The 72,089-nt window shown below is 45.2% G+C and overlaps 4 protein-coding genes across 4 annotated transcripts in view; 1 reads left to right on the forward strand and 3 right to left on the reverse strand.

Moving 5' to 3' along the window:
- Positions 1-7,892, reverse strand: part of nccrp1 (P1, F-box associated domain containing) — a 13,503-nt gene extending 5,611 nt beyond the window's left edge. The window contains exons 1-5 of the mRNA XM_083642701.1: positions 7,691-7,892; positions 4,802-4,882; positions 3,109-3,205; positions 2,095-2,190; positions 50-188 (exon numbers count right to left, since the gene is read on the reverse strand). Coding sequence (XP_083498827.1) covers positions 50-188; positions 2,095-2,190; positions 3,109-3,205; positions 4,802-4,882; positions 7,691-7,835 — 558 coding nt within the window. The 5' untranslated portion in view covers positions 7,836-7,892. The remainder of the gene's footprint in view (positions 1-49; positions 189-2,094; positions 2,191-3,108; positions 3,206-4,801; positions 4,883-7,690) is intronic.
- A 5,976-nt stretch (positions 7,893-13,868) lies between these two features.
- LOC310784943 (interferon-induced protein with tetratricopeptide repeats 2-like) lies at positions 13,869-23,260 on the reverse strand (the record flags this gene model as incomplete). Its single annotated transcript, XM_083645964.1, has 3 exons — positions 13,869-13,921; positions 22,180-23,117; positions 23,256-23,260. The coding sequence occupies 3 exons, from the start codon at positions 23,258-23,260 to the stop codon at positions 13,869-13,871; spliced, it is 996 nt and encodes a 331-aa protein (XP_083502090.1).
- A 20,598-nt stretch (positions 23,261-43,858) lies between these two features.
- ckma (creatine kinase, muscle a) lies at positions 43,859-48,523 on the forward strand. Its single transcript, XM_083647527.1, has 8 exons — positions 43,859-43,936; positions 45,303-45,511; positions 45,754-45,908; positions 46,253-46,385; positions 46,743-46,914; positions 47,247-47,370; positions 47,486-47,675; positions 48,051-48,523. The coding sequence occupies exons 2-8, from the start codon at positions 45,319-45,321 to the stop codon at positions 48,227-48,229; spliced, it is 1,146 nt and encodes a 381-aa protein (XP_083503653.1). The 5' UTR covers positions 43,859-43,936; positions 45,303-45,318; the 3' UTR covers positions 48,230-48,523.
- A 7,719-nt stretch (positions 48,524-56,242) lies between these two features.
- Positions 56,243-72,089, reverse strand: part of mark4a (MAP/microtubule affinity-regulating kinase 4a) — a gene marked incomplete at its 3' end in the record, with an annotated part of 89,859 nt that continues 74,012 nt past the window's right edge. Inside the window, exons 10-17 of the mRNA XM_083633242.1 lie at positions 68,494-68,593; positions 66,947-67,056; positions 64,832-65,018; positions 63,425-63,636; positions 61,473-61,576; positions 60,214-60,492; positions 57,102-57,146; positions 56,243-56,582 (exon numbers count right to left, since the gene is read on the reverse strand). Of these exons, the coding sequence (XP_083489368.1) occupies positions 56,243-56,582; positions 57,102-57,146; positions 60,214-60,492; positions 61,473-61,576; positions 63,425-63,636; positions 64,832-65,018; positions 66,947-67,056; positions 68,494-68,593 (1,377 nt within the window). The remainder of the gene's footprint in view (positions 56,583-57,101; positions 57,147-60,213; positions 60,493-61,472; positions 61,577-63,424; positions 63,637-64,831; positions 65,019-66,946; positions 67,057-68,493; positions 68,594-72,089) is intronic.

Below are 72,089 nucleotides of genomic sequence, written 5' to 3' on the forward strand. Positions count from 1 at the left end.
GGTGTGTGAGTAAACCCTGCAGACATCAGTGATTTGGTCTATAGCGTACCTCCTTCCAGGTGTGTGAGTAAACCCTGCAGTCCTCTTTGGGGTTGGCGGTGTGTTCTGAGATCACGGTTTTTTTGTCGGCGCCCAGCAGCTTCACACGCAACTGGTAGATGTACTTGTGCAGCTGGCTCTCCTCATACCTGACAACACACATGTTCACTATATATATATATATATATATATATATAAGTAGCCAAAACCTGAAATATTAACACAAAGTTATGTTGATACAGATCATAACAGGTTGAGCTTTGGTTGTCATTCCCAACATGACAGTTTTGTGTCTAGCAGAGTCGGAGCACCATCAACTGACAGATGTGTTGGACATTTTAATTGAAGTATCTCATCCTTCTGTAGTGTCTTCAGTGTTCGGATTTTAAAAACCATGCATGAAGATAATGGTTAAAATTCGGAACCCTTCAGCCTGTTGGCCTTTTTTTAAACTCCCCCAAATCATTTGGTGTTAGAAGATTATTCACTGCTTTATTGATTAAGGACATTTGTTGATGAATCCCCTTAAACTCACGTCAATGGGTGATTTATGTAATGAATGAGTTAGTCTGATGAGTGCTCTCTCTTCCTATTGGCTCAAAGGAGGCTCGTTTGTGTGTGTGAGAGTGCAATTGGTGGGTTGGTATTTGCTACCCAATCATAGTTAAGTTTGTATAGCCGTAGCCATTTTCTTCCATATCTTCACATACATACATACATACATACATAAGGTGACCAGATTTCTGAAATGAAAATCGGGGACATTTTAAAATATCCATTATGTTATTATCTCTGGGAAAAGAGAAAAAAAAAAGGGGGGGGGGGGCAATTATGGTTTCATGTATTTTGGCCATCGTACTGTAATAAACTATGGTGCAGGCCAAATGATATCCCTCCAAAATACCACATTAAAGCTGTGTTCACACCGAGATATTTATTTTTCTCTCTGTCGCTTGATTCAACCCTTTGGAATCGCTCTGTCGCTCTGTTTAAATCGCTCGTCAACAGACACAATAATTGACGGACATCTGGGGGCTATAACGTTACGCAATGTCGTGATATTTGTCCACTACGAGCCACCGTAGTTGTGTACGCGAGCTTGCGTATCTATCCCGGTAGTACAGACTTCACTTCATGTCAGCTCTCAGCCTGTCAATCAGCTGTCAATGTGGTTTGTTGCCACCGGTTGCCACACAATAAACCAGCGGTTTGTTCCAAGCCAGTGTGATCCTTGACTCTCTCACACATCAGCCAATCAACGTTGAACAGTGAGCGACTGATGCCAGCGTAATTTCGCTCGAGTTGGGATATTTCATCTCGAGCGACAAGCAAACTTTCTCCCTATCGCTCTTTCTCTGTCGCTCGGACGCCCAGCGATTTTTCTCCCGGGCGAATATACGCTCAATCGCTCGTTTGCATTGACTTTGTATGTAAACTCGTTGCCAGCGAAAAACTTTAATAGGTCGGTGTGAACGCAGCTTAAGACCTCGAGGAACACCATAGAAAAATTCATGCTCTGATTTGATACAAAAAACTTTTGACATTTGGAGATTGCACTAAATGAATGTAGCATGACATGGTTAGGGCCAATGGTGGCTGTAGGTCTTATATTTTCGTCTGATATAAGTCTTCATTATACCTTTAAAAATTAGCCCGCTAGAGCCTCTGAAAGGCAGCAATGTCGACCACGGACCAGGAGTAGAAAATCGGGGACATTCTCGGGGACAGCCCAAAACGGGGACCGCCTCCGGAAATCGGGGACGTCTGGTCACCTTAACATACAAGCTGATAACGAATGCCCACCCTAAACCATCCCGCCATTTACATGTGGCAAACCTACATGACACACTTACAAATGCACAGGCTGTAAAACACATAGTGTACATGGTGACTTGCATCAAGTCAACACATTGTGCTAACACAGTTGATAAGGTCACAGTGATAGGCTATGTAATCACAAACACTCCGCTATCATGGGACGTGGTGTGTGTGTGTGTGTGTGTGTGTGTGTGTCTGTGTGTGTGTGTGAGTGGGGGGGGCTTAAGGTTAACCCACCAGTCTTGGATGACTATGTTAGGTTGAAAACCATCTAGCAGCTCTTCCCACAGGCCCTCTGCCTTCAGGTCCACAAGCTGCTCCATGGAAAACCAGCTGAGGGCAGAGAGGCAGACGAGAGTGAAACGAAACCCCTGAGAAACGCCCAAAATGCACATGGACATAATGTCCATTTTCATATGTGAACAATGTTATACAGTATATATATTATATATTATATATTATACAGTATATATATATATATTATACAGTATATATATATATATACAGTATATATATATATATATATTAGGGCTGTGAATCTTCACTGGCCTCACGATTCGATTACGATTCAGAGGGCTACGATTCGATTCGATAACGATTATCGATGCATCTCGATGCATCGCGATGCATCTTAAATCGATTAATCACTTTTTTTCCCGAATACATGATTTTTTTTCTCACTTTCTTTTTTCTCACTGTGTGGCTACTTTTAAAATAAAAGTGCATTTAGAATTGCATTGTATTATGATCCATAATTAAAATAAACAACTGCATGTACTTCCATTATATTTTATTTGATTATACAATCAATTATAATTATACAATACAATACATATATCGTGCAGGTCCGCATCGCGATGCATCTTATAATCGATTATTTTTGACACCCCTAATATATATATATATAATATATATACAAAAAAAAAAAACCATCGCGGGCCACATGCGGCCCGCGGGCCGCCAGTTGAGTATCACTGCTATAGCCTATAACCAAGTGTTGAGCAATGCAAAACTCAAGGCTCCAACACAAGAGTCCAGAAATGAATGAGTGACATCACGGTGGCTCTGTCCATATTTTCATACCGTCTATGGTTCAGAGCTTCTGAGTCTATATATATATATATATATATATATATATATATATATATATATATATATATGCAGAGGGGCTAGGTGGTGGAAGCTGATGCTTACTGGTAATGCCCATTATAAGCAGGGGTGTGGTTGATCTCTGATAAAGGTAACACTCACCTGTACTGGGGTAGGTGGCAGACGACGACGCCTGGTGGGATGTCGCTTGTGTCTTCGGGGAGGTCTTCCCTGCTGGTCGTCCAGCCGGTGAAGTCGCCTGGTGAAGTCGTCCAGGGTTCAGTCAGATTGATGTATTGCTTGAACAAACTTCATTTCTTTTTCCATTGTCAGACATACTGTACTGTTCTCTCCTCTGTCTCACCATCAGGCATACTGTTCTCTCCTCTGTTTCACCTTCACACATACTGTTCTCTCCTCTGTCTTACCTTCAGACATACTGTTCTCTCCTGTCTCACCTTCAGACATACTGTTCTCTCCTGTCTCATCTTAACACATACTGTTCTCTCCTGTCTCACCATCAGGCATACTGTTCTCTCCTGTCTCACCTTCAGACATACTGTTCTCTCCTGTCTCACCATCAGGCATACTGTTCTCTCCTGTCTCACCATCAGGCATACTGTTCTCTCCTGTCTCACCATCAGGCATACTGTTCTCTCCTCTGTCTCACCTTCAGACCCTTGCTTCAGACATACTGTTCTCATCCTCTGTCTCACCTTCAGACATATTGTTCTCTCCTCTGTCTCACCTTCACACATACTGTTCTCTCCTCTGTCTCACCTTCAGACATACTGTTCTCTCCTCTGTCTCACCTTCAGACATACTGTTCTCTCCTCTGTCTCACCTTCACACATACTGTTCTCTCCTCTGTCTCACCTTCAGACATACTGTTCTCTCCTCTGTCTCACCTTCAGACCCTTGCTTCATACATACTGTTCTCTCCTCTGTCTCACCTTCAGACATACTGTTCTCTCCTCTGTTTCACCTTCACACATACTGTTCTTTCCTCTGTCTCACCTTCAGACGCTTGCTTCAGACATACGGTTCTCTCTGTCTCACCTTCAGACCATTGTTTCAGACATACTGTTCTCTCCTCTGTCTCACCTTCAGACATACTGTTCTCTCCTGTCTCACCTTCAGACATACTGTTCTCTCCTGTCTCACCTTCACACATACTGTTCTCTCCTCACCTTCACACATACTGTTCTCTCCTCACCTTCACACATACTGTTCTCTCCTCACCTTCACACATACTGTTCTCTCCTCGGTCTCATCTTCACACATACTGTTCTCTCCTCTGTCTCACCTTCAGACATACTGTTCTCTCCTCTGTCTCACCTTCAGACATACTGTTCTCTCCTCGGTCTCATCTTCACACATACTGTTCTCTCCTCTGTCTCACCTTCACACATACTGTTCTCTCCTCTGTCTCACCTTCAGACATACTGTTCTCTCCTCGGTCTCATCTTCACACATACTGTTCTCTCCTCTGTCTCACCTTCACACATACTGTTCTCTCCTCTGTCTCATCTTCAGACATACTGTTCTCTCCTCTGTCTCACCTTCACACATACTGTTCTCTCCTCTGTCTCACCTTCAGACATACTGTTCTCTCCTCTGTCTCACCTTCACACATACTGTTCTCTCCTCGGTCTCATCTTCACACATACTGTTCTCTCCTCTGTCTCACCTTCACACATACTGTTCTCTCCTCTGTCTCACCTTCAGACATACTGTTCTCTCCTCGGTCTCATCTTCACACATACTGTTCTCTCCTCTGTCTCACCTTCACACATACTGTTCTCTCCTCTGTCTCATCTTCACACATACTGTACTGTATTCTCCTCTGTCTCACCTTCGGGTTCAAAGCGTGGCGGTTCATCTCTGGGCACACCGGTCACCTCGGGTTCGGGAGGGGGAGTGTCCTTACTCAATCCTGTGCAAGGCAAGGCAAAGGACAACTGTAAAAGACACCACACCTACTGTAGCGACCATAACCCCACTGTGGTATGTACAGACTGTACATACAACAAAGACAAGTGATTTTTCTTCAAAAAAGAAAATCACATGATTTTTATAGTGTTAGTCCAGTACACCTGTGCATTTTGGGATGCTCCTTAGCCTCTGATAAGCAAAGCATGTATATGGTCCCATTGGAAAGATTATTATATTATACTAATGGGCTAATTTCCACTGCATGGTAATGCATAGTAAAATGGCCGGCATTTATATAGCGCTTTTATCCAAAGCGCTTTACAGTCAGTAGGTACATTTAGCCATTCAAACACCGATGGCGGCAGGCTACCACGCAGGGTGCTGGCACACCATCAGGAGCAAATTTGGGGTTCAGTATCTTGCCCAAGGACACTTCGACATGCAGACTGGAGGAGGCGGGAGTCAAACCCCCGACCTCTTTTATCCAAAGCGATTAGTGGACGACCCGCTCTACCTCCTGAGCTACAGCCACACAGCTCGTCTCAACTCGGCTTTACTCGTCTCGACCTGATTCAGTAGTCTGCTTCCACCGCAAGTTTACTCGCCTCCGCCCACACCGTGTGTGTGTGTGTGTGTGTGTGTGTGTGTGTGTGTGAGTGTGAGTGTGTAGGGTGGGCTGCCCCTACCATCCTGCATTTGGTAAATTCTCCTATGTGGTCACACAGCTACTGCGAATTCGTGCTTGTATTTTTTATTTTTTTCCACACAGATGAACACAGGTCACTGGATCTCTCAGACATCACTGCATCCAAATGTATTCACCTATTTGTATATTTATTGTTACCTATATTGCCATGTGAGATCATGTCCAATACACATGAAGCATAAAAAGAGCCTGTAATCGCATTGAAAGCCCTGATGTAGGCCTACCACTGCTACTCAGTAGCCAGTGATGTACTGGAGTGTAAATAGTGTGTCCAACAAAAAGCAATAGGAGGAAGACTCTCAGGTATCTGTATTGAACATTGACGCCCCTCTGGATAACTATTGGACAGTTAAACCCGACCAGGACTATGGCAATAAATGATTGCTATTTAAAATGTTCAGAGAAGTTGTTGCATGCTATTTTAGAAGTTACCTGGCTAACTGCTATTTAAAACGTTCAGAGAAGTTGTTGCATGCTATTTTAGAAGTTACCTGGCTAACTGCTACAGCCAATGGCTGAAATCCCCTCAATCTGGGTATTCACCTTATTCTTTGCCCATACAAGGACGCTTCTGCATGACGTCATTTTGTAATCGTTTTTCTGGTTTTAGACACGGAAGTAGATCACCCCTACTGTAGTCATTTTAGACTTGCCAAAAAGCTGTTTTCAAGCTAAAAAAAACCCAAACTGTTTTAAAGTTTTAATATTTTTCGGGTGAGAACATAACACATATGTGACCAGTTTATCAGAATAACGCCTATTGGAAATATTTAACGAGCAGCGAGGACTGGGCTGTGCTGACACCGGCTGTGCTGACACCGGTCGGACTAGCTATCTGTCAAACCCTACTGTAGGCTACTGGCAGTGAGAATGTTGCCAAACTTCATTCATTATTATAGTGACGTTTTGTTTTGAAATTGGCCACCAACTAGCGCTGAACCGGAAGAACAAATACAATTGCGTGTAACGCGGAAGAGAGAGAAAGTGGGCATGGTGAATAAGATGAATACAAAGGCAAAGCTGACATTTTTTTGTTTGTTTATGTATGACCTGTGAACAAGTGGCGACTTTTTGCAATAAACTCAATTGGGTGGCATTTTTTGCTGGCATGTGACGTTTTTGTATTTATATTTTGTCCTCACTTCATACCACAGGTACCTTTTAACAAAGTAGTTTGAACACATTTTTCTGTATAGCTTTAGTTAAGCAAACTAGATTTCTCCTATTGATAATATTCTGTTACATCACCACACAGCCATCTTGGTAGGAAGATTGTAACCAATTAACAGGTGATTACAATCAAATGACACAAACAGCCAATGAGCTGTGTATTGTAGCGCCATATTGGTAGGAAAATGCTTGTGACATCATGGGAATACTATGAATAGGGTAGCTTTGCTCTCTTCAACTACTTCCAGACAGTGTGAACTAATTGGTAGCTTGCAAAGTTATTATTTCAAAGTAGATTCCCGAACACTGTCAGTATTCAAGGTGTGGTCGTGTCTCAATGACCAATAGGCTACTTCCTTTTTTCGTGTATTCTTTAACCCTTGACTCCAATGAGCACTGCAAACAGACTTAATGGTTTGTAGAGGTGTTCAGTACTGATCCCAAAGGCGTGTCAGAGCTTCATACTGATCCTGGGGGGATTTCAGTGATCAGTAATAGGCCTAACAAGCAGGCTTACAATGAAATTATTCTCTCCCATTCGCTCTTGCAGTAAATTCTAAAGAGATAAGTAAAAATAAGTAGAAAGTAATCAAGTAAGAAAAGATCAATACATTTATGGTTAAAAAAGGGGGGTTCAATCCTTTCCTTTATGGTCCAAAATTAATTTAGTTTACACAAAAAATTGCAAACTAGACCTAACTTGAATCACTATGCAAATAAGAATGCAGTCTTGAACTACCAGCAAGCTACTGCAAAATGTAGTTAAACTATTGTTACATGTAGTTCAATCACTACTACTACAGTAGTACTCCCCCACAGAATACTGAAACTCCTCAGTCAGGATAAACATCTGCGCAGTGTGGAATCATCATCACTCTCTGTCTGACAGCCATGTGTGCTGTTGTAGTGCTGTAGGCTGCCGCTGTAGCCTACCGTGAGGTGAAGGGTTCCTCAGTAAATTTCTTCCCAGCGGCTTGGCTTCATAGACGGCCTTCCAGTCGAGGCGGTCGGGAAGCGCGACGCCCTGCAGACTCCATTCTACCTCGCACCTCTTCTTCCACTCACCACCGGCGGACATAATGCGGACAGAGGCCGTTTACTTTAACATTCAACCAGGAAGTCTTTACGGTGCTGTTTTATTATAGTCGACGCCCCTCCCTGGTGTTGCAATGCAATGCAATGCACCCTGCTCCCTGACTTCTTAAAGTTACAGGTGTTAAATTGTCGTCACTGTTTAGATGGGGAAACAACCTGTCGAGACCTCTGGATTGGTAACATTTAGAAATAAATCAGCAATAATAGAAATCATAATCATAATCCTTGACGGCACGGCGGCTGTCTAGACTTTTTAAATTACTTCAGTTTAACTCAAAGGCTGCACCACTGCACATTATTTCGCTAAATCTAATGTACAGTGACATAGAGATAGTAGTATGTAGCCTACCAAAAATATTTGTCCTATCTTTATTACGATCCTATCTTTAATAATTCCCAATGGATCATCCAGGAAATAAACAGCTCTGGTCATGTGACAATTTACACTAAACACGTGACACTGCTGCACCCATTTCATTGAGACCATTATTATTTCAATATTTGCTGGGAATACTACAGGGTCTACAGCAGTACGTGGTGCTCGTTTTTTCATGTCAAGGATTTTTTGCTTATGTTTTATTACAGACAGTGTATGAAACCCATGACCAAATAAAATAGTCATACGTAATAAATATTGTAGCGATGTGGGGTTGCCAGTAAACATGGGGTTGTCTGAGGGTGGGGTTCAGTTGTGGGGGTGTTTTAGAGAGTGTCCCACAGCACTTGAACGCGGCTGTGAATAGAGTACCGCACCTGAAGGGGACATGGGGTCATGTGGGGTGGCTAGCTCGCTGGGGATTGGTTGAGCGGAAAGCAGCCATTTTGTCGGCGGGAAAGAGTGTGTTTTTGGCTGAGAATGAGAGAAGCCGGCTAACGATAGAGATAGCTAGGAAATGCTCTTGGTGTTGTGGCTGTAGGTCTAAGCCTGTTAACAGAGACCTAGAACTATAATAAATGCACGGAATTGCAAGTCGATCTTTGTCTCCTTCCTCCTTCCTTCTGGTCCGGGAGCGCATTATTACATTGGTGTCAGCAAGTGACTAAGAACTTTGGCCGCTCGCCTCGCGCGATAACAGCGGAAAAATGGAGCGGAACGGAGCTCGGCCGAGGATAAAGTTGGAGAGAAGGGAGATGGACGAGGAAGAAGCCTGGGAGTCCGCGAGGACGAATGCTGCGGAGGAGGGCTTGTTGGGGAGCTACAGACGGGTGGAGGAGAGCCTCAGGCGGAGGGAGACCGGAGCCGAACCGGGCCCCTCTAACAGACAGGGACCCGTGCACGGAGCAGCAGGAGCCGGGGAGGACCCGGTACAGCTGGCGCCGGAGAGGAGTAGCAGCCGAGGCGGACGGGTCCCCATCAAGACGCAGAAGTACGCTGGTAAACATAGTTGGGAGGCGTTTCATGCCCAATTCGAACTGATAGCTGCTGATGAGGGCTGGACAAGGCAAGAGAAAGGGATAAAACTAGCTACGTGCCTAGTGGATGAAGCGCTAGCATGCTTGCTACTGCTAAGCCCAGGGGAAAGAGGGGACTATGGAGCATTGGTGGGGGCCCTGCAGAGGAGATTCGGGCATTGTGAGCTGCCGAGCATACAACGCGCCGAACTGTGTAACAGGCGCCGACAGCCTGGCGAGCCGCTGCGTGTTTTAGCTAATGACATTGAGACTCTATCAAGAAGGGCATATATACACATGTTGCCAGAGGTGCAGAGTGAGCTCGCCAGGGACCAGTTTGTTCGAGCTTTGACCCCGGGTTGGCTGCGCGCCCAGACCGAGCTGGCACGCCCAAGGACGCTGCAGGAAGCGTTGGAGCTAGCATCAGAGAGAGAGATCATGGGGGCGGCGGCCGCAGAGGACAGCGCGAGGGGGGACACCCCCACCGTGAGGGCTACAGTGGAATACAACCCGGCCCAGGAGGAGCCAGCATGGGCGAACAAGCTGACAGGACAGATAACTGAGCTGATACGTGCTGTGACGCTGCAATCTCCACCCGGTGCAGCACCACCGCAACTGGACGTGAGGCGCTGCTGGGAGTGTAACCAACCGGGACATCTGGCGAGAGACTGCCGCAAGCGTGCGAGGGGGCGGGGAAACGGCGCGGGGCTCGTGTAGAAGGGACGGAGCGGGCCCCCAGCGTCATGTCCCACGCTGCCCTGTCATCGGCAGAAGGAGCCCAATGGCACGGCGGGAGGAGTGAAAGTCAGTTTTCCCCTGGAGCGGAGAACGGCGCGGATTCGGACATGGTGGTGGGGTGGACAAGGGTTGGGAATCTCCTGGGGTCATGCTATGTCCCTGTCAGCCTGGCAGGAGTGCAGTGTGTGGCCCTGGTGGACACCGGGTCCACTGCAACGATACTGAATCCTGAACTCGTTCCGGAGGGAGTGCGGTGGGAGTCTACAGTGAAGCAACTGCGGACAGTGACCGGTGAGTTGGCTCCCATGAAGGGAAGGGCAAGGGTAATGATAAACGTGGGGGGACTGTCAGTGAGTTTCCTGGTATGGGTAGCAGATGTGCAGGAGCACTGCATACTGGGTTTAGACTTTCTTAAGTTTACTCGCTGCATAATGAACCTAGGGGAAAACACCCTGTGTTTCCCCTGCGGCCCCACTGTCAAGTTGATGCCCTGCCCACAAGCCCCGAGCACAGGCCCACTTGCAGTGAGAACTACGGAGACATGCAGGGACGCTGCAGCTTCCCCGGCCGTCAGTGATAGTCCCCCCCCCACCAGCCCTAGCATCCCGCAGGGCTATGTCCCCGAGCAACCAGCCTCACTCCCCCTCAACCCCTCCCCCGACGATCAGCCCCTTCCCCCGGCCACTAGCCAGCCCCTGTCGGCAACGGCAGCCTCCTTTACGCCACAGGGACCCCCTTCGCTAGTAGCGCCAAAGACGGGCGGGGGGTTGGACAGGGTGGCGGCGATAAGAGAGATGTGGGAGCGAAACCGTAGCGGGTTAGAGCCCGGGGAGCAAGAAGAGCTGTGGCAAGTGCTGATAGAGTTTCAGGACAGTTTCGCCCTTTCGGATGAGGATCTAGGCCGCACACACCTGGTGCAACACCAGATAAACACTGGGGATGCACGGCCCAGCAGGATGCCGGCCCGCAGAGTCCCCCTGGCATACCGGGAGGAGTCAGAGAGGACAATTGAAGAGATGCTAAAGGCAGGGATCATCGAACCATCGGACAGCCCCTGGGCCTCAGGGGTTGTGATGGTGAAGAAAAAAAAAGAGCAACAAGAGGAGGTTCTGCGTGGATTACAGGCAGGTGAACAAAGTAACCAAGAAGGACTCCTACCCGATGCCCCACGTTGACGAGTCGCTGGACACGGTGGCTGGCTCGGAATGGTTCTCCTCGCTGGATCTGCGCAGCGGCTACTGGCAGGTGCCCCTCAGCCCCGAGGCCAAACAAAAAACTGCCTTCCGCACGGGGAGGGGGTTGTGGCAGTTCTGCGTCCTCAGCTTTGGATTGTGCAACGCCCCAGCCACTTTTGAGAGACTAATGGAGAAGGTGCTGGCTGGCATTCCTCAGCGGGAATGCGTTGTCTACCTTGATGACATCTTGACACACGGGGGTTCTTTCCATACGGCTCTGGGGACGTTGAGGAGGGTCCTGGAGAGGATACGGGAGGCGGGCCTGAAACTCCATCCAGACAAATGCCATTTTATGAGGAGGGAGGTGGAGTTTCTGGGGCACAAGATCGGGGGCGAGGGCATCAGCACTCAAGAGGAGAAGATCCAGGCGGTGAGAGAGTGGCCCACCCCCACCACCAAAAAACAGCTGGAGAGCTTCGTGGGTCTCGCCTCCTACTACAGGAGGTTCGTGCGGGGGTTCTCCAGCATCGCGGAGCCCCTCTTTCGCCTGAAGGAGAAGGGCGCAACGTTCGTCTGGAGACCGGAGTGCCAGGAGGCATTCGAGGCCCTTAAGAAGGCGTTGACGGAGGCGCCCATCCTCAAACCCCCAGATTCCGCCCTGACGTTCATCTTGGACACGGACGCCAGCAACACGGGCATGGGCGCCGTACTGGCTCAGGAGGGGCCGGATGGAGAGAGAGTAGTGGCCTACTTCAGTAAGACATTTAACAAAGCTGAGCGTAACTACTGCGTCACGCGCCGGGAGCTTCTCGCCGTGGTAGCGGCTGTCAAGCATTTCAGATACCACCTGTGCGGCATGCCATTCACCATCAGGACTGATCACTCCGCTCTCCAGTGGTTGTTGTCCTTTCGTGAGCCGGAGGGACAGATAGCACGCTGGCTGGAGAAGCTACAAGCATACAATTTCACAATTGTACATCGGGCCGGGGCACGCCACACGAACGCTGACGCCCTGTCCAGACGTCCTTGCGCTTCAAAGGGGTGTCGATACTGCGACAAGAGAGATGCACAGGAGGAGGAACGCCGGGGAGAGGCAGGGCTGTGCCCCATGCATGAAGAGGCGGGGCCGATCTGCAGAGAACTGCGGGTGATCGGAGCAGCTGAATGGAGAACACAGCAAGAGCAAGACCCAGCTTTGCAGCCGGTCCTGCAGTGGGTGGAGGAGGGTCGGAGACCACCCCCGGAGGAGGTGGCAGGGGCAGCCACCGCCACAAAGAACCTGTGGCACGAATTTAAGTGTCTGCGGACACAGGAAGGAGTGCTACAGAGGGCCTGGAGGGAGCCGGCCACCGGGGAAAGCCGGTGGCGGGTGGTGGTGCCCAAAGCACTCCGAGAGACAGTGATAAGAAGCTCCCATGGGAGCACAGGTGCGGGACACTTCGGGGTGAACAAAACCATCCGCCGCCTCCGTCAAGGGTTTTACTGGGGGTTGATGCAAAGAGACGTGGAGGATTTTTGTCGCCACTGCGACCTGTGCGCAGCCCACAAGGGCCCACCAGGGCAGTCACACGCCCTGCTCCAGCAACTCGCCGCGGGGGCGCCCATGGAGAGGGTAGCCGTGGACGTGATGGGGCCGTTTCCGTGCTCTGACAAGGGGAACCGCTACGTCCTGGTAGCCATGGACTATTTCACGAAGTGGCCCAAGGCGTACGCGTTGCCGGATCAAGAGGCGGGGACGGTGGTGGATGCACTGGTGGAGGGAATGTTCAGCAGGTTCGGAGCGCCCGAGACCCTCCACAGCGACCAGGGGAGGAATTTCGAGTCGCGGGTGTTTGCAACTCTCTGTGAGCGGTTGGGCACGAGGAAAACACGAACCACAGCACTGCACCCGCAAAGTGATGGCCTCGTAGAGAGGTTTAACCGGACGCTGGCTAAGCAAGTAGCCATCCTCACAGCAGAGCACCAGCGTGACTGGGACACCCACCTGCCTCTTGTCCTCATGGCTTACAGGTCCGCTGTTCAGGAGTCCACCTCCTGTACGCCTGCGCTGCTCATGCTGGGGCGGGAGCTCCGGACCCCAGCAGAGGTGGCATTTGGTCGGCCGCCGGATACTCCTGCCGTTCCACCGGGGAGAGAGTATGCCAGGAGACTCCAGGATCGGTTGGAGTCCGCCCACAACTTTGCTCGGGATCAACAGGAGAAGGCGGGTAGGAGGCAAAAGAGGAATTATGATGTGAGGGCCAGGGGGAGGCATTTCCAGGCCGGGGAACTGGTCTGGGTCTATAGCCCTAGGAGGAAGAAGGGTCGGTGCCCCAAGCTGGACAGTCACTGGGTAGGACCCTGTAAGCTGTTGGAAAGGTTGGGGGAGGTGGTGTACAGGGTCCAAATGTCACTCGGGGGGAGGGTGGTGGCACTGCACCGGGACCGGCTGGCCCCTTACCGGGGGGATTGTCTTCCCACCACGGACGCTGTCCGCCCAGCGCCCTCGCAGAGAGACGTTGTGGTGGAATCCCCCGGGACAGGGAGTGTTAGCCCTTTTAGTCCCCTCCCTGCAGCCCTCCAAGGGGGGACCACAGGGTCGAGGAGGCCGCAGAGGCGGAGAAGGGCTCCAGTGAGTCACCAGGACTATGTGTTGTTGTAAAAAAAAAAAAAAGACTTGTAGTGTAATGTTGATGTGCATGTTTACTGTACCACTTGGGACAAGTGTTTGTTTAGAAGGGGGGGCTGTGTAGCGATGTGGGGTTGCCAGTAAACATGGGGTTGTCTGAGGGTGGGGTTCAGTTGTGGGGGTGTTTTAGAGAGTGTCCCACAGCACTTGAACGCGGCTGTGAATAGAGTACCGCACCTGAAGGGGACATGGGGTCATGTGGGGTGGCTAGCTCGCTGGGGATTGGTTGAGCGGAAAGCAGCCATTTTGTCGGCGGGAAAGAGTGTGTTTTTGGCTGAGAATGAGAGAAGCCGGCTAAAGGCCTAAACATGGTCGTCCGTCCGCCTCGAATTGGAGCCGTCTCTCCGTCTGGCGGCGCCAGCGAGCCCCACATGCTCGGACGCCACTTCGCCCCCGCTCCCCCCCCCCCCGCGGAAGCTCCGTGTGAAAATGGCGGAGATTGTGTGCCAGGCAGTCTGAATGAAATTGAATGTAACGTTCCCAATTCTATGTATTAAATTCTAAAAAACGACCCTCAACATTTGGGAAGGCTAAGCCACACAACTAGTTGTTATAATCTAACATCATGCTTTGAAAGGCGACTTTACGACGAAGAGCCAGGGCAACGGCCAATCACAACTCTCCTGCAGCTGTCGTCACGCACGTATCGTCGCCGTGAAGTCACATTTTGGAGCAGCCCCCGTCAGCCGACGGCGGCCCCTCCCCGTAGGACGGCGCTCCACCCGCCGTCACACGGGGAGGGCGGGGCGAGGCTCTGACGGACGACCATGTTTAGGCCTTAACGATAGAGATAGCTAGGAAATGCTCTTGGTGTTGTGGCTGTTACGTCTAAGCCTGTTAACAGAGACCTAGAACTATAATAAATGCACGGAATTGCAAGTCGATCTTTGTCTCCTTCCTCCTTCCTTCTGGTCCGGGAGCGCATTATTACAATATATATATATATATATATATATATATATATATATATAGGCTATATAGCCTATAGGCTATATATATAGCCTATATATATATAGCCTATATATATATATATATATGTGTGTTATCCCACGAGGCCGCAGCTGATCAGCGGGATATATTATATGCCACATATATCCCAGCTCGAGTGCTATATTGCTTTTATAAAACGGTTTCCAAGTATGATAATAATATAATAATAATAATAATAATAATAATAATAATACTATAAGTCCGACTGGCATGGCATTCTGATAGAGTCAGTTGAAACACTACTGTAAGGCGGGACCTCTAGCAAGAAGATAGACGTGCGGGTGATTTGATTGGATCGTTCTGGAGACTGAAGTTGACATTGGCCAATCCTGGCGCTTGCTGAGAAGCTGAGAGCTTTTGCTTTTGCTTTTTTTTGCAAAGAAGACATTAGCCCGCGTCTATTCTTGTACAAAACATAATTTTCTGCGAAGTATTAGTAAAGTTATAAGCGAAGATCGATTCACAAGGATCTGACAGCTGTCTCCGCCATTTTTGTTTTTTCTACATTGTCATTTGAGGTAACCAAAGCCTTTTAGTAAGAGAGTTGCGTCTCATAACCCATGGCCATGGGTTATGAGAGTGGTATACGGTATTTATACCATGGCTGTGAACCAATCAGATTGCTTGATTTGAGAGAGCCGTTTTATAATTAAGCAATATAGCATGAGAGCCAGTGTGTTGTGGCAAATATATCCTGCTGATCAGCTGTTATCCCACGAGGCCGCAGGCCGAGTGGGATAACTGCTGAGCAGCGGGATATATGCCACAACACACGCAGCTCGAGTGCTATATTGCTTTTAAAACGGTTTCCAAGTATGATAATATAATAATAATAATAATACTATAAGTCCGACTGGCATGGCATTCTGATAGAGTCAGTTGAAACACTACTGTAAGGCGGGACCTCTAGCAAGAAGATAGACGTGCGGGTGATTTGATTGGATCATTCTGGAGACTGAAGTTGACATTGGCCAATCCTGGCGCTTGCTGAGAAGCTGAGAGCTTTCTGCAAAGCCCGACACCAACTAACGTTACGTCTTATTTAGAAATGTGGGCTTAACAGCCTTTTTTTTGCAAAGAAGACATTAGCCCGCGTCTATTCTTGTACAAAACATAATTTTCTGCTAATTATTAGTAAAGTTATAAGCGAAGATCGATTCACAAGGATCTGACAGCTGTCTCCGCCATTTTTGTTTTTTCTATATTGTCATTTGAGGTAACCAAAGCCTTTTAGTAAGAGAGTTGCATCTCATAACCCATGGCCAGGCGCGGACTGCATAATCGGGCACGTCGGGCAAATGCCCGGTGGCCTGGCCTGACCTGAAAAAAAAAAAAAAGACATAAAGACAACACTTCCTATTCACGCACCACCCCCTTTTCCTTTGTATACATTCAACTCACTTTAATCGCCCTCTTTAGGATATCATCCAGTCACTCTGATTTGGGATAGGGCCTACTGCTCTGCCGGCTTCTCACTTTTAAAATCCGTTGAATCCCATCGTCACAAAAGTGACCATAAAAAAACTTTTTCAGTTAAGGCTCTAAAAATGTGACTAAATGACGTATTAAAAAAAACACACACTCATGCTGATGGTGGCCAGTGAAATATGTCCTCTGCATTTGACCCATCCAGGCTTGTCCTTTCCTCCAGGGGGCAGGCCAGGAGCAGTGGTCGCTTTCTCGTACAGCGCCCGGGGACCAACTTCGGATGTTGTCGTCACTGGTCGGATGACGATGACGATCTGATCTTCTGCATGTTTTTAGTGGGGGGGTTATATACGGAGGAACCCCCTGGGGGAGCACGGGGAGAACATGCAAACTCCACACAGAGAGAAAGGCGGTTATGACGAGATACCCCACCTGGGCAGTAGGCACTGAAGATATGGGGGGGAACACAACCACAGCGCCCACAGTGTCCCAGGCGAGAATCGAACTCAGGACCTTCTGACTGTGAGGCGACAGCTCTACCACTGAGCCACCGTGCCACCGTGCCCAAGGACTAGAGAGCTGCAGGGCCCAGTTGCACAAAGCACCATAGGTTAAGATTTCCCTTGGGGGTCAGAGTTAAGGGGCCCTATTCTCCCACAAGCCTTCGGCGCTAAAACGGGCCTTAAACGCAAAAAAAACGTGCCTTGCGCCTGTTTTGGGACGATATCAATATGGCTTTACGCTGCCAAATGCGCTTTAGGCCGAATGGGCGTGGCGCAGTCCCAGAATGGGCCAAAGTGGGCGTGTCGGCGCTAAATACCGGCGTACTGCTATCTTCCGACCTGGCGTTAATTTAGCGCCTTGCGCCTTTGAAAAGCAGGCCTATTCAGTGGGCCAGTTGCGCGGAGCGCTCCCCTCTGGCTCTCTCCCTCCCCTCTGGCTCTCTCCTCTGTCACCCTTCTCTGTGTCACTCTCTCCCTCTCTCCTCACAGTCTGACAGGCACAATACCGACTGTCTCTGACTCCCTCGCTCAGAGTCCCATAGAAATAATAAGCTGTAAGTTCACTGCAATGTGAATGTCCCAACATGCATTGTGTTTCTCCATTTCGCTACTAAATAGCAACCAAATGAGCCGAAAACCTATATTAAGGGAGGATCTAAATAATGTGTAATGGTAAGACAACCTCCAATTGTAGAACATTTCAATATTGGACCAAATAAAACATCGAAATGAAAACACCACCCTATTTGAAACATATATGTCCTACTGGGGCTATAAATATCCCTTGTCGATTTAACGTGATTTAGATAAGTGACAGCGGAACGCGCTTCGGAAGCATGATGTCCGCTCCAATAACTTGGCCCTACTCCACATTTAGTTTTACAATAAAAACACATTTATGCAATGACTTTACATAATGTAGGCTATATTTATGTGCATCATCCTTCCTGCAGCAGGCGAGAGAAAATGATATCTTTCTGGACAAACTTTCACCAATCTAATAGGCTATATTTTTCTAGCTGATGCGTTTAGAACATTATTTTCACTTTGATCTTGCTATAGTGTAGCGTTTTTACATGCTTGCAGTATTTCAACTGCAGTTATATTGGTTTGAGAAGCATCATAATATGGAATAATAGCCGATATATGGAGACAGACGGGATGAAGGGAGGTGGGGGGGGGGGGGATCAGAGGCTTGGGTTTCGTCTGGTTTTGCTGGACCACTGGAATGGAGCTTAAAAGGCAAGCATGCGATTCGTTTATTGCACTTATCCAATGAACTGACGGTGCATAATTTTACGCTTAAAAGGCGTGGTTGTAATGGTTGAGGCTGCATCTAGCGCCAAGACCAAGATATCAAGTGCGCTGGTCCACGCCCACTGATTTGCGCTGCGCCAGGCGCTCGGCCTAGAAACAGCGCCGATGCAACGATAGGGACCAAGGTGTCCATAAAATAGAATCGGCTGCACAAAACACCCTTAAATCTTGTGCTTATGTTTTCCTTAAAATGTTTAACCTTATGGAGAAGATTTAAGGGTGTTTTGTGCAGCCAATTCTATTTTATGGACATCTCAAATCTGACCCTAAGGGAAATCTTAACCTAAGGTGCTTTGTGCAACTGGGCCCTGCTGGGCGCACTAGAGAGTTGGAAAACAAGAGAGGCTGCACTAGAATGGAGTTGGCCAAAAGGAAGTGGAGGCTGACTTCAGACACACACACACACATTTTTATTTATTGAAAGGTTACATAGTTATTGAGCTTTTTTGTATGATTTCAAACATATAGATGTTAGTAAGAAAATAAGTATTCAGCATTTAGCCATTCTGGGGAAATCCTTTTTGCAGATATTTGGCTTTTACCTGGCAGCAGCAAGCTTGATTTGATAATGCTAGTTTGGCAGCTATTCTGAAATCCAGCTCATTGTTTTCCACCAGGTCATCACAGAAGCCACATGCATCGCAGCCACTCAAAGTCCCCAGAGAGGTGAGTGCAAAAAAAACAAAAATAACTATTGGTTGTTCTTTTTGTTTTCCTTTTTTTGGTTCTCTGTTGCTTTTCTTATTCTTATTTATTGTTTGCTTGTTTCCTTTCAATCATGAGAGGCCAGTTGGTAGGATTAGACAAACTTTATTTAGCAATCGGCGTGCATGGCAATTACTTTGGCGCTTGACTCCATTGGCCAGTGGCGCTGCTCTTGAGGCAAGAGCCTGCATGACTCCATTGGCCAGTGGCGCTGCTCTTGAGGCAAGAGGAGGGCACCTGCATGGGCTAGGAGACCCCCCCCCCGTGGGGGATCAGGAGTCAAGACTCGTTGGTGGCGGACTGGGGAGGTGGGTGGGGCAAAACAACGCTTCGGAGGACGGCTTCGAGGGAGATGGACTGCCGTGAAGCTACTGCTGCTATGATCGGCCAGAGAGAGAGAGGTGACGTAGAACCCTTGCTATATATATGAGGATTAACTGACGTCATATTTGACGTCATAGCAGACGTCATACTAGGACTTTGACTGACCACGTTATGCTAGGACTTGACTGTCGTCAGGGGATGATCGGATTATGCATGAGTGGCCTTCAGCTTGAAATATGGTCTGGAGACCTCACTTCTCTTGGTTTTGTTTATATTGTATTATCATTCATTATTATCATTTTTGGGCTTCGAAGCTTCAGTGACAAGTATTCGAATAGATTTGAAGCTTCGACGGGGGTGCGGGGCACGAAGTAACAATGAGAGGCGAGGAGAAAAATCACACTTCAAGGATTTTCCTTTTTATTGAAATGAAAAATTATTAAAAAAAAATACAGCCATAGTCCATGAAAACACATTTGCTCATATGTACAATAGACCCTGGTGGCATGGTCAAACTGCAGTTTCAGTGCTGATAAGTAACGTTAGATGAGAGCTGTGAGGCACAATGTCCTTGTCTAAGAGAATAAGTGATAATAATCATCAATGCATAATGAATAATCTTGGATTACTAAATTTAAGAAATTTTAAGAAGAAAAACGAAGCATTCGAATACTGATTTGGAAATCGACCAATGGCATCGATTGAAGCTTCGAAGCATTTGGGTCAGCCCTATATTGCTTTGTCTGAATTATTATTAATATCGGGGTTCATTTCTGAGGTAGAGACCCAGAATAACCCACAATATTAGGACAGCACGGTGGCTCAGTGGTTAGCACTGTTGCCTCACAGCAAGAAGGTCCCGGGTTCGAACCCCAGTCTGTCCCAGATCCTTTCTGTGTGGAGTTTGCATGTTCTCCCCGTGTTCGTGTGGGTTTTCTCCGGGTGCTCCGGTTTCCTCCCACCATCAAAGACATGTATGTTAGGGTTAAGACTCCTGTCAGTGCCCCTGACCAAGGTAATGGCAAAAGAACTGGAGTTGTTGGTCCCTGGGCGCTGCACTGCGGCTGCCCACTGGTCTTGGTAGATGATGGGTCAAATGCAGAGGATGAATTTCCCCATGGGGATAACTTAACTTAACTTAACAAGCACATTTAGGGTTTCCTGTCTCTGCCAGCACATTCTTTTGTAGTTTTCCTCTGGTCTGTTTCTATTTTTAAATATGTGCAAATAAATACAACTCAAACTATTGAATGCAAAAAGGTCTAATGAAATGTAAAGCTTCAAAATTAGAAACGGGCGCTGTATCTCATAATACTTTAAGTCCATTCAAGTAATTCTAAAAATTCTTTAATACTTTGTGGTATTTATCTGAATGTGTTTGCACTATAAAGAAATCTTTGATAAAGACAAAGTGAACAGGGAATCTGTCCAAATATAATTTGGGACAAATATAATTTGTGGTGGAGACATACAGTACCATTCATTGAATTGACTCTGTGTATCCCTACAGCCCTTCAGTTCCATTCATCTTTTGCCTGTTTATGTTGACCAACACCAAATATGATATAATATAATATTCTGTTTTATTACAGGAGTTCAAAAAAGAGTCACAAGAAGAGTCGAAGAGGAAACAAGTGATCATTTATTATTTTTTGCTTTATTTTTTACCTACAAGCTGTCGAAGGTCTTACCACCAAAAATCTAGTATGATGTTTAAAAAATATATATATATTCCATTTTGGGAAGCAATTTCAATTGTGGATATTGGACCAGCCTAAAATGTGTTTAACTGTACTGCAATGCACATGAGAGATGTAAGTAAATCCAGTGTTGTGTTTCCATCCTTCAGAATAACTGCGGCTAACATTGACACATTTTGGATATTTGTCAATGTAGAAAATTGTTCCTGTAAACTTGTTGAAGTGTCTGTGTATATCAGCTTTGAGTCGGCACTGTTATTTGGCTTGAGAAATAAAGAACCTTTCCCTACTACAAGAGTCATGTGTTCATGGCATGTTTTATTGACTCAAAATCTATTCAACCACAATAAAGACAAGTCACTGTACAGAAATCAAGGTTCACATTTGTAACTTTTTTTTGTAAATTCATGCATTCATGCAATTCACGCATTTGTAAATTCTTTCAGGGACCACAATGGAAATAGGTCCTGGACCTGGACTTTTTTGTGTTTAATTCCTCTAACAATGTGATACTGATGGTGTGGCCAATGAGGCCTGGATCTATTTGTATTTTAACAGCTGTCAAATAAAAATCAAACTGATTATTTGTGCTATATTTGATTAGATACAGATAGGTACAGAAGAAGTGAAAAAATTAAGTTCAGGAAATTTATTGACGATAGCCTACATAATATGGTCATTTATTGACAATACATAATATGGTATACATTGCAGGTATTCTGTTAACACCCAGCCCTGTGAATATAGCTGCAGTAAATACGAAATACAATTTTTCCATTATGTGTTACAGGCAATGTACACCAGATACGTTACGGGCTGCGTTGCGGATCCGACAAAACTGCTGCATCGACTCTCGCCTATGTTAATTGATGGGCAATACATGCGGTACGGAAAAATTACGCACCTGTTCTAGTTTTTGTCGGATCCCGGATATACGTCTGACAGATTACATGAGTGGGGGGCTGTTCGCATCTGTTCTGGAGGCGGTATACGATTAGACCTTACTCTTGGAGGTTAGCCAGAAATTCTTCTATTTCTCCACACATTCGGTTCATCCTTCTGTCTCTAATTTGTCTCAAAATTCTGATGCTGCTCATCCTATATTTGGATGGTTGTGGTATTTCTGCTACCTTCATGTGATAGATTATTGAATTGTGGCGGTCTTGACGATGATAATTCAAGTATTTTGCATAGTTGACGTAAAGTATCTGTAACTCGACAGGCTCCAGCCTGCTTTCTAGCAATTCCTTGTATATGTGGTCGGCTTGTGCCTCGTGATGAGTTGACTTTGCACAGAGATTTGCTAAGTTTAATTTTGTCTGTAGTGAAGTGTGAGGGTAGAGAGGGAGCACTTCGTTGTGAAGACAGATTGCTCTCTCCACCATACTTTTCCTGGCGTGACTGTCCTCATCTGAATAGACCTTCCATTTGTAGCAGGTTGCAAGGCAGCTTTTCAGATAGCGTTGATTTGGATGTCTTTCTAAAGCCTCATCTGCCAAACCAATAGCCTCATCAATAGTTAAATACATTCTGAAAAGTCTTAGTAATGGTCTGATACCACTGTAGCTGCCGACAGGCTTTTTCAAAACCCTTGCAGCCAACTTGCGTGCTTCCTCTTCAATGTCTTGATCAGCCGTTGCAAGTCTCCCAAGATGAACAGCAGCAAGGTACAAATTTTCTGGATCGTGTTCCATGGCGTCTTCTAATTTCCTCGTCATCTCGGCCTCTTCCTCGGGGGTGCGGTTGCCCACAGCACTCAGTGATGCCAAGACATGGCTAGTGCACCACTCCACCCTGTCCGGTTCCACGCTGATGGCTCTCTGGAAGTATTCTATAGCCTCCAACTTTCTGTCTGCGCTGAACTTCATCAGAGTCCATGCTTTTTCAGCATAGATGTCTGGATGGAGTTCATCATCCTGGAGTGGAGATGGGTATTTCAGTAGCAGGGCCTCTATCTTTGCCACATACGACTGGCTTTCCACTTGTTCTCCCAGGTGATGGTGCAGCCAAGCCAGGTTCCCATAGTTCACCAACAACCAGGGACCCTCGTCTGTAACGGTGTTTCTAATCTGCCGAAAGGTCTCTGTTGCCTTCCTCAAGCACCGCAGAGCATCGTCTGTAGTGGAATCCAGGGTGGCATCTTGAGAGGCCAGCTGGTAGTGTGTGTATCCCTGAAGGTTGTAAATGTGCCCCAGCCACAGGTAACCCTCTTCAGTGCCAATATCCTCCAGGTCATCCCTGAGGAGGAGAAGCTTTGATCTGCTGTGGTCCAGCTCCCATGTGAAATGGCATTGCAATGCCTCCAGTTTGGCCCTCAGAGCAGCACTGATAGATAAAAAATATAACATGGGCATTGGATGCATTGGTTAATATTGTAATGTGCTCTGTGGTGCATGTCTGCACCACAAAAATGGCTTCTCGCTTCAAGAAAGAATTGTGCGAAATACAGATTCAGCAACTTACCTCATCTTAGCTCTCTTCTCAACTGTATTGGTCACTACTTCTTGTTCTATATTTATGCTGTTGCTCTGGGTGTGGTGCCATAAGATCGGTCATGTTTAACTTATATGGTGCGAGGTGCGATAAAAGCTGTAATGTTTAACTTATATGGTGCGATAAAAGCTATCATGCTTAACATCCTGCTTGGACTCTTTGGTGGACTTTCTATTCTCAGGATTAGAAACAAGCTGATACAAATATTTATGCAGTGGTGCTCAGAGATGGGCGAAAATACATCATAAAGTATTTTGATACAAATTACAAATACTTGCTCAAAAAATGTATCACAATACAAATACAAAATACTGGTCTGAAAAATGTATTTGAGATACAAATACGGATTTTGTATTTTGAAAATACATGAAAATACATTTTATAAAAATTGATAAAGAGCTGCAACAATTAGTCAATCCATCAATTCATTGCCAAATATTACATTAATTGCCTATTTTGATCATCTATTCATCATTTTGAGCCATTTCTATAAGGAAAATTTCCTAATTCTCTGATTCCAGCTTCTCAAATGTGACATTTTCTGGTTTCCTTAGGTGGTAAATCATCTCTTAGTCCTCTGTGACAGTATTCTCCTTTGTGTACCCTCCAACACATTATAGTTCTTTCATTTCAGTTTTAGCTGTTTTTCAGCACAGCTAATTTCTCCCTCACTTCAGCTGTTAATCACCTTCTGTGAAGGCTTTTGGCTCACAGGCAGCACTTCTACATGTTAACCTCAAGTTTTGGAACTTTGACCACGTTAGCCCTAGATATCTGACATCATAACAGTGTCCCTGGAGATGATGTGCCATGGCTGCAGTTATGGAAATCGCCGGCTCTACGGGCTCCCCAAAAAAATCATGACTGACAGACAGACATCGCCCACCCACCTTGGTGCCATCATGCAAATGTGAGCCATCGGCTCATACTACATCAGAGTTGCTCGAGTGACATCATGACATCACAACTGCCTGAGTGACATCACAGTTGGCAAATCAGTGGCTCGAGTGACATCACTGATGACATCACAATTGATCAAGTGACATCACTGATGACATCACTGATGACATGACAATCATGACCTACACTGCCACACACACTGCCAGCCACTTTGCCAATTTTAATTAAGAAGATAATTAGTTTCTAATATGATACACTGGTTTGAATATGCTGTAAACCAGATAGGCCAGTGCATGCAATATCTAATGATCAATTTATATTAGTAATTTTACTAATTTATCTCTGGGGGAATTTCCACCAATACAAGGCTTCATGACCAAGAAGTGATGTGAAGTCTGACTCAAGACCCACCCTACTCTGCCTCTGATTTGTGGTTGAGTTTGTTCTGAGGGTAAGCCAATCAGAGGTAGAGTAGAAGTAACATGTCACATTTTTTTTCTCCACAGTTTAAACCTGTGTCAATGGTAAGAATGTCAATTTGAGAATAAAATAAGATAAAATTAAAGAAAAAAGTATTTTATGTATTTAAAATACACAAAATACAAGGTCTGAAAGTATCTTGATATTACATCTTATTTTTCTCAGTCCAGCCAAATACAAATTACAAAATACACAAATGTATTTGAAATACGTATTTTAAATACATGTATTTAAAATACTGCCCATCTCTGGTGGTGCTCTGATCACTTTCTTGAGGTCAATGGTAAGAAAACCAAAGAGATGGTCATTGATTTTTAGCAAGAATAAGATGACAGACAGTTCCCCCCTCCAAGATTAATGGACAATTAGTCAAACAGGTCTCTACTTATAAATATCTTGGCGTTGAAATTGACAACTGTTTAGTTCAATGAATGTGCAGTAAATCCAAGAAACTACAACAGAGGCTGTTCTTTCTGCGGAAACTGAAACATTTTAGAGTAGACGGTCATATTCTGCAGATGTTCTATAAAGCCGTTCTGCAGAGTTTCTTTCCTTTGGACTGATCTGCACCTTTGGCAACATGCGTGCCCAAGATCATGCCAAACTGCACCGCATGATCAAAACAGCAAGCAGGATCATTGGGTTCGATCAGGTGTCTGCAGCACAGCTGTATGACGACCTTATTCTCACAAAGGCTGATCAGATCCTCAATGCTCCTACCCACCCTCTCCACCTGAAGTCCTGCGTGAGCAGCAGGTCAAATGGCAGAATCCTTCAGAGGAAAATCAGAACAACAAGATACAGCAAATAATTTGTGCCTACGGGAATTAGAACACTAAATAGGAGATACGTAGGCTATACCTGTTACCTGGAGAATTTCTGATCCTGGCTGTATTTTGTAATGTGCATGTATTTTGATAGTGACTAGAGTGCATAGGCTAGTGCACTTCTACTTTGAATAAAATTTTTATATGATGCATTTTTATACTGTTGGCACTGCCTGACGTGTGTCTGTGCGCGTATATGTGTACAGTATGTATTGTAATCAAGATGTGTACGACCACATGAGTTTCTCCTTGCGGGATAATAAAGTTGACCTTGAACCTTGAACCTTGAAATAAAAAGGAACAGGCATGACACACTGGACACGTGTGGGGCAAAGATTACATTGGATCATTTATACACAGGTTAGCTTGACTACGGTCATTCCAAATGATACAAATACATGATGGGTCATGAGCATGGTCATTTGTATTGGACACATCATCACAGGCCTTCCTAATGGAAAATTGACTGTGGTTCTTAAACCTTTTTCACGCCAAGGAGCCCTAAAGTTTAAACTGACACAAATTAGACCACTGAGCCCCATTTGATAAGATTTGGTCACAGAGGCCTCATCTAGACTTTTGCTTTTAGATGTTTTATTACAAAAAGTATATGAACCCCATGACCAAAATAGTAATATATTGCCATTGTCTTACTTATGGATGGAATTACTATAGGCTATAGTGAAAATAAAGCATTTCCCTTATTGCTGGGAACCCCCTTCAAGGACCTCTGGGGGTCCCCAGACCCTACTTTGAGAACTGCTGGATTAGGGCATGTTGTCCCCATGGCCGCTTGCTGGCTTGACTATGTAAAAGTTGCTATTAACAATTTGATAAGTTTCTGTAAAATCCAGTTGGTCTTTGTCTTTTCAGTCTCATGGGACAGCAAGTGGTTGTGTTTTCTCAGTGTTATGGAAAAATGTCTCAGAGAGAAATGGTCTTTCTTGAAATAAAGGACTCAACAAGCAAAGTGGTCTTTCTGTGTTTCTTTAGTTATCAGGGAAAGGCCGTACGGGCCACCATTTCTTTTTTAGTCCTATGGGCCTTAGGTGAGAGTGGCATGTCATAGAAGAGGTCTACCCGAGCGCACGTGTAACGGCGTTGTGTGTAGGTGGTACTTGCAGCAGCCCATGTTAAGGGCTTGCCCAGGGGTGGGATACGAACCGCCGACCTTCGGCTTGGGAGTCCGACATGTTAACCGCAACACCAAGATCTCTCTTGGCGGAGCTGATTAACATGCCTTTATACTGGGGAGTGAGTTTAACCAATCCACTCGCTACCACACTGGACTCACGAGGAATCAACGCTGATTCACCTCGGTTACACTCACCCCCTTAAACTCACTCCACACCCACTGGGCATCCGGGTCACGGCACCAATGTAACGGCGTGGTGTAGGTGGTACTTGCAGCAACGGGGCTTACCCAGGGGTGGATTCGAACTGCCGACCTTCGGCTTGCTGGACGCACACGCTAACCACTGCACCCTGGGTAAGCCCTTATTATTATGAGCCGCTGCACAAAATTCAGCGCATACCACAATAAAGGTCTTTGTGCTCTACCTTCACTATATGGCCTCTAACTTATATGTCCTTATTCAAATTGTATTTGGGCTACGTGAGAACGACACACAAAGGGCTTCCTCTCTTTCACAGTTATAACCTGCCACTTCAACAACAACATTCAAATAGTAGTTAATGGTTCATCTTGATTGTAGTTAATGGTTCATCTTGATTTCCCATTTATTTTGTTGGCAATATCCCATTGAGGATGATGTAGCCTGATATGACCTATAATATTGTATAAACTTCGAGAACTTCAAACTGTGTTTTTCATTGTTTGTGATTGTGTGTGATTTGAACTTTTTAACAATGGTTTTATAATATTGCATGTGTTGTTACTATTCCGTTTGGTATTAGCAATATTTATGATTATAATATATATTTTACTTTTGGTTTTATTGTTTATGTGTGATTGAGTGTGATTTAACTTTTTTATCAATGGATTTAGGTTGCATGTTTTTGTAGATTGTGGTTTTACTTTGTTGTTGGGGACTGGAACAGTGATTATAAACAGCTTCCTGTTATTAAAAATAAATAAAGATGTGTTGGAAAAAGCGCTGTTGTATTTTTATTTTATTTTAGAGCAAGTTAAAATGTCTGCACTATTGCTGAAGCTTTGGCTAAAAGCCATTGAATTTTACAATCTTTTAAAATAAAGATGTTTTGAAAAGGCTTATTGTGTGTTAAAAGCTAAATGTGTGTTAGAAAGTGTTAGACCAGACTGTAAAAACATCGTCATTGGCACTGAGTTGAAACTGAGTTCAAACCTACCTGACCTCCAAACAAAGTCAATGAAACGATGACAGCCTCACGTCGCTGGGACCCATGCAAGCTCTGATGACAGCGTCTCCCAGCGAGGCTCGTTGTGATTGGATGGACGCTAGACCAATCAGAGGGCGAGAGGGCGGGTCATGTCGTCGCTATCAGGCCAATCAGAGGCAGAGAAGGTGCCGCTAGCCTTCGCCATCATCCAAAAAAAAAATCGCCTACAGTATATCAAACCCTGTAGGTGGAAGTAACTATTAGACCTGTGGTTCTCAAACCTTTTCCACATCAAGGACCCCTAAAAAAAATGTGTTAATAAATTATAGTTTTAACTTTTACTTTGGTGTATGACTCCACTCAATTCATTTGTTACTTCCCTGAGCTGGGTTGTAACAAAAGAGGGGAGTCATACACCAAAGTAAAAGTTAAAACAATAATTTAATAACTAAAACTAAGGGAAAATAACTAAGCCCAATGAGTGCACCGGACCCAGGTGCATCAGCCTAATGACACCAACACCTGGACAGGGCCAGGAGAGTAGGAGAGTCATCACACGTTTTAGTACAGAAAGTGTATGAAACCCGTCACTAAAATAGTCGTATACATTTTGCCATTGTATTACTTATGGTTGCTATAGTGAAAATAAATGTTTACCCTGATTAACCTTTTTGCCTGGAAGCTATAAGGACCCCACTTTGGGAGCCACTGTAAACTAGACATTTCTCTTTTAGGTTAACCACCTGTAAGAACCTGTCTGTTTTTTCACTTGATGTATGAAGTGGAAGAGCAATGGAAAGCCTGGAGTTTTATCATTACCTACTTGCATGGTGACACTTCTCACCCAGTCCTGCTAAATCTTCTTAATATATATATTTTCAATCAATTACATGCATTTGTCCGCAGTGAATTGTGATCTTCAGATAACTTCTCACAGCATCTTCTCAGTGCAGCAAAGACAGCGGTGAAGGTCAGAGTGGTTTTACTGAACAGCAAATACTTTACAAATGTCTCCACCTTGTGGATTCCAGCAGCGTGTTTTAAGGTGCAAGTCAACAGCATATATATATATATATATATATATATATATATATATATATAAGGGGGAAGTGGGCAATCTCTGTCTGTTCTCTGTTTAAATTTTTGTCCCACTGATGAGGTCATAGTGATGTCATAAGAGCAAAATCATCTTATGACATCACTGATGATGTCATAGGCACTGATGATGTCGTAGGGGCACTGATATTGTGGTTTTTGGTCACATTAGGGTGGACGAGGCCGCGCAGCGGTCAAGCTGCATATGCGAGCTGCAGGGTCAGCTCGGCGAGCACGGAGGGCGAGGCTGCACAGTGGTTGAGCAGCGGCCGAACTAGTGAGCCCCCATAACGGGTGAGCCTATAGGAATCGAGCATGCGAGATGCCTAGTACTGTAAACTCAGTTTATATGTAGACATTTACAGCTAGATTTCAGGTTTGAATAAACCGAATTTCCTATGGATTTTAATTTAGGAATTGAGAGGAAAGAACGTTACATTCAAGCTTTGTACACTTTTCAGAACCAGTACTATATAGATAACAACAGCTTTTCATGCAATTGAGGTGGATCATCGGGCACATTTTTAAACATGAACGTTATCCTTGAAGGCATTACATGTGTTACCATGTAACACAACACCAACCCATACAGCCTCACACATCTTCAAGAATGTGCAAATGTGCCTCTAGGTGGCAGTGTCATCACTGAAGATAGGTGACAAAGGCCCAGTGGACAAACAGCTGCTGTTTAGAATTTCAGCATCACAACCCACAACTGCTGCCTGTCAAACAGCTGATGATGTCATACAACCAACATGAGTAAACACCTGTGAAGACACGGCTGCTATATGCCATTAAAGAGAGAACAATTTAGTTAGCTTTGGTAGAGGGATGTTCATGGTTAGCACTGGTTGCGCACCCTAGGCCATATGAATGGCATTTATGGATTCTTACATAATGTGAAAATCCCCCCTAAAAATAAGGTATTTAAAAATATATATAGGTTGTGGTTTTAGAGGGTGGAAAGACACAGAGACGGATTAAATCTGCAATTGCTGTTGACGTAGTGTGGAGGTTAATTTATGGTTCAGCTGCCAGTGACATAAGAAAGAACCAGACCCCACAAGGTTTACATGCCTGACACACAGCCAGAGCAACAACAGGGGGCAGCAGACTCTGTAAAGGCTGGGCTAGTTTTAGGCCAACAGAATATACAGTAATAGTAACATGGATTTTCTCTTTTGTGTCAAAGTGTGTGTTCATAGAAAACACACAATGGAAAGTGGCTTATTTAAATGAAATGCCAAAGCTTAGTGTTTGTTTGGCTGGCTTTACACTGTGAAACTGTCACGCAACAGTTGGTTGAAACTGAGGAAAACTCAGCTGCAACAGTTGCAAAACTCTCAACTTTGTGAAACTATTTTCACGCAGCAGCCAATCAAAACGCTGATAAGTAGGCTATTAATGTTAATGCACTGATGGCTCTCTTCCAGCCATAATGAAAGAAAGTAGCCAGTGGCAGAAGAAAACTCGATACAACACGTCCGAAATTAATATGATCCAGCTAGAAAATGATACATAATAAGATACAAAGATGCAAGTTACAATGACACTCCCCACTTGATACAATAGCGAGAGAGAAAAGGCAAAACAATATGACAGATGAAACATTACAAACCTAGCTAGCTGTTTTAGTGAAACAAACTACCGCGTTCCATGAGACTTGATTATTTTTGAATTGCTGTGTGTCCAAGTTGCATGAAAATCTGCTGAGAATTTAGGATTATGTAACTTACATAATATGACTGCCACTGCCAAATGTTAGGCATGTGCTGCTGTATGGAAACACACACACACACACACACACACACACACACACACACACACACACACACAAATGTTAGACATGTGCGGCTGTATGGAAACACACACACACACACACACACAAATGTTAGACATGTGCGGCTGTATGGAAACACAAAAAAACTAAATATGTGCCAGCTGAGCTCCTTCTACCCTCTACAGCTGGGCTTGGGTTGAGTATATCATCTGCAGAGGGCAATTTGCCTTACAGCTAGCGGTCATTAAAAGTTCAAACGAGTCATATAACTGGTATTATACACATGCACTCATAAAACCAGAGTAGGATGCATTTAATGTGTGGAGATTTGCTTGCAAATGAAGTCCAGTAGTCTTTTGGAATAAAAACCGTTTATAAACCCATTGGTACTCTCCAATAATTACCCCAAACACTTGGCGGAGAAGTGTTTGTTCCAGTGCCTCTGGAACAGTGGTTAGCACTGTTGCCTCACAGCAAGAAGGCCTTGGGTTCGAACCCCGATCCATCCCAGGTCCTTTCTGTGTGGAGTTTGCATGTTCTCTCCGTGTTCGTGTGGGTTTTCTCCGGGTGCTCTGGTTTTCTCCCACCATCAAAGACATGTATGTTAGAGTTAATACTCCTGTCAGTGCCTCTAATCAATAACCTGACGCTGCCAGATTGATGAGTTTGCTTCACATTCTGTTTCACAAACGACATCCATCTGGATTTGGTCAAGCTACCCTGCTGAAGAGGGCGGTCACTTTTTTCAAGCTACTTGGCAGGTGATTGGATGAACCGTCTGTCTGTCACCGTCTGGGCGTGCCAACGCCAACCAATCAGATCGACTTGCCTTCATGACGTAGCCTCGCCTGGTAAACACGAACGGCTAGGACTACAATTGCTAATTAGTTAGCATGGAGGTCGCAGATTTTTAGCTGTTTTTGTAAGGTGAATATTGGGTGCAACCATTGACTATTCAATTTGCCAAAAGAAAGAAGAATTACTGCAGATGTCTGACTGAGGATGAAGTGCAGGTAGGCCATTTTGCACGTTAAATAAACTAAACGGAGAAAAGACGGCCGTGTGGTGTTGTTGTTACATAATCTGCTGGTCTTGAGGCACGATTGGGTAAAATGATAAGATGATGTAAATTCATAAAGATGTTTATGTCAGAGATGAATCTGCAAAAGGGAGCTGCCTGGAGCCCAGAGGACGTCAACGGAGAAGAGGAAAATCACCCTTTAGGTTACACCATGCAGCATTTGGATATAATCTAGTATTGGCTCCCATGCCGTTAGTTTGTTTACCCCCTATCTAAAGAAAGTACAAGTGCAAAATCTTAAGCTATGTTCTATCGATAAACCAATTTCTCGAGTAACATCCTGTTATCCTGAGATCTTTAATCTCGCCTGTATAACACAATATTGTAGCGTTTCAGGTAATCCAAGTATTACCTGTAATGTGATGTGCAATAGAAGTGTCTAGATTGCACCTAGGAACTAATGTGTGTGGGTGTGTTCCTAGGGGGAAGGGGGTATATAGGACCAGCGGCAGGGGGCCGGGAGTCAGTCAGGCCATGTGGGCGAGCTGACCGGGTGGTTGCAGAGCTAGCAGCGAAGCTAGCTGCTAGGAGCTATATTGTGAAGACAAGAATAAAAAGCCTGTACCAACTTCAAGTCTCCAGTTCCTTGGACAAATACTCACTTCGTTACATTGGTGTCAGCAAGTAAAGCGGTAACGCCTCTGATTCGGCCGAGAGGGGAGAGGGTGAGAAGGAACGGCAAAAGAGACTGGGTGGTGCGGTTTTTGGGCTCTAGATCTAGCGCTAGTAAGTTAGCTACCAGGGGTGCTAACTGCTAACTGCTAGCTGCTAAGACCACGTGCGATGGTGCGCGGAGAATGGCCATCGGTGAACGGGAGGAAAGGGGAGCTGACGGCGGGGATCAGCTCGATGCTGGCGGGCATGGAGGCCCGTGTGTTGAGAGAGGTCGGACGGCTGGTGGAAGAGACTCCTGCCTGGGCAGTAGAGGTGATGCAGGCGCTGCGGGAAGTCATGCAGCGGGTGGACTTGATGAGCGCGGAGGTAATGCAGCAGGGAGAGCGGCCGGAGGAGCCACGGAAGAGACTGTGTTGGACCTGCGGTGAGCCGGGCCACGTGGCGAGGTGGTGCCGAGGCGGTCCCGGGAGACGGACCGGGTATGCGGGACAACGACATGGACAGCAGGGAGCCTGCTGGGCATGCGGCGAGATTGGACACCTGGCTAGAGAGTGTCAAAAGGCTGTCGGGGACCGGAGGGCAGCGGGAGAAGAGAGACGTGCAGGCGGCGGACAGGTGAGACTCTGCTGGACTTGCCAGTCGCCGGAGCACTTGGCCAGGGACTGCACTGAGAGTGGGGAGGCCGGAGGTGAGACACGGGCTGGGGAGAGTGTGAGCAGCCGGGGAGAAGAGAACGTTGTGACGGATAGGAGAACGGTGCTGCAGGGGAACAGCCAGAGGGAAGAGAGGGATATCGTCTGCAGCGTTGTTACAGTCGGGAGAGCGACGCTCGTGTCTCCGAGTGAGCGAGGGGGGTTACCGCCGGGGGAACCGGCCCAGCCTAACCGCTATACACCCCCTAACGTTGCACTGCGGAGAGCCGAGGGGAAGATCGACGCCGGTGGTGTTCGCTCTGCTGTCCTCAACCCTGGAGGAGGGGGACGGAAAAACGAGCGGAGAGCCGAGGGGAAGATCGACGCCGGTGGTGTTCGCTCTGCTGTCCTCAACCCTGGAGGAGGGGGACGGAAAAAGGAGCGAGTGCGAGGCCGGGAGGACGACGCCAGGGTCATCTGGAGAGTCGACGGGCGCGAGTGGAGACCGGAGGACGAGGATGTCGATCCGGTGCTCGTTCGTGCATTTGGCTACTGGAACAAACAAAAGGGGGGACCGAAAAGAGTGCTTCAGGTGGGACAGAAGCTGGGAAAAGGGGGGGATGGAAATGGGGTTTAAAAGAAAAGTTAAGGAAAATGTGGGGGCTTGTGTTTAATTGAGATGTGGGGGTTATTGTTGAATGGGAAATGTGGGTTGAATTTAAATGTGTGAAAAAGAAAGGAAATAATGGGAAAACTAGACATTATGGAGTGCCTAATGGGAAACTAGACATTATGGGGGTACCTAATGGAAAACTAGACATTACGGAGTACCTAATGAAAACTGGACATTATGACGGGGGTGCTGAAAAGAAAAGACTGTTTGTTGGGGAATTAGAATTTGATGTGGTGATGGGAAAATTGTTGTGTTGGGTGTGTTTTGGTACAGGGGGATGTGTGTGGGTTGTGCATGTCGCGTGGAAGCGACATTAAAGTTGGGTGGGGGAAATGTAGCGTTTCAGGTAATCCAAGTATTACCTGTAATGTGATGTGCAATAGAAGTGTCTAGATTGCACCTAGGAACTAATGTGTGTGGGTGTGTTCCTAGGGGGAAGGGGGTATATAGGACCAGCGGCAGGGGGCGAGCTGACCGGGTGGTTGCAGAGCTAGCAGCGAAGCTAGCTGCTAGGAGCTATATTGTGAAGACAAGAATAAAAAGCCTGTACCAACTTCAAGTCTCCAGTTCCTTGACAAATACTCACTTCGTTACAATATGTCACTCGGACACCAACGTGAGTTAACGTGGTTTATTAAACAGCAGCAAACATTCCAATCATAGCAGAATACACTTCAGCTAGCAGTAGGGACAATACATCACACTGATCTTTGCAGTTCTGTGTTGATTAGCTAATATTTCAGTGGCATTTTGATTAACGTTATGATTTATTTCTATTTGGAACAAAAATGATGGTTTAACAGATTGCATGTTTACTGGGCTGTGGTGAGAAGGGCTTTGTGTTTGTGTGACTTGCGTGAATGGCTACTGCTAGCCATTCACTAGCCTACAGCTAGCTGATGGCTGCTATGTTCTCCCAGCCTAGCAACCGTCTGAAGGCTATCTCCCCAAATTCTACAACAATGTCTTGTTTACTAACGTTCATAGTTGATAACGTTACAGCAATACAGTTACGGTTTCGTACTCACTGTAAGATCAAGTGTTTAACGTTTATGTTAGCTTATTGTTTTGAATAGAATGTTTGACTAGCTCACTGGAGCTAGCCTCGGTAGCCGCCGCCATGTTGAATAGTGAAAGAACTACAAACGTCCAGCGCCTCTCGGTGGCGTCACATCCGGTCTCGCAAAGCCCGCCCTTAGCTCACGCTGATTGGTGCGCCTGGGTGGCGGCCGGTTTGAATGCCTCTCTGAGGCCAGGGCCAGACTGAGGTGGATTGTGAATTTGTGGAACAATGCCGCCCCCGTCTGGTGGAGTCAGGCTATCTAATCAAGGCACTGGCAATTGAATTGGAGTTGGTCCCCGGGCGCTGCACTGCGGCTGCATTGTGCTGTAGCCATGCACTTCCCCCACACTTCCCCCACATAGCCATGCACTTCCCCCACACCAGGTGATAGGCCCTTATAGCACACACTTATAGCACAGTTGGCACCTGTCGTCTACCCGTTTGCCCCAGTGCATTGTGGGTTTTTACATATTACCCAGTGTGTGTTTTCAGGGTGACCCCTGGCTCCCGGGCGATCCATGAGCTGATCCACTCAAGTGGCGAGGCCCTCCCTGCCTGGAGGAGGGATGATGTGATAATTGGCCCCACTGAATCCCCTCTAATAATATAACTGAAAACGTAGTTCAGGGTTAAGACAGGCCAGAGGCACCACACACTTAATGAGCACCACTTAAAACTAGAGCCCGACTGATATATCGCTCCCCCGATATCATCGGCCGATAACCGATATATCGGTATCGGCCGATATGTTGGCCGATATTGCAGATATTTTTTATTTATTTTATTTATTTATTTTTATTTATATTTATTTTTATTTTGTATTTTTTTTAAGTGATAGACATGTGTATATCTGATCTTTTTTCTTAACTCAAATTATATTTTATATTTGTTCCATTTGTGTCTTTGTATTTCTAGTCATTTATAATAATTATTCAATTCCCAGTGAAGTTTACTGTTTCATTGCATTGATGTCATTTTGGACAATAAAGTTGATTGATAAGCTGTAAAATATCCTGCCTACATTACATAGTATCTCTCAAGTCATGTCAAGTTGTATCTTTGTCAAGTGTTATATTTGAGGGATCATTGCAATTTTCTTTTAATATGTGTATATATAAGAATATTGGCTGGTATATCGATATCTGACATTTTTTACTCCCCAATATTGGTATCAGCATCTGCCTCAACAATCCAGTATCGGTCGGGCTCTATAACACAGAGCTCCCATTCAAAATAAACCACTCAAGTAACACTGGGCAGTAAGAAATGGTAAAGGAAACCTTGAGCCCGAGGAATGCTGCCATTTACCTCCGGGGAGAAATAAAGTACTCATCATTTTGTTGGGTTGGAGTCAATTTATGACCTGTGTAAGACAGAAGGAGAGGCATTGTCAACCTATAAAGAGAGGCAACATATATACCATACACTATGTATATATATAAAGGTGTGCATATTTTCCCAAGGGATGTGGCACTGAGCATGTGTGAATATACTGTAGGTTCACGTTACACTACATCTATGTTTGCGGTCACATCACATGTTCATTGACCCATAGTGATGCTGCAGGCTTCAGGAATACCTGCTTTACACTGATACATGATACGCTGCTTGTTGGGTTCTCTTAGGTGATAATACGCTGCATGCTTAAATCAACATTTTACAACTAGAGCGCACTGTGTTCTTTTGTTTTGCTCCAGAGCACCGTATGGAGGCTAATAGCAGTGCTGTGACTTACTCCTTAATACTGTAAGCAGGGGTGTGGAGGGCCGACCTACTGTAAGTGTAAACCCACGTAAAATCCCAGTTTACTATGCAAACAAAAAGATGAGTAGAGTTCACTCGTCTTTTTAGCCGGACATACATCTTTACAATGTACTGTGTAGCCCAGGGGTTCCCAAACTTTTCCAACCAAGTACCACTACGTACCAAACCAAATTTCCCAGGGACAACTTCCACTGCGTATACCAACCCCCCATAAAATAAAATTAGCTGTTTTAACCATGCAATAGCAGCAGATGAACTAAATAACAATATAAGGCTACTAGCTGGTTCAAAATGGACACAGACACACACACACACACACACACACACACATACACACGCGCGCGCGCGCGCACACACACACTCACACACCATCATTAGGCTGTGAAAAAGAGGACCCCTTTGAAAAAGTTTTTTTCCCTTGCCAAAATTTAGCCTAAATTTGGAGTGTTATTTAGCTACCTTCCTGACAAGCTAGCATGACATAGTTGGTACAAATCCATTCCTTAAGTCTTCTAGTTTCATATGATACCAGAAACTTCACTCTGGCTTTAAAACTGAGCCTGCTGCAGCCTCTGAAAGTAAATGTTCAAATGGTGATGCTTCTCAAATATCGTGATTTTTTTTTTTTGCAATTCTCTGGTGGACCACCAGGCGGACCACCGTTTGGGAACCAATGGTGTAGCCTACTCATAGTAGACATCATACTAAGTATTGCCAAAGTGATAGGTACAAGAAGATGGGCCCTTTGAACAAAAATCAATAAATGCATGCTTCTCCTCCTCTCAGATTGGTGGTTTTTGCCTCATGGTGATCACCAAGTTTAGATCAAGTTTACCCACATTTTGATTTGACCACCATGACTGGTGTAGCATGATTACACACGCGCACCTGAATTTTCAACTATTTTGTAACTCTCTGTTAACACTAGAAAGACCGCAGTGGTCATTTTGACCTTTTTGAAATGTATATGCGCAATAACTTTGTTGAATTAAAAAAGACAATGCTGCTGGTAGCTGACCTTTCCTAAAAGTGTCCGTATTGTAATTTAAAATAGTTTTTATATGAATTACACAAAAGGCAAAGAAAATATGATCATCTTTACCTAGAAAGACCATAGGCGGTCCATTTTGACCTCACTGAATTTCCCAGGGTTCTAGACCTATTTTTTTGTCTATATTTTCCACCTTTTGGTGTTGTTTTGTCTTTTGAAAATATATCTTAACACAATAAATGCATTCATCTCTCAATTGGGTATTCATCGTGAGAGATTATAGAGTTTGGAATCTAGTGGTCAAAATGACCACTTACGGTCGTTCTAGTAGTTGTGGAATTCTGGTCCTTCTAGGAGTGTTAAAATGGCCTTGAGGGTTTGGCCTGTTAGGAGATGTCTTGTCTGGTCTGAGAAGGGAGATGGACAAAGAACTGACTCGCTGAAATTGAATCAGTGTCCTGGGTGGACGGGGGCTCGCTGTTTCACCGAGCCTGGTATAATTATAGCCTCCCCCTGACCCACACTCTGTACACCCTGCTGGCTCCAGTTTCAATGGGTGCAACAAGTGCTCCACCCTCACCCTTGGGTTTCCCTCTGGAAAAAAAAGCAATCTATGGGCCTGAAAAAAAAATCAGATTATTTGAAGTGAGATTTCACCACAACTAAACGTAGTGTTGGAGTCGAGACCACCTAACCCGAGACCCAGACAAGACCAAGACCGAGGGGGGGCGAGACCGAGACCAAGACCAAGACCAGACAAATGCGTTTTCAAGAGCATTTACCATTTAACCTTTACACCATTGCTCTGCTAACAACAAAATAAATAATTATTTAGGAATTATAGTAAAATATAAATGGCTGTACAGTATATACTCAGTGACAGAATGCAATCCTTTGATCTAAAAACTCTTTAATTCCATATCACTGACCTTCAGAAAGGCTCAACACAGTGGACAGAATGAAGCATAAAAACACCTTCCTGCTGCTAAATTATGATGGACGACATCTCTTGAGCCACCTTGTTGACCTGTGTTGTCTTCCTTTGTGCATGAAAGTGAGGGGAGTGGCTACAGCGTTAGAAGCTTTCAACTTGCAAGGTTATTGGTTGCAATTGGAGGAGGGATTTTTACATCCAATCACAGTAAAAAAAAATATACCCAGGAAAGTAATGATGTCACTGCAGTTGTGGTCTTGGCTGGTCTTGAGATAAAATCCAGAGTCCGGCTTGCCCGAGACCGAGACAAGACCGAGACCGATGGAGGGCGAGTCCGAGACGAGACCGAGACCATCAGAATGTGGTCTTGAGACCAAGACCGGTCTGGAGTACTCCAAGATGCTCCTACATAGTGTATAGTGTACGAGCATGTTCAAAGACAAATAACTGATAGGGTAAAAAAAAAAAAAAAAAAAAAGAAGAAGAGAGAGAGACAGATTTTGTGCTCCAAAGTTTGTAGGCCTACTCTAACAAGATTACATTGGTAGCATACTTTGAAATAAATGTTTTAGAGGAAGCAAAAGCAAAAAACAAACCAATAGATTTCCTTGAACTTCACGTCAAGTCAGTTCTCTAAAGACAGGTGGCAAATTTAATGTGAGAAGCTATAAATATAGTTCTCCATAAAGGTGTTATTTATAGGGTTAAAGTCAGGCACACAATGAAACCTTTCCAATCATTTTCATGTTACCAGATCAAGAATCTTGGCACAGGGTCTTGAAATTGTACATTTTCCCCCATATCCTGACCAACCCTGACCAATCTGACATCTTCTACCCAAACCTAAAGCTCGCGAGTGTATAGCAGCTGCAGCTGGTGCTATTCTGACACAGGTCAGTGCAGTTGACATGGATTCCTTCCCAGGGTCAAGTCGTGTAGGTTTCAGGAAAGGTGTCCTCTAAGGCTGGAAACCAATTCTCACGTCCTCTGTCACATACTCATTGGCGCGGGTAATAGCAGTAGTAATTCTCTCTCAAAACTTGGCATGAAAAAGTCACCACTCTGAAGAAGGCAGGCCTTATACCACAGTGTTTTTGATCTGAGGTTTAGGGGCGTGGCACTTTCTTTCTCATTATTTTTATTTATTTTTTAATAAAAAACACAACATCGCTGTCCAGTAGTGTCCAGGGTGCGAGGTGTGAGTATTTCTGCGGCCTGAGCTGTGAGGTTTCAATATCTTGTGGAGCTTGAGGGGATCCTTGGCAGACGTGAGAAGACGGCTCAGATGCATCATCTCACCGCCCTGTTACATAACTGTTCTAGACTGCTCTGAGTAAAAGCGTCAGCAGCCACTGTATCTGGAGTCGCCTTCTCTCACCCCCCCCCCCCCTCTCTCAGCTAATGCTTAAACTCCTCAGTGAAGCAAAACAAAGGTAGTCCAACCTATTGCTACCATTTTGTTTGAGTCATAACGCTGTCAGAAGGTCATGAGTCTTGCCTATATAGCAGAACGTGTATTCTTCTAGATTGTCTTCTTGATTGCCTGCGCAAAATCCAGGCAATCGTGCTACAATTTAAAGACAAATATAAACAAACTGGGCCTCATGGTCTGATGCTGTATGGGGGCGCAGCAGGCGAGACATGGTAGTAGGAGCCTGGACAGAGACTAATTTGGTAACCTCCCACTTGGAGGGAGACAGGCAGCGGACAGCTGGGTAACAGGAGACGGGGTGTCAGTTCGAGGCAAGGACACAGTGAGAAAAAAAAGAAAGGAAAAAAATAAGAAAATCAACGGTCGCTACTTATTCCTATTAAAAAGTATTCGCTGATGAAGACTGTGGTGCACAGTGAGTTTCAGTAGGCTACTGTTGACAACATGTACTTATTGTAAGTCGCTTTCAATTTGGACAAAGCGTCTCCTAAATGACGTCATGTAATAATGATATAATGCCATCAGCGTGGCACTCCACCCCGACAGCTCCTGACACCGGCGCTGATCGAATGGAAAGGGAGAGAAGAGAGAGACAAAGCACACCGAGAGTAGAGTTGGAGAACATATACCAGTGTGGGTCAGAAGCGTATGTAGTGTTTGGTTGGTGTCTGCGGCGTTGGTGTCTTATATATATGCTGGTTGTACAGTCAGCGTGACATGGGGTGGGAGTCGTGAGTGGACGAAGCAGCTGTCAGTCAGGAGACGAGCCAGGCGGGTGCCAGTTGGCACGGGCAGCCTACAGACAGTCCGGCTCGTCGGGATGCCCCCCTCTTGGCACGGTGACACGGCTCTTATGCATCTACTGGGTATCGTTTAAAAAAGATGACGATACCAGCACCAATAATACCGGCACCCTTACTTCATTCGATACCTTTGTGTAGTATAGCTACACACGACTTTTGAACATTTTGGTGGCATCTTGGCACACTGACTGAACGGTCACCTCCGTTACATACACCACACTGGACTTCACCAGCACAGACTGTCTGGGTTGTAGCTGCTGCGGTAGTGGGCCAATCACATGTCGCATTCAATCAAAGAACGCTTGCGGTGATTGGCTGCGAGCAAAACCATACAAATAGTATTATTTTTGCTACATTCCGTAAGAGAGTGTTGCTTAATTCCATTTTGTCAAAACTAAAGGGTTGTGGCCCTATAAGGGATCATTTGGTCCCAGGCCCGAGCAAGATATGCGGTGGTCCTGTGAAGAGGCTCTGGGTTATGGGCCCTCTGAGCTCTGGGGCCCCTGGGCCTGGGCCCGGTAGGCCCGTTCGGTAATACATCCCTGTTCCCTAGGAGGCCACCATCAAAGAAACAAAACACAAACAATGCTGCAAGTCACATGGGATGGTTGGGGTCCCCTGGACAAAACTCTTAGCTGTTAATGAAACTAAGCAGCTGTGTAGCGTAAGCATGGGCCAAATGGTGCCAGACATTTGAGAACACAATATGAAAGGAGGGACTCTTGTCAGAGATGGCATCATCTTTCATCTTCAACATTCCAGTCCAACCATACATTTGAGTAGTTCCTGAATCACACAGTAGGTGTGTTTCCTGTATAGGTCAGTGAGAGTCAACATGTCATTTCATCAGTATTATGCCCGAAAACAATCATGTACAGCACAGCTCAAAAGCCTGTTTTGGTTCCCTCTTCCTGCAATAAGATTATTTTTTCGACGGCCTTCATTGTTTTTTGGTCTCGTCAATATAGACCCCTTATACGCCTACGTCACAATGACAACAAGCAGCGTCAGATGCGCAAGACGGAGGCAGAAAGACAGACTCCGCGCAGCCCTGTCAAGTAGTTTTCCAGTGGCCCGAAAACTATTCGAGCTAGATACAGTATGTCTTTGTGTTGTGCAGTGCGATGCCAGAATCGGAAAGCTATTGTAGCAGAGTATTCGGGTCCGCCTATTCACACTTGGTTAATAAAATAATAAACGATAGAGCCAGGCTGTAAGGTTATAACAAGCTTTTCCCCACATATCCTGTTCTACGCAACTCGAGGGAACATACACAGCCTCGCACACACGCAATAGAACACAACACAATTCACTGAACAGTCTGTTACACTATCAACAAAGCAAGGACTAAAGTTTTACCGAATCCCGTCAACTCATACTGCTTTTAATGCTAACCGTAGGTGTCTTTGGTTGCAAGCCGAAAGAGGAAATCGTTAAAAATGCCCGACTTTGCAGTGCTCGCTCATTTCATATCAGGTAAACTGTACGTAGTAGGCTGCTAGTAACAGCCACATCGCTCGGTTAGTTAACAACCAAGTAACGTTAAATAATGTCATTATTGAGTTGAACTGATTGGAACGAGGACATCATTAAAAATGCCCGACTTTGTAGTGCTCATTTCATAATCAGGTAAGCTGCCTGAAACTGTAGGCTGCTCAGCCACATCGCTCGGTTAGTTAACGACCAAGTAACGTTACATAATGTCATTATTGAGTTGTGTGCATTATCAACATAACAATATATCTTTGCAAGTTACAGAATAATTATCTACGCTATCCCCAGTTATAAAGGAATGCACGATATGTATTGCCGGCCACTAGGCTTGGCCAATTGACAGCGCCAGTGCGTATGGGTCTGTAAGACATATCCCATTAAACAGCGTTAATTTCGATGCATAACATTGCTTATCACTAGGCGATAAGCTGTGGTAGTAAGCCGAGAACTGCATTTTAAAACTAAAATATAACTGTGTGTTGCAGATGGGCATAGAGCAGTCCTGACAGCGGGGCTTTTACACAGTTCTCACTGTCTGTCAATGCTGGGCTGACGGCTTTTTGCCTACACGATGCGTGCGCAGCTCAATGTTGACAAGCTGTATAAGGGGTCTATACCTCAAAAATGTATTATAATGTCAAAAGTGAGCTTCTAGGAAGCCAATGAGCATAAAGAATGTGGTCTTTGCCCCCTGCCACCTCCAAAGACTGTTAGTATAGTTGGATAGTCGTGTCCTGTACTCATGCTTTCCATGGTTTAAAACGGACTGATCCTCCTTCAGGGGGCCATTACTCTTCATCAAAGAGGTATCTACACTATCAAAGGATTAGCATACTCAACATCCCCTCCCCCCCACGCAGACTGGGACAAGCGGGCTCAGTGGTTAGCACTGTCGCCTCACAGCAATTATGGTTGTGGGTTCCAATCTCCACTCCGGCACCCTTTCTGCGTGGAGTTAGCATGTTCTCGCCGTGTGCTCCGGTTTCCTCCCACCACAGTCCATGCGTCTGTGTAGTATTGTAATGTAATCTACAGTCATTAAGATGTCTAGTATGTAACCTATGTTGTGTGTGTAGATGATGTCGTAGATATGACTCGACTGTGATGATGATGTGAAACCCCCTTGAGACATGCTTGTGATAAGGGGCTATAAAAGCAACTGAACAAGCCTGCCGTTCACACACAAAACAAGACACTCGATTGGCTTCAGATCAAAAGCTTCTTGGTAAAGCGTTGAGCATTAACGCTTAACGCGTGAAGAGAATAGCGACCTTTTCCAACGCTCACGCCTGACCAAGGACCCCTGCTCTCCACGGCATGCTTGGCAAAAGTGTTGCTCAGCTTATTTCAGAGTTACTTTACTCCCGCCCTCACTCCCCCCCCCCCGTGATCCCTCCATCTCATGCTCTCAGCTCCATGCTGGAACTATCTATGGGGCCAGAAGGGTGGGCTGCCCTGCCCGCGGGGGGCTGAGAGGGGTGAGGGGTGAGGGTACAGCTGCAGTCACCCCCCCCCCCCGTCTTGGATGACTGAGATGTTAAATGCAAAAGGCCTTTCGCAAAGTGTTCAGAGTATCAGATATAGGCTGTAGCCAATGAGGGCCGAGCAAGCACTAAAATGGCCCGGCCAATGGCTGTGCGCCTGCCCACTATATAAATGGCAGGCAAAGACCTCCAGAGTCGGGTGACCCCTATTTTGGCTGTGGTGAACAGGATCTGATCCCAAAGGACTGTTACAGTACCTCTTGTTCTTGTTTGGTGTGCAGGTAAAGAAATATATCACTTATTAGTTCGGTGGAGTTAAGGAAGTAGGAGCAGATATTTGATGACCTGCATGGACTTGGAGAAGCATCCAAACTGATATTTTTATGCTGTTTATTTCTGAGGTTTTTGTATCTGGACTCAAATGTCCATGATTCAATAAAAGGAAGAATGCACAACAATTCTGTGGTGTTTCTTCATAGAGTGCATTCTGGAACAGCAATAATAATAATAATAATAATAATAATAATAATAATAATAATAAGAGAGAGCTATTGGTCAAAAGTCATTGAATTAGACTATGCTGACTGATTGTGGATGAACAATACATTTTGGCATAGAAGTAGCTGTGTTGCATTGCTAACTTGTGTGGATGTTCTGTGGATGTTCTTGTTCTCTGCAAGTGACTATCTGACTTATGTAGACAGGTGCTTCCCCGGTTAGAGATACCACAAGTAGATTTGGAAAGAGACTGCCTGGAGGTTCTGAATGTTCACTACTTGATTTGAGCAAGTTAAGATTCACACATAAGATGGCTTTTGGGGCATTCAGGCAGTAGGCCAATAATCAGTTCTTAGCTAAATGACTACTGCACCTTAAATGCATGCTAAATTACATAACACAACATGGCATATAGCCAAATCTGGTATGCGGTCATTTATGATAGATTGCATTTCATATGATGCAAGGAGTACATCAATGCGTCGATGTTGTATTATTGATGTGATCCAACCTCTCCAGACAGCGTTAAAACAAGTTAGAAAGAGAGGTGACATGAATATGCACATGGCTAATGAGATGTAAATGGCTCCTAAATGGTGAACTCCAGCACTGGCACGGAGCGAGGCTGAACTCTCACACAGCTTTGTCAGACTTCTGTCGTACAGCTCGATAATATTTAAAGTGAAAAACGTTCAGCATGGTGGCAACTTGAAGTGGTGTAATGAGCATTTGATCCTATAGGAGGAGAGGAAGCTATAGTGATATAATGGGCGAGGAGATTGTAAGGAAAGGGTGTAGAAGAGTCAGAGGTGGGGGTAGAGGGGTGGGTAGTGTTAAAAATACCCAGCCAATAAGAGCGACTCCCCCCCTAGCTATTTCAACTGGACATTTGATCCATTGGGAATTGACTGACACTTGTTACCAGGTTTCCAATGCCCACACCACTTACATTCTTTGCAGCCGTCTTACAGAGTATCCCTGTCTTACATAATGTAGCCTACCTCTGAAAGCCCAAGACATTTTGTGGGTATTCAGAGTACCTCTACAGCGGCTTCAGCTTCACAGACTCAAAACTAAGGGGTCAATTGGTCTTGAGTGTCCAAACCTTTGGTCAAAGTTCTCTAAATGTGTTCCCCCCTCTCTTTGCAGTGTTGGAAACGCAATCATGCCTTTCGGTAACACCCACAACAACTTCAAGCTCAACTACAAAGTTGAGGAGGAGTTCCCTGACCTGTCCAAGCACAACAACCATATGGCCAAGATCCTGACCAAGGACCTGTATGGCAAGATGAGAGACAAGCAGACCCCGAGTGGCTTCACCATCGATGATGTCATCCAGACTGGAGTTGACAATCCTGGTGAGTCCCACGGAGATGCTTAAAATCAGAAGCGTATGGAGAAGTATCGCCACCTGTGCTGTTCTCCATTTTATGTGGATTTAATACGTTTCATCATATTTTAGTCGCCCCTTTCACTTAAACAACTCCCATGAGAAAATGGCCGTTACTAAAGGTTTGTCACACCACAGAGAAGCTATCCACTTACTGCCCCTACCCTCTCTCTTACATGTCCTTCCGCTCCTCTCTTGTCCTGTCTGCAGGTCACCCCTTCATCATGACCGTTGGCTGCGTTGCTGGTGATGAGGAGTCCTACGAGGTCTTCAAGGATCTGTTCGACCCCATCATCTCCGACCGTCATGGTGGATACAAGCCCACTGACAAGCACAAGACAGACATGAACTTTGAGAACCTGAAGGTGCAGTACACCAACAAAAAACACTATGGTTAAGAAATAACTGGAGCAACTTAGAAACTCACTCATTAAAAAAAAACTCACTCAGAAAGTACTAGAGAGAACACTGAAGCAACCATGGGCCAAGAGTCTGCTGGCTTTCACTCCAACCAAGCATTGTACCAGGCAGGTGATTTCACTGATATCCACTCCTTTACCCAGTGACTGCAGGAAGTCATCAGTGAAATGGTTGGAATGAAATCCTTCAGACTCATGGGCCTCGATGTTAGAGAACCCACGCTATAAAGCATTTTTGACATTCTGCTTTGCCTGTTTCTAATTGCGATTCCGGCTGTTTTATTTTTTAGGGTGGTGACGACCTGGACCCCAACTATGTTCTCTCTAGCCGTGTCCGTACTGGCCGCAGCATCAAGGGATTCACCCTGCCTCCCCACACAAGCCGTGGCGAGCGCAGAAGCATTGAGACGCTGTCCGTTGAGGGTAAGCTTCACTGCTATTAATAGCGTCACTGCTATTAATAGCTTCACTGCTATTAATAGTTAGACAAGTATGTATGCAAAGGGTTGGGCAGTAAGCTGGGGCTACACCAACAAACAATAGGCTATTTGCAAGAAATAGAAAATGTCACTCAAGGACATAAGGCACAATATTCAGCGATTAACCCAACAATGAAACACATGCTCAGCTTATGGGAAAGTTTATGTTAAATACTGTATATACTGTAGGCTTATGTTAGGTAAGAGTGGCATTTGTGCATCGTGGCACCAGAGATCCCACTGGTTTCTGTTGAAGTTTGTATTATGACGTGATCTCCTCAATGTGCCTCTGTCTCCTCAGCTCTGGCCAGCCTGGAGGGTGAGTTCAAGGGAAAGTACTACCCCCTGAAGTCCATGACCGACGCCGAGCAGGATGCGCTGATCAACGATCACTTCCTGTTCGACAAGCCCGTCTCTCCCCTGCTGACCTGCGCTGGTATGGCCCGCGACTGGCCCGACGCCAGGGGCATCTGGTGAGTACCACCCATACTTATCAGCAGGCCAGATGTCAATTCATTTAAAGGAACAGTTCACCCAAAAATGTAAAAAAAAATGTCACAATCGACTTCAGTACAGTACTGAAGTCAATAGTGACTGTTTTCTCTCGAGTTGTGCTGCAACCTCCCTGTCTGTTATATGGACAAACTTCACCTGCCTTTAACTGGGATGAGGCTGAGTAGATGATGACAGAATTATCATTTTTGGGTGAACTGTTCCTTTCACGCCTTTCAAAAGACATTGTATGGATTAGCACCTGTTCACCTATGCTGCTTTATGTTCATCCCTTGCGTCCTTTTCTTCCCAGGCACAACGATGAGAAGTCCTTCCTGGTCTGGGTGAACGAGGAGGATCATCTGCGTGTCATCTCCATGCAGAAAGGCGGCAACATGAGGGAGGTCTTCAGACGTTTCTGTGTCGGCCTGACAAAGGTACAAGTTCTTCAGAGGCCATGATCAGTATTTCTCACATGAAAACAGTGTGGGTACGTGCTGCGTGGATCTCTTGAGGGACCATCCTCTCCCTTTCTCCCCCTTTTCCTGCCAGATTGAGGCGATCTTCAAGAAGCACGAGCACGGCTTCATGTGGAACGAGCACATCGGCTACGTGCTGACCTGCCCATCCAACCTGGGAACCGGCCTGCGTGGTGGTGTCCACGTCAAACTGCCCAAGCTGAGCACACACGCCAAGTTCGAGGAGATCATGACCAGGCTGCGTCTGCAGAAGCGCGGCACAGGTATGCACATACTCTCTCATACGTCAAGTTACACAGCTCTCCATGAGAAGCACATCATCTCTGCAGCATTCAGTGCTCCACATGTTGCTTGTTTCAAAGTACCCCTATTGCCACCGCTTGTCGCAACAGTGTTTTTCTTCAGCTGCTAGTTCAGTGAGTTTTGGCCATAGGGTGATAAGACTAATACCATTGTAATCGGTGGATTCATTTGACATCTTGTTGGACTCTTACTGGTGCAAACAACAAACAAAATCCAAGCATTACCGCGAGCACCGTGGCAGTACTTTTGGTGACAACAAGGTTTTGAATCAGGTAACATCCTTATATAAAGATACAGTCCATCTTGACCTACGTCCCCTTCTGTGGTCTTTCCAGGTGGTGTGGACACCGCCTCCGTGGGTGGAGTGTTCGACATCTCCAACGCCGACCGTCTGGGCTCCTCCGAGGTGGACCAGGTCCAGCTGGTGGTTGATGGTGTCAAGCTGATGGTGGAGATGGAGAAGAAGCTGGAGAAGGGAGAGGCCATCGACGGCATGATCCCTGCCCAGAAGTAAAGAGGGACGATGTGTTGTTTTTCTATTGACCATTCATGTGCAATCGAGCCGACTGACGGGCGGGCAGAGGAAACTGCCGCTCACCTAGAGACTCTTGACTCTGCAATTTCCAGCATTTTTCTCTGTCCATTGTTCCTTTTTTTCACGTTCTCCTATTCTGGTCGGTAACATCCTGGGATCAGCCTCCACTGAGCCAGGCTCGCCTGGCAGACGTGGCTTCACCTACTTTTTGTTGTAAAAAGTAATCATTATTGAAACTGTTAATAATGTTCAATAAAAATTGCCAAATGAAACAACTATACAAATCCATTGCAGTCGTTTGTGTTGCAGCAATGATAAAAGTGTAAGAACATGGCCATCTGCCATTCATAAACACCAAAGTGTACTTTACAAGTGTACTTGACACACATCAGTAGACAACTTGTCAAGTGCTTAAAGGCCCATTCACACTTATCACTTATAACACCATAACTATAACAGCTAGAATTGGTAGCAGAATGGCTCAAACGTTCTCGTCCATCATTGAACATTAAGAAAACTGTGTCAATATGCTTCTTGTCCAGGAGACGGTCCTCACCAGATGAAGCGAATAAGTTAAATCTAAAAATCAATGGTCAATCTATTGACCAGGTATTTGAGGTTAAATATCTTGGCCTGATGTTAGACACTCATCTAAAATTTGAGAAACATATGCAGGTGGTGAGCAGTCGCAAAAGCAAACCTATATGTATGTTTAGAATGATTAGGAACTGTCTTACCATTTTACGCTGCAAATATCTACATGCACTCAATGATTTTCTCATACCCGAGTCATTCTGTAACTGCATGGTCTCAAGCTAGTCCGACTGTAATCAGACCTCTTAAGATGATATACAATGGTGCAATACAAATTCTTGACAGGAAGCCAATTAGATTTCACCACTGCCGTGTCATTGAGAAATTGAATATTTAAGGTTTCGATAATTTTATTAAACTAGCTAAGATAAAACGTATCCATAAATGTATTCATAATCAGGGTCCTCGTGTTCTCAGTGATATGGTGAAACCTGGTTAGTGAAACCTCTTGGGGTTTCTGGCACAACCACTAGGGGTGCTGCTGCAGGGAATTGCAAAGTGCCTTATCGCAAAACCTCCCTTGGACAAACAGTCTTCTCTGTACAGGGGGTTAACTATGGAATTCATTACCCACACATCTTACACAAGATCATAATTGGGATCATTTTAAATCCAAACTAAAACAATTTATGAAAAGCAATCAGCCATGTACTCATGAGTGACTTTGTACTTCTCTTGTGTGTGTGTGTGTGTGTGTAAACTCGATGTTCTAATATCCTTCTGTGTGTAAATAAAATGTAAACGGGGTCAGCCGGCTAGAGTCAGACACTCAAGTCTCCCAAAGCTCACGCTCCATAGGGTCCCATTGCAGTTTCCACCCAGTGACGCGATTTGTTTACCAAAATGCTGTTCGGCTGATCCCTCGTATAACATCTAGGGATAAACTGCAAATTAGCTTAGGCTATAAATGTGATGGGTAACACTTTAGAATACAGCCCACAACTTACAGGGTAAGTAAGTACAGGGTAACAAAATCACAAAATCACCAAAATCTGTACTTACAGGGTAAGTAAAAAAAAAACTGTACTTACAGGGTACAAAACCACATCTGTACTTACAGGGCAAGTACAGGGTATCACATCTGTACCAAAATCTGTACTTACAGGGTAACTGGTACCACACCTGTACTTACAGGATAAGTAGGCTATCTGGTACCACACCTGTACTTACAGCATAAGTCCAGGGTACAAGATGTTACCGCTTGGTGCCCTTGTAGTTACTATGTAACTATGAGGGAATTAACACTGCTTTAGAATACAGTCTGGGCCCCTGTAGTTACCATGTAGTTACAGATGTTAAAGTCCCTGGAAACCAAAATCCACAAAAGCGTTCCAACTATGTTATTTAGGGTCTTATGTTAGTAATTGTGTGCCTCAGAAATTATGATACATTACTTTCAACCCAAAGCCTTAAAATCGCCACTTTTCTACAAGGTCTGGATTTCCATTTCCTCATTGAAGAGAGCGGAGCGCGCGGTGCTAAAATGCAGGAGCTTATCACGTCATAAGATTTAATCGAATCACACACACGCATGCACGCGCACGCGCACACACACACACTGACACACACACAGTAGCGCTGTGCACTCGCAGCGCAGCGGCGAGTGTGTTCGCCGAGCAACGCGCGAACACACACACACACACACAGTCCATCTCTCTCTCCTTCTCTCTCTCTCTCGCTCTCCGTTAACGGAGAGAGGTCTCCTCCGAGAGAGAGAGGAAAATACCTGCTGCAGACGGACACGCCCACACAGTCCACGGGAGAAAATACACTCTAAAATGTAATTGATTCTCATGACTTTTGCCATGACTGTCAAACCTAAATTTATATACTTTGCGACGTTCATCATCGTTCAAATTTGGCTGGTGGCTTATTAACATAGGTTCCTGTGATGTGATTAACTCAAAATGCTAAATAATAATAAAATATTTCTGGTTTCCAGGGACTTTAAGATGTTTTTTCTATTCTAAAGCGCTACCAAAAAACATCGACATCTTCATCTTAACATCTGTAACTACATGGTAACTACAGGGGCACGGGCTGTATTCTAAAGCAGTGATAATCCCCCCCTAGTTACAGTAGGCTACATAGTAACTACAGTGGTGTGGGCTGTATTCTAAAGCAGTGTTAAGTCCCTTTTAGTTACATGGCAACTACAATGCAAGTACAGTGGTGCGTTTAATTCACATCTTGTACCCTGTAGGCTACTTACCCTGCAAGTACAGATGTGGATTTTGTTACCCTGTACTTACCCTGTAGGTACAGATGTGGTACACGGTACACTGTACTTACCCTGTAAGTACAGATGTGCTACCCTGTACTTACCTTTTAACTACATATTTTGTACCCTGCACTTACACTGTAATTACAGATTTTGTTACCCTGTAAGTTGTGGGCTGTATTCTAAAGCGTTACCATGTTATGATATAAGACATCAGACCGTTTCTTGGTTAAAGTGTTCTATGTAGGCTATATGTATCTGTCCCTATACAAATAAACATTAATTGAAATGAAATAAAGACAATTATAACTATAAATCATTCTAAGTAAATAGAATGGCTCTCACGCTACAACTTGAACTACTATAAAACAGCAGTTCCCAACCTTTTCTGAATGATGGCCCACTTGCGAATCTGAAAAATGTCCATGGCCCACATCTGAGCGTAAACACTACGGAGGCCAAATAATGCCTTCTCAGAGCACTTCTTATTCTTACGATAAAAGGAGCTGTCCATCAGCACCACACAGACATCAGAAAGTACAAGTGAGGTGCTGTCTGCAATAGGCTACCGGTAATTACATATAAATAAAATAATTGATTACATATCATGTTTTTCAAATCATTTGGTGGCCCACTTGCAATACCTTCAGGCTGGTTGGGAATGGCTGCTATAGAAAATACAAAACTGTTACTATATCTTTTGGTTCCATCTCAGAGCAATTTCTTTTTATAGTTATACACCTCTGTGTTAATGGGCCTTAAAAGTTATTTAGAAATGTCCACACTCCACTTAAAAAGAAACACATCCTGCCTATATTGTTGTCAGGTTATGTACTGTAACCATGAAAAATCAAATCAATAAAAAATAGAATAGAAAAATGCCAACATCTGTGAATTTATTAGTCATCAGCTCCACGTTCTCCTTGTACACAACCACTCAATCTCAGTTTACACTTTGTTTCTGAGGGGAGTTCAACAGTAGAGGAGTCAAATGACTCATACAGACCAAACCGTGTGTGTTCTTCAGTCTCATCAGTCTCTTTTGCATATTACATCAACTGGTTCCAAAAACGGCTCCAAAATGACAGTGCACGTTAAAACACTGAGCCCCCTGGGTTCATTATACCATAATCAACCACCATCGAGACCAGACCAATGACACACTGTATCTGAAGATATACAAGCATGTAATGAACAATCAGTCCCTCAAAAGTCATTTCAAGAGTTTTTCACAGTAGATTCCACCTCAAGACGTCCATTCATCTATACCAAGAGAGGGAGGGTCCTTATACAAATACACTTATATGCTTTCCCCTTTCAAATCCATATTCTCCACTGAAATGCTCAGCAACCAATCAGATGCTTATTTGTGATCAGAAGACCGTAAACTAACGTTTTCTATGGCTTGAATGCAACCCAGGGCTTTCGACATTTCAGGGACTTATTGGGATGGGTGTAAATTCCAGTTAAAGTGGAACAGGTAGAGAAGCATTTATAAATTGTGCAATGTCCTCCCAATGTATGTTTTCTTCCTATGTTTTGTTGGATCCAAAACTGCATTATTGTTCTTAAGCTGTGGTATAGTTCATCACGGCATATCGAACACCTCAAGGAACTCAGAGGCTGACTTTTAACAAACTGAACCCCTTCCTCTGGCAAACAAGGTGGAATGAAATCATTGTATTTCACCTAATCCTTTCTTTTTGTACTTGTGACAGGGGGAGGAACTGGTTCTACATCCAGCACCATTTCTTTGTATTAATTAATGTCTAAAAACGGACTGTGTCTGTGTTTTCACAAAGCTTCCACTCATAGGTGTGCATCACTTTTCATTGTTTCCCCCATAAAACCCAAACTCTGAAGTCATGCAGGATTGCAGGTTGGTATTGTTCCCCATTGTAATTGACAGAAACTGCTTTAAACTAGAATTACTTCCCTTGCTCTAGCTATAAATAAACCTTGAGCTCTTAAGATATATACTATATTCATATATTTTATATACAGCCATCAACTGGCTGATATAAATCCTGTTTTTTTTAATGATATTATTCTAAAAAATAAATAAAGTACCTGTGCAAATATCCACAAATTGAAGTGTTTCACATTTAAGACATTGGCGCCCTCCAGTGGCTAGTTCTGGGTATTACCTATACAGGCACACTGGAAGGAGCTGATTCAAGTCAAAGCAAAGTGCATTGAGGTCTATATTACCTAATGCTAATATACACCACAATGAGAAACGTCCAGGGAGAGGACAGAGACTCCTGGCGTCCATATTGGTGTCTGCCTGGTGCCCTGAGGAGGAGGACTGGGTCAAGCGAGTCTCCTCTGTTGGGGCTCTTGTGTCATGACGCAGACCAAACAGGACTGAGGAGATCTCAGACAGAAGGGGAGAGAGAGAGAGAGACAGACAGACAGACAGAGATGGGTCTACACCATGACTGAGAGTGGATGACGGTTGAGAGTGCTTCCCTGCCAAAAAGGAAAACAGGGTCCCAAACAAATACAAAGAGCTGAGAAAAAACAAACGCTCGTTGTGAAGACCGAGGACATCCGATCGAGAAAGGGACAAAAATCTCTGGTGTTACGTACAAGGTGGTGGGACAGCTAAGGTTGGCGTCCTTGTTGTTAAATGTGGGGGAGTCGGGAAGAAGTTGATGACGGGCGGGGCTTCAGATGGAGGGGGAGGGTTGAGATGGGGGGGAGGTGGATCACCATGAGCAAAGCCACAACTGAGATAGTATCAACAGTAAATCAGCAGCCAAACAACGTGATCTCTGTAGCCTACATAAATATCACAGTACGTTATTCACTAGAAACAGGGAGGGAGAATAGAAAGCTTTCTCCGTTTTTTTCTTGTTTTTTTTGGGTCTCTTTTTGTTAGTTTTTTTAGTTTTTAGTTTTTTTTACATTAAATATGTACTGTATGAAGGCGCTGGGGGTCGTTCACTTTAAAGGCAACTGGACTAACGAGAAGAAAACACTGTCCACACTGCCTTCGTCGTGTCTTTCCACTTCCCACGGCCCAGTCATCAATTATGAACGGATCAGTTTTTGTCGGAGGTCCACCAGTGCCACAATGCTGAAGGATGTCAGAGAGGAGGGAAGGGGGGGGGGGGGGGGGACAGAGAGAGGGAGAGCGAGAAGAAGAAAGAGGAAGGTAGTCTATTCAAGAAGAGGAGTTGGGCTATTTGACTGTCTTGTGCCGAGTCTGTGTCTAGGTGTGGATGCGTCTGTGTGTGCGTCTTTGTGTCTGTGTGTGCGTCTTTGTGTCTGTGTGTGCGTGCGTCTGTGTGTGTGAGAGTGATAGAAGGTGGGCTTGTAATGTGAGAGGCTGCGCTGCTTGGCCGATCCACTTTTGGTGTCTCCCTTCAATACACTGAGATGATGACTGAGGTGAGATCACATGGCACAGAATACAACCAAAGAATTGCATTGCACTGAAAATAAGCACTTTTCTCCATCGTTGTCATTCACCGTGGTGTGCCGTCTAACCGCTTTCTGTTTTGGCATATCCTTAAGGGCGTTCAAGGGCAAAAGGCGCACACCACCGCTTTGCACGTCGCACAAAGTCACCCCTCATTTTTAACCAACTTGCGAGATTTCAGCAACTAGGACTTTTGAGTTAGGGTCTTAAAAAAAAAAATCACCGGTTTCATGACTTGCAACTCTTGGGGGGAAAAAGGGGTGAAACGGGGCGGGAAGTTGGGCTCACAGGAGATCGGAACGCTTTAAACATGAGTAAAGTTTGACTGACCGTGACCAGCGCTGACGGACCTTGAACCCAGCCAACCAGAGAGCAAGAGGAGTTTCTCTGAAAGGATATCATCCAGTGTGTACATGTACTGTGTAGCCCTTTCAAAGTTCATTTTGCCTTGTGGAGGAGCTGCTACGGAGTAGAAAAGTCAGTTACAGTAACAGCGGTTTGACAGCTATAATGTACCATCCATCTTGTATTTAACCCAAATCAGCTGTGTTGATTTCATTTCCATATCGGTGCAGCTAGAATCTGAAATGGAAAATGAGATTAGTGGACCAACATGTTGTCTCTTCCACCTGTGCCCATTCAAATCTGGCTTACATTAAACATATCTACATCTTCAATGTTGTCCTGTGCAGTGGATCTGAGCTAACCCAATGCGAGGGAAAACCACCCTACCAGCTAATGCAGTTGATGATGTCATTGGTTAATCAGTGTCGAAGTGGGCTTCTGATTGGCTGCTTTGTCAGCATCGGCCTCTGATTGGCTATTTCAAAGCCCTGTCAGCCCCGCTCCCACTGACAACAATGCATTGCAGCTGATGCCCCTTTATGTACACAAATCAACGCAATGCAACTCTCTGCGGCTGCTCAATGAGTTGGACTGTCTCCTCGTTGGTGCAGATTATTGTCCCCCCTAGGTGATGAGGAGTCAGCGGATAATCACTTTCATTGGTATCGATGTCAAAACAGAGAGAGAAATGGGTGGCGTATGTAGAAGTGACGCACAAAAAGAAAGAGGAAAGAGTGGCTTGTCGATGGCGCCCGTTACACAAGAGATGTCTTCTGCTGTGGTGAAGGTGATGTGGTTCAAGAGATGTCTTCTGCTGTGGTGAAGGTGATGTGGTTCAAGAGATGTCTTCTGCTGTGGTGAAGGTGATGTGGTTCAAGAGATGTCTTCTGCTGTGGTGAAGGTGATGTGGTTCGAAAACAACGATGAGGGCAATAAATAACAAAATAAAAAGAGTCTTTATGGCTAGATTAGCGATAAAAAATATCAGGATTCTGGATTCCCTCCGATCCAGGTCCAGTGGGTGCAGTTGCTCAGTAGAGAAGTTGGGTGAGCTGGAGGGCACAGCTTGGGTGGGCTGCCTCAGTCTGTGTGACTTCATGGGTGAGGTGTGTGTGTATGAGTGTGTGTGTGTGTGTGTGTGTGTGTGTGTGTGTGTGTGTGTAAAGGAGGGGGGGTGGTGGTCAATGTTCCACGTAAGAGACAGGAGAAGTCTTTCTGTTGGGTCCAGCCCCTCGCCCCTTCTCCGTGATTATTTTCACATGCCCCCCCCCCATCTTCGCGCACATGTCACACACACACCCACACACACACACACACACACACACACACACACACACACACACACACACACAGAGAGAGACACACGCACGCGCACACACACACGCACAAACACGCGCGCCCTCACTCAAAGTTCAAGGTCCTTGGAGATTTGGGTGGCAATGTCCCGGAAAGCTAGCGGCGCCCCCCAGAGTCGCGTGTAGCGCACCCCGTTAGAAGTCCCAGAGGTGCCCGTGGAGAGGTGGCACACCTCGGCCTGGAAAGCCACACATCCCCCCGCCGCCCCGTGGGCGCAGGAGAGCAGGAAGGGGCCGGCATGGTGGACCTGGCAGCCGCACCCCAGCGCCGCCTCCTGCAGAGCCAGCACCACCTCTGCAGCGTCCCGCCGCGCCACGCCGCCCCTCAGATCCCAGCCACGTCCGATGGTCCGGGGCTCGGACGCTTTTTGATGCCCAGGTAGATAGCGACTGTTGGGAGGAGAGAGGGAAGAAGGAAGACATGTTCAAGCACTGGATTGTGTGGAAGTCAATGAGAAAATTACCCTACTTCCCACTTGATTTATGACCTCAGTAAACACTTTACTAATGGGTTTATGGTCTCAATCGCTCGTTTTAAGTCTTCTTCAATATAGCATGATGTTCATTTAGTAAATTGTGTTCCAAGAGAGTAAAATAACACAATAAAACAGACTATGTTTTGGTGCGTGATTGACAGGTCGCCTGTCCAGTGATAACGCAGCTTGCCAATCACGCACCAATAGCACCGCGGCTCTTTTGGAATCCCCGGGTGCCGGGTCTCATGCTCGCTGCTCCTGGCTCCAAATAACCAAGATGGCGACAGTCAAAATGCCAAACTCGAGGCTTCAAAACGGGAGTCCCCGAACCAATGGGTGACGTGGCTACTTCCATATTTTATACAGTCTATGAGATTCTAATGACGGATAAGTGCCAGAAACATGTCGACGCTCTCTGGCACAGGATACTGACCTTGCGACCGCAAATCGGCTGATTCCCTCAGATTCATTTGTGACCCTGTAGGACAGACAGGTAGAGTAAGAGGTAATCCACCATAGACTACAATGCGCCTGATGACCAATCCACAACGAGGAGATGAGATGAGATGGCATTTAGACGTGGAAATCATAGGGTGAAGAAGACCAAGCAAGCATCAACTACAAGTGACCACAAGCACCTGATGTGCAGGACAGTGCGTCCTGATCAAGCACCTGATGTGCAGGACAGTGCGTCCTGATCAAGCACCTGATGTGCAGGACAGTGCGTCCTGATCAAGCACCTGATGTGCAGGACAGTGCGTCCTGATCAAGCACCTGATGTGCAGGACAGTGCGTCCTGATCTCACCTGATGTGCAGGAGAGTGCGTCCTGATCTCACCTGATGTGCAGGACAGTGCGTCCTGATCTCACCTTACGGGAATGCATTCTTATGGAGTTTGCTCATTCACACATTTTAAAGCATGCACTCCTTAGACTTTACTACACATTCCCGTTCATTGTGCCAAAACTTAAAGGGACAGCTCACCATAAAATCCAAAATACATATTTGTCCTCTCACCTGTAGTGCTATTTATCCATCCATCTATATCGTTTTGGGATAGTTGCCTGAGTTTTGGAGATGTCTGCCTTCTCTTGAATACGATGGAACTGGATGGCACTCGGCTTGTAGTGCTCGAAGCACAAAAAAAAAAAAAAAACATTTGAAAAACTCAACAGCATTGTCTCTTTCCAGAAATCATGACCCGGTTACTCAATATAATGCACAGACTTTGTTGTCACCAGTTTCATGTAGGAACTATTTTCTTTTGCAGTCTCATGTAGGAACTAGCTTGCAGCTAGCGGGTGTAGTTCGGTCAAAAGAAAATAGTTCCTCCATGAAACTGCTCATAACAAGGTCTGTGGATTATCTTAAGTAACGGGGTCATGATTTCTGGAAAGAAACATTGCCGTCGAGTTTTTCAAATGTATTTCTTTGGCGCTTTGAGCACCACAAGCCGAGTGCCATCCAGTTCCATTGTATTGGAGAGAAGGCAGAAACTCTGCGGCCGATATCTCCGCAACCCAGGCAACTAACACAAAATTATATAGATGGATAAATAGCACTACAGGTGAGAGGGAAAATATGTATTTTGTATTTCAGGGTGAGCTGTCCCTCTAACATAAAATGAGGCTCAAAACCAAAAGTGTGGGAACTGGACAGGCACAAGCACGAAGGCAGACGACGGCGCATATTCCAAAAGCATGGGTACATTAGCGGTTAGCTGAATAGAGGCCATGCAGACAGGGAGTCATGAATAGATGGGGTGTGTGGAGTATTTGGGTGGGCGGGCAGACGTAGACCGGGTGCAGGCAGACGGGCGACACAGAGGCGGGCAAGCAGAGAGAAGCGAGAGACATGGGAACTTACTAACTGTTTTTGATCCTTGTGGAAGAGTACAACCCGAGACTGATTTGTTTGAGCCCTGGCGCTTAGATGGGTCAAGGTTGACCCTGACGCCATGAAAGGGGGAAGCAGAGCGAAAAGAGGGGAAGATGGGGGTAAGAAGAGGGAGGGGGCGAGAGAGAGTAGAATTGAATCACGGGAGAGCGAGTGGTGGAAAAGAGCACAGCGCAGGAGCTGATTGGCCAGGATTAAAGCTGAGGTTTGATCAGATTAGACATGTGTGTGATTATGACGACTGGGAGGGAGAGGGGAGGACAGGATGATCCAGGGGCACAGAAGGGCTCGCCAAAATAAAACACTCCTATAGAGGCAAAGTGACCGCCTACTTCCTGCTTCAGCACTGTACCAGAGATTTTCATCCGCCTTTATTTTCCCATAGACATTTAGTAAAATGCTTATAAAAATAGTTTTACTTCGTCAAACCAAACGGTTCAGATATATTTAGAATCGGAAGAGACCATAGAACATTTCACTCAGACCAAAACGTAAAAAAAATTGCGGATTTAAAGAAAATATTTTTTCTGTGTAGTCTTTTTAAGTTTTGGTCCGAGTGAAATGTTCTATGGTCTCTCCCGATTCTAAATATACTGTAGCTGAACCGTTTGGTTTGACGAAGTAAAACTATTTTTATAAGCATTTTACGAAATGTCTATGGGAAAATAAATAGCGGATGAAAATCTCTGGTACGGTGCTGAAGCAGGAAGTAGGCGGTCACTTTGCCTGTCTATAAGCATGGATCCCTATTCAAGCGTGGAGCTTTGCAACAACAACAATACCATATGAGTAGGTATGGGCTTTGATACCTCCTCACTTCTAGAGTGACACTCTCTCAGCATTTTAGCATTTTAGCTTATGTTCTTATCCAGAGTGACTCACAGTCAGACATTGGAATAAGCTTAATTTCCTAGATCACCAAAAAATAGAAGCAACCAAATAAGCAATGAAAAGGTCAGGGGCTTTAGTGCCTTTACAATACAGCTGCGAAGGAGAGCAGTGTAGGAGCTGATGATGTAATAACTGCCAGATAATATGATAACTTCTTACAAATGTGATAAAATGTCCATCTAAATGGGCTGAAAACGTAATTAGGCCTGGCTAATGTAATAATTTGCTGGATAATATAATAACGTCACAATATCACATTAACCAGCGATTATTACGTCATAAGTGGTGTTTTTTTTATACTGATGATCTAATGCTAACATTGAACAAAAATGTAATAACAATAGAGTTAGTTATTGTTGTTATTATAGTATTATTATAGATTTTTTGATGTGGGGTTGTATGAGGTAGTTGCACACAGCATATTTTCATGTTAACTTGGCATCTCAGGGAAACATTTTATGTATTTTTTTTTTGCTTGTGTCCCCGTTCACACTCCGCAGACAGCTCTACTTGCGTGACGTGGCTAGGTCTCCATTTCTCCAAACTGGGACCGGGCCGGCTGCATTCTACTGGATGTAGTACACTGACTGTATGCAAGTACCTGATACAACCCCACATCAAAAAAATCTGAACTATCCCTTTAAAGAGTTATCAAGTCTATGATGGGAGAAAGGAAGAAACTTATAGCCTTTAGCATAGTTTGACTATTTACGGCCATGCGACCTGGGTGTTCTTGAGGCCTTTGGTGCGTGTTTACCTGCGAGTGAGTTTGGAGGTCAGCTTGGTGAAGAGGTTGGAGGTAGCCCGGCTGCGTGCGTGGGGCAGCGGGCTGGTGTCGTGGTGGGACAGGGTGGGGGAGGTGGGCGGTGCGGAGTAGACCGGGGGTCCGCGGTCCCTCAGCTGGCCCCCGTGGAAGGTGCTGCGGATGGTGGAGCCCCGGGTCAGCCGGCACCGGTCACTGGAGGAGGAGGACGAGGCCCCCGCCCCTGAAATACTGAGTGTGGAGGGAGAGGCCGGACGCCTCTGGCTCAGGGAGCTGCCGGGAGTCAAATGAGTTATTCTTTCAGCCGTCGGCTCCTTTTTTTTTGGCCTTTTTTCGCTTCATGTACTTTCTTCTTTCTTTTTTTAATTCACCTGATCCATGCCTTTTTGTTAAAACAGTGTGATTCATCATCTCAAAAGACTAAGGGGGGAGACTCTTAAAAAAAAGCAAGCATTCATACCTATTTCAATTTGACTGAAAAATGTACTTTGACCATAGTCCCAAACAGGATTCAGAATCCATGAATTAAATTGGATGAAGCTGACAATTCAGAACCATGATATATAATAATAATAATAATAGATCAGACTTATATAGCGCTTTTCTAAACACTCAAAGACGCTTTACATGAAAACAAATGAACCATTTAACAAACATACACAGAATGATGATTTGTTTCTGACTCTATCACACCCAAGCAAGAACTATCCAGTGACTTTTTGATTCAAGTATTTTAAAGTTATTTATACCGCATTCATGACAACTCGGACCGCCGGGAGTTTAAACTCGGAATCTCCGCCCCAGACATATTTGCGTTCACGCTGCACTACCCGGTCGGAGGGAAAACACTGGGAAAAACCAAGGAGGGTTCTGGGAAGTGGAGGCGGTAATGCAACATTTTGGATGAGATGTCTGGATGTGACGTCAACTCCGACGAAGCGGAGCTCTGAATGATACCCGAATTTCCGAGCTGTAATTGCGGCCTGGACGACCGTTCAATTCACTTTTTACAGGTCGGAACCCATTTTTTCCGGTGGTCCGAGTTGTCTTGAACGGGGTATTACTAACCCATAAATCAAATCAAATCATGATTATTTATGTTACACACAAGAACCTAGGTGTACCCATAAGTGATGAGTTGTGATGCCATTCTGGCTAATCACAGCATCATGAGCCATCTACGAGCAGACTGTAACAACAAATACAGGCATTCAAACCCCCAGCAGCACCAAGGCAGCCATGATGCGGCCTACCTGCTGTCCTTGCCGTTCTGCAGGAGAGAGTGCCTGTCAGTGCCTGAACGGTCTGTGCACACGTATGTGTTCCGCCGGGTCATGGCGCTTCCAGGGATGTTATTCTACAGAGCGGGGAATAAGGTCAGAGGTCAAGGCAGAGGAGAGCTAAGACTTTGCCATCATGTACCAGCTGTCACGACATAGAAATCCCCCTTTCTGCATCTACTGTACAATTCTTTATCTCACTTCGCTATCTCACAAATTACCTTTCAGGGGAGCAGCAAAAGCACATTATAATGTTCCATTCATTACAAATTCTATAATTGTTACACATTTATATTAGTCATGATAATAACGACACTACTAGTATTACTACAGCTAACTTTTTTTTTTAAACATTTTTGCTTTAACAATCAAATAAAACCCAACGTCAAACTAATAAAAAGGATAGAGTAAAAACAATAGTAAGAAAAATTAACGGAATAAAAGATATCACATAAAAACTATTCTATTGTATTAAATTAAGTTTTAAGAAGTTATTTGAAAGATGACAGCAAGCCCAAGCTCCTCAGGCAGGTCATTCCAGAGCCTAGCTGGTCTTGACTGCAAACAACCACCTAAATTTAAAGAATAGACTGTGGTGCAACATCTCACAGCCCGTCCCTTCTCTCAAACTAAGGTCTGCTCCCCCCTTCTCTAACTGACGTCAAACTAAGGTCTGCTGCTCCCTCCTTCTCTAACTGCCGTCAAACTAAGGTCTGCTCCCTCCTTCTCTAAATGACGTCAAACTAAGGTCTGCTGCTCCCTCCTTCTCTAACTGACGTCAAACTAAGGTCTGCTCCCTCCTTCTCTAATTGACGTCAAACTAAGGTCTGCTCCCTCCTTCTCTAACTGACGTCAAACTAAGGTCTGCTACCTCCTTCTCTAACTGACGTCAAACTAAGGTCTGCTCCCTCCTTCTCTAACTGACGTCAAACTAAGGTCTGCTCCCTCCTTCTCTAACTGACGTCAAACTAAGGTCTGCTCCCTCCTTCTCTAACTGATGTCAAACTAAGGTCTGCTCCCTCCTTCTCTAACGTCAAACTAAGGTCTGCTCCCTCCTTCTCTAATTGACGTCAAACTAAGGTCTGCTCCCTCCTTCTCTAATTGACGTCAAACTAAGGTCTGCTACCTCCTTCTCTAACTGACGTCAAACTAAGGTCTGCTCCCTCCTTCTCTAACTGACGTCAAACGAAGGTCTGCTACCTCCTTCTCTAACTGACGTCAAACTAAGGTCTGCTCCCTCCTTCTCTAACTGACGTCAAACTAAGGTCTGCTCCCTCCTTCTCTAACTGACGTCAAACTAAGGTCTGCTCCCTCCTTCTCTAACTGACGTCAAACTAAGGTCTGCTCCCTCCTTCTCTAACTGACGTCAAACTAAGGTCTGCTCGTTCCTTCTCTAACTGACGTCAAATGAAGGTCTGCTCCCTCCTTCTCTAACCGACGTCAAACTAAGGGGTCTGCTCCCTCCTTCTCTAACTGACATCAAACTAAGGTCTGCTCCCTCCTTCTCTAACGTCAAACTAAGGTCTGCTCCCTCCTTCTCTAACTGACGTCAAACTAAGGTCTGCTCCCTCCTTCTCTAACTGACATCAAACTAAGGTCTGCTCCCTCCTTCTCTAACCGACATCAAACTAAGGTCTGCTCCCTCCTTCTCTAACCGACATCAAACTAAGGTCTGCTCCCTCCTTCTCTAACTGACGTCAAACTAAGGTCTGCTCCCTCCTTCTCTAACCGACGTCAAACTAAGGTCTGCTCCCTCCTTCTCTAACCGACGTCAAACTAAGGTCTGCTCCGTCCTTCTCTAACTGACGTCAAACTAATCTCTGCTCCCTCCTTCTCTAACCGACGTCAAACTAAGCTCTGCTTCCTCCTTCTCTAACTGACGTCAAACTAAGCTCTGCTCCCTTGGACTTCCCTCCCACTCTTACGGTGGTGGCAGTCATCTCTTTGCGGCGGTCGGGGATCTCAGACTTGTTGGGGTTGTTGGCACTGCTGACCATGGGGCTGGAGGGAGGGAGGCTGTGGCTTCCCATCACACTGCAGCTGGCCTTACGCGACGGCATGCGGCCCTCCCGGAGCTCCCGCTCGCCCGTGCTGGTCGGGCTCCGCTTGGGGTGCATCACTGGCATGGAGGGCCCGCCTTGGTGGCAGAGGAAACACTCAAAGACACATGGAAGGAATATGCTGCACGTGTTAGAAGCTAGTGTCCATTCATGTTTCAGAGCCCCGAAGCCAAATGTATGGTTCATCGCTCAACACTTTTGAAACCGTCTCTCGACAGATAGGATGTCTTTACCTACCGGGGAAGAAAAGTGTCTCGACACTTTTCTTTTGGTGTCGCGTACCTGGAGAATGTTGTTATCTCGCGGACACCGTCTTATTTTTGTTGCGTACTGTGATTGGCTAGAGAGAGAGTTCCGTCAGTGTAGCGGTGTCTGATAGCCAGCCCGCCCGAGGGAGCAACTTCCTCCCTCGGGGGAAAACAGACAGGGCTCGGTGTGGGCGGAGTCAAGGCTCGTGTGGGCGGAGTCAGGGCTCGGTGTGGGCGGAGTGGAGGTCTGGAGGAGCGGAGCGATTCTCTGAAAAGAGGAGCGAGCCACTGTCTGTCAAAAGCGATGAGGGGACATACAGATACAGCAGATGCTGCTGCTGGGAGGAGGAGGGGGGCGGGGCTCCTGTTACCGTGGAGACGACTGAAACCTTTCACTGAAGTATCAATTAAAAACAGCGTGCACCTCTTTTATTTCTGTCGAGAGAGACTTATCAAAAATGTCGAGCGCCCTACCTTAAATTAAGCTTGAGAATATAGTCGATGTTCCACTGGCGATGTTTATAAGCACACTATTTCCCCCATTTTCAGGATATTCAATCATCCTGTTTATTAGCTGCCACATAACGCCGTATCCCATTAACAATAACCTGGATAAACTCTTATGCTGGTTTTGAGACATTCCGATAATATCGCAGTTATTGGTGTTATCCTGTTAGTTTTTGTTATTTGTGTCAACTCAATATTTGCACATTATCGCTGGTAAAGTTCTTCACACCAAGTAAGCTTTCATAACTCCAGCTCCACTTAGCTAGTGTACTAAGCAGTAACTAGCTTAGTACGCTTGCCACATTTTTGATGGGAGAACGCAAATAGGCAGAAATTAATTTTATTTGTGGATTCATGGATAGGGGCATTATTTGACAGTGGATATGTATAGCCTACACAGCCAGTAAAACACCTTAACATGCATTTTAGCCTGCGTCTCTGATTCAGTAAACATAGCCGCTTTAAGAAGTAATACATGGACATGACTCCTGAGGCACACAACCACCAAAAGACTCACAGAAGTCACTGTGCCGTCGCTGCCTGTGGTAGGTGGAGGCACTGCGCTGGGTCTTGCTATGGGAGGAGGAGGAGGAGGAGGAAGAGGAGCCAGTGGCCGAGGAGTGCTTGTTGGTCCCGTTGGTGATGGGGCTGGGTCGTACCCTCGCCAGGGACAGGCTGCTGGCTGAGCGAGTATCACCGCCATCCTGCAATAGCCACACAGTCCCATGCTAGGTGTAAGTGCTAAATGTACGTGCTAGGAGTAAGTGCTACGTGTAAGTGCTAAATGTACGTGCTAGGTGTAAGGGGTGACTGAAGAGGGTGTTGGAAAATGTCTAATGTAACTGTGTCATGCAGGCAGCCTCCGCTGCTGTTGTCCTGAGTCGTCACATCCGGTCTGACACACTTTCCGGTCGTTTTTATGAGGATATTCATTTCAGCGAACATCAGCTGCTGTTGTGGAATTACTTTAGACATGTCTAACAATCTAATGTCAAATTTAATATGAATACACGGCCATTTAAATGTCCAAATAGTTTAGGATAGTGAGTTTGATGAGAGAAAGCCATAGGACACGCTTGGGCGACGTCCGACAATCGATTGCTCATGCCTTAACTGCATTGTTTACATTAGCATGGAGCCAGGGTGAGCGACTAGCTAGGGCCAGCCTAGCGCGATGCTAAATGACTGGCGATAGCGTGATTAAAACAAAGCAGTTGTACTTGACTTTTAAATCATTAAACTGGTTGTAAACATGACATGGTCGTAACAGTAGCTAGCTGCAGGTGTCTGCCTTAGAACAATAGCAGGAAACAGTTCCGCTATCATAGGGACACCTTCTGTGTTTTCTTGCTGCACACACTAGTTGTCAGGGTTGCTGTTGTTCCATTGGACTTGCATCATAGGTTTGAATCCCACTTGACCTTTCCTGACTTTTCAAAAACGTTATATACAACCACATAATTGCAGCAATGCACTGATGTGACGATGTGGTTTTTTAATGAAACATTAAGGCCATGTTCACATTACAGGCAAATCCGATTTGCTGCTAAAGTCATTAATCATCATTATCTTGGTTTCCCAAATCTGATTTGGGAGTGTGTCCGCACTGCCACAAATCTGATTTGGGCAAGTGTTAAAGTCGGATCTGTGTGTCCAGATACAATGAGCCAATGAGCCAACATACAATGTTTCTGGCAGTGTTTGCATGTCTGCTCTCTGCTCTTCAAGTCCCCGCCCCCTGCAAAAGACACTCAAATCTGATTTGGGTGATCAGCGCGTCCACACTGAAGTCACATCAGTCGAAAGCAGATTGGAAACTACCTCCATATGTGGTTTGGGACAAGTGACACAAATCAGACTTGGAGCGTCCAGACTCATAAAACCAATCTGGATAGAATCATTAATAGTAGGGGTGCACCGATCACGTTTTTTGCCACCGATCACCGATTGCCTATGGGAAATATCTGCCCAACCGATCATCGACCGATCACCGATTACAGATCACCGATATATAAACTCCTCAAAGAAAGTTTGGAAACGTTATTTTAGGTCGATTAGTTCTCCCCTTTAATAATACCAATTGGCATTGTATTTTATATCGTTGGAAAGCCTGATTAGTGATAGGGCTTTTTATATATATATATATATTTTATATAAAAAAATATCGGCAATCAGCCGAAATATCGGCAACCAGCCGATCGCATATTTGAGGTCAAAATCGGCCGATACAGATTGCTTGCCGATCGATCTGTGCACCCCTAATTAATAGGTCACTAAAGTTCACAAATCAGATGTGGCCTCCTACACTGAACATGGCCTTAGATTCCTTTCAAAAATGTATGATGTCATTTAGCAGACGCATTTATCCAAAGCGACCTGCTTTCTACGTCTCTGCTTAGCTGTTGCTGTATGTCTACTTTGCTCTTCCATGATAATTCTATGGTCACAGGAATATTGTGCGGGAATTCCAGTAGAGCCCGAAGCGTTGTCCTTCTTAACTTTGGTTGCATGTCAATTTGGTGACCTGGGGATTCAAGCTCCCCTGTTGCAAAGTGCTCTGGATAAGAGGGACAGCTAAACGCAGGATATGTAAAATACGAAGGTAAATGTTTGCTCCATTTAGACAGCTCACCTCGCTTTTGAGGCCCAGCAGTAGGTAGGTGGCGGTGACCTCATTGTACTTCTGATTGAGCAGAGAGTCCTTGATTTCCTCTGGTGTGAAGCCCATCCCCACCATCACCTCTGAGGCACACAGACAGGGAAGTATAAGAGAGCCAAAGTGGAACGTCACTTCCTGCTTCAGCACTGTACCAGAGATTTTCATCTGCCATTATTTCCCAATTCCCATAGACATTTCCTAAAATTCTTAGAAAAATAGTTTTACTTGTTCAAACCAAACGGTAATGATATATTTAGAAACAGGAGTGTACTGTTCTCTCGGATTCCACTGCATGTTAAGAAGTGGCTATGTGTTTTACTTCCAAAGTGTTAACATAGATAAACAGCCAGCCAAACTCCTTTTCAAGAGCCAGGAAGTGAGCGTGCTTGCTCCTTTTAATGACTTCGATCACATCAGGAAAGTCGAGATGACAACATTGAATTGGAGTGAAACTAGAAAAGAAGATACAGAAAACTTGTCTTAATGGATTGCTATGTGAGCACTGAGCAACAGGTAAATATGAACATTAACATAGCCATTAACATTGTAGACTACTTTTCCTTCAGTAGATTAGACTTATTTTAAAACAACACTAAATGCATGACTTTTCTTATAGACATATTTTCACAGAGTATTTCCAGGTAAGTATATAACAGGTAAGTAACAGGTAGCAGGTAAGTATACAAGAGGTGAATATGAATACTAACATCAACATAGACAACCAGGTGAGTAGCAGGCAAGTATATGGCATTGTTATCTTGTACACATTAAACTGTTATGTTCTTACAAACTTAGAAAATGTCCATGAAAGTCATCACTAATAATCATCAAACATGTAAAGAATATAACATTTACAGCCATTGCTTTCTGAAGGATGCACATGAAGCATTACATTGGAGTAGTTCTCAGAAACAGCAAAGAAGCAGCCATTGCTTATTTCCACAGCACATGTCGTTTTTCTTCCTACTTCCTGTTTCTGGCTTCATTGCGATTTCAAAATAAAAGTGTTCCAATTGTTTGTGCATGTAACAATACAAAACTTATTTCAACAGCCAACTTAGTGTATTTTACATAATAAACATATTCAAAAGTCAACTTAATGTTTCTTTAGCATACAAAACATATTCAGGGCGGAACAAGGAGAGATCGTATAACATTTCACTCAGATCAAAACGTTTATAAAAACTGCAGGTTTAAAGACAATATTTTTTAGATGTTTTTTTTAAGTTTTGGTCGGAGTGAAATGTTCTATGGTCTCTCCCGATTCTAAATATAGCTGAACCGTTTGGTTTAACCAAGTAAAACTATTTTTATAAGTTTTTTACGAAATGTCTATGGGAAAATAATTTGCGGAAGAAAATCTCTGGTACAGTGCTGAAGCAGGAAGTGATGTTCACTTTGCCTCTCTATAAGAGATAAGGCACGACATTGTGACAGAAAACTGCTTGACTAGTGTGATAAGCAATTTTTCTATTACACTAGATTCTCCAGTTTTGTTAAGACGGGCTGGGCTGACTCACCTATGCGACTTGCATCGCTAAAGTCCTCTACAGGCTCTATGTGGGGCTTCAGCTCCTGCTCCTCATACCCTGCATTTATCCACTTGTCCTTCATGACTTGCTGTAGAAATGGAAACACACAAAAATCTGCGTTAGAATATGAATTCCGTTTGGGATATATTGCGCTGTATAGAGATCAAACAGTGTTTCACAGCTCCGGTTTTTCAGAAGTGAATTCCGCAATAATTTTCTCATGAAGAGAAGAGTTTTAAGCCTGGAACCAAGCCAAGATGAATCATGACAATAAATCATTTGATTCTGGACAGAAAAGGACTCATCCCATACTCCATTGTGGCTGATCAGATTAGCGGATGATTGAGCGACAGAGCGCTTCAGCCAATGTAGAGCACTCTCAGTGGCAGTGGGCGGGAGCGAGGGACCAGCTGGTAAAGCCCCCTCCAGTTTCTTGTTAAAAACACAATTTTCGCAACAACCGAGCAATGAATTTGCACTACTTGCAAAAAAAAGGTCAAATCCCTAATTTGTAATCGAAGTACTCACTATGGCTATTAAAATGAATCTTGAATGGTGAATTTCAAAATGGATTTCGCCATTGAAGTCAGCATGACTTGTACTTGCCAGCTAGCGCTTCACTTACCCAGTGGTGTTTTGAGCCCGGCATAGCTTAGTAGTGTAACTTGTACTGTAGTAGCCTGTGTAGTGCAGTGGTTGGTTAGTGTAGTGCAGTGGTTGGGCGACCAGATGACCCGGTTTGCCCGGGACAGTCCTGGTTTCCGCGTGGCGTGGGTATGCCGAGTCCGACAGGATATCTCTCGGGACACTGAAATGTCCCGGTTTTCAACAATCACTACCTAAAATTGTCCCAGTTTCCACCACAATTAAAATAATAATAATAATAATACTATTATACTGGTTTTTCCAACGCTTCCATAGACGTTTATCATGTTCTGCCATGTGGAACGAAGTTGAATGAACCTCCTTACGAAAAAAGTACGCCGGAGAGAAGCAGCCAGCAGCCAGGACCAGGCTAGTCTCTCCCCAGACTCAAATATTATGTTGAATCGCTGCGCTCTGCATACTACATAAGTGAGTCTGTGACACTTCACAGCAACTGCTGGTTTTTGAAGGCGGGTTGAAATTGAATGAGTGACAGGTTGTAGCACCGATGAGAGAGCGGTTCGAAAAATGGGCTGCGCCTCCCGTGTCGTCTGATTGGGGAGGACTGAATCCATCACTGGCATATTACTGGCCAAGTGAACGGTTCGCTCCCATAACCAGCCGGCTGAGGGAAAGTGTCCCAGACCCAGAGAGAGATCTGCAGCATGCAGTAACGTAGTGTATCAGCGCAAGAACTCTCATGGGTCTGGCGTTGAGACTAGGACCAGGCAGCTACAAAATGCAACCAAAATCAAAGCTTCAAAGCTGCATAGATCATGAGAAGAGGTATCACTCTGGCCCTAAAATAGAAATTGGCCATTGCCTGTTCTGTTCTGCAAATCATTCCACTGACATTTTGGCCTGCAAAGGAAGATTGTAAAGAATGTAATAATGGCCTACATTCTGATGCAGAACTTTGTGTGCAAAATGACAATGGAATTATATTAACTGTGTCAAAAAAACAAGGCTTGGTCGAAACCTAGCATATGACGAGCCTGTTGGTTGTAGCAGGCAGTGACATTGTTAGAGTGGAGGGCTGTCGGTGGCAAAAGTATGAAGGATGTAATGGAAAATCAGTATGGTAAGAAAGAAATGATTTATTATTTATTTATTATTTAATTATGTAGTTGCATTTAAGAAAACATTTTATTATAATACATTAATGTGTGTGCGTGTGTGTATGTATGTATGTGCGTGCGTGTGTATTTATTGTGAAATTCTAAAAGATGTGTATTTGTCGCGTTAAAAGGACCCCACCCCTCTCTATAGCCTCATGGTGCCTTTTCAACTCCTATTGTTCTAGTTACATCTCTCCCAGTTATCAGTATCCCAAAATCATAAGTTCATGATGAAATAGCCTACGCTGCGGTGCGGGCTTTCAAAAAACCACAAAATAAGTTTTGAGCAGCACAGTCCACACATGCTGTGTACTGTGGTTTGGTGAAGTTTGGACAAAATTAGAAGGCGAAATAGCGATTTCTGTGAAATAGGCCCCACCCACAATACTTTGCAAGTTGCAAGTACGGGGTACGGTGGTGCAGTGGTAAGCGCTGTCGCCTCACAGCTCGAAGGTCCTGGGTTCGATTCCCACCTGGGACGCTGTGGGCGCTGGAGTTGTGACCCCCCCATATCGTCAGTGCCTACTGCCCAGGTGGGCTATCTCGTCGAAAGGGCCTTTCTGTGTGGAGTTTGCATGTTCTCCCCGTACCCCCCAGGGGGTTCCTCCGTACATAACCCCCCACTAAAAACATGCAGAAGATCGTCATCCCACCAGTGACGACAACATCTGAAGTTGGTCCAATGATGGTCCAATGAAGGTCCCCGGGCGCTGGAAAGAAATAGCGACCACTGCTCCTGGCCTGCCCCCTGGAGGAAAGGACAAGCCTGGATGGGTCAAATGCAGAGGACATATTTCACCGGCCACCGTCAGCATGAGTGTGTGTTGTGGCCGCATGCATGTGTTGTAGTGTGTTCGTGTGACAATAAAAACGGGCTGCCATCTGAAATCGTGTTTATATCGCAACCGTGAGGTCTTTCAAAAAACGGCAATACAGGGTGTGGTCTATATAGAAAGAATGTTGATCGTAGAAGCTATGGTTCCAAAGTTATGGACAAAAATGTATAGAGGGCAGCTATGTATAGCGCCCCCTATAGTTGAAATGACAATTGTTTTTTTATCAGCTCAGAGTACATAGCTGCACACCTGTATCAAGGTTCATTCGCAACGGACAATGCGTTCCAGAGTTAGGGCGATTTTGTGAACTAGGCCACAGCCACAAAAGTTCGGAAGTCGATTCTATCGCAACGGTGCGGTCTTGCAAAAAAACGCGAAATAGGTTTTGTGTAGGAAGTTCACACACGCTGTGTGATGTTTGGTGAAAATTGGACAAAATTTGAAGGAGAAATAGCGGAAAAAACTCTTTTGGAGAAAATTCTAAATGGCAGAAAATCTAGACGGAAATAGGCAGGGCCTCTATCAGCAGATGTGCAATGACTGAATTTTGATTGTAGATGCTACGGTTCAAAAGTTATGGACCAAAACGTAAAGAGGGCTGTTATAGCGCCACCTAGTGGTCAACAAGTGTAATTTTTCCACCCATAGTAAAAGGTGACTCTGTGAACCTACCTACCAAGTTCGGTAGTGGCAGGTTTTATGGTTTCTGTGTGAGACCAAATTGGCTTCCAAATCGGCTTGCAAATTGGGTGGACAAACCCGCCACTGTGTGCGCTGGCAAAAAAAAAAAGATATTGTGGGCAGAGTGATGCTTCTTCACTTGATCTGTGGATCTTTGGAGCAGAGCAGTATGCGAGCACAGATGTTAAAACCAACTGTCAATCATAATGAAGAAATCCATCGTAATCAAATGACAAGCTAACCTAACACTGGTTAGGTGCCGATAGAGAGAGAGAGAGAAGAAAGAAAGAGTACATGCAGCGAA

This window comes from Poromitra crassiceps (assembly GCF_964638095.1).
Source record: "Poromitra crassiceps genome assembly, chromosome: 1".
In the NCBI taxonomy this organism is placed as follows: domain Eukaryota; kingdom Metazoa; phylum Chordata; class Actinopteri; order Beryciformes; family Melamphaidae; genus Poromitra; species Poromitra crassiceps.

Bases quoted from the DNA above. Each gene is read 5' to 3' on its own strand.
- ckma (XM_083647527.1), top strand. From the start codon at position 45,319: ATGCCTTTCGGTAACACCCACAACAACTTCAAGCTCAACTACAAAGTT. The intron at 45,512-45,753 runs GTGAGTCCCACG...TCCTGTCTGCAG, and splicing joins GACTGGAGTTGACAATCCTG to GTCACCCCTTCATCATGACC. The intron at 46,386-46,742 runs GTAAGCTTCACT...CTGTCTCCTCAG, and splicing joins TGAGACGCTGTCCGTTGAGG to CTCTGGCCAGCCTGGAGGGT.